The following is a 66793-nucleotide window of genomic DNA, read 5'->3' as shown; positions in this document are numbered from 1 at the left end:
CAGTGCAGGCCACCCCCCTACCCCAGACACAGACTCCGCGGTATGGCTGCATCTAACCCTGACACAGCGCAAGGACTGGGCCTGCCCCTCTGTGCCAGGTGCACCAAGTGTAGGCGGGCAGGCTCAGCAAGGCAGGATTCAAGTGTAGGGGGAGCCAGGTGTGGGCTGAGAGGGCTCTGTGTGGGGCAATCTGGGTGCAGGTGGCTCGGGATGCAAAGAGGCTTGTTGGGGGGGTTCTGGGTGCAACGGTCATCAGACTGTGCAGGGGGGTCCAGATGAAACTGGTTAGGGCTCAGCGGGGAGGGTCTGGGTGTGGGGGGGATAGAGCTCAGCATGGGGATGTGGGAGGATCCAGATGCAGTTGGTTGGGGCTCAGTGGGGTGGGGATCCAGGTGACTCATCAGGGTGGTGCGGGGCAAATGGGGCTTATGGGGGGCAGAGTTCTGAGTGCTGGGAGTGAGGCTCCGTGGGAGGGTCTGGATATGGGGGTGGCCTAGATGCATTGGGGTTTAGCAGATGGGGGAGCAGCTCCCTGTACAGGGATCCCTCCCCCTGAAGCTGAGGAGCAATGGGTGCAGGAAACAGGGGATTGTGGGAGGTGGGAGTTTGCAGAGCTTCCTTCAGCCAGGGGAGAAATCATGGGGTGGGTCTGACTCGGTCCCGGATGCCATGCAAGGGAAGTTGTTCCGTCCTCCCCAGCCCAGCCGGGACTAGCAGCTGAATCCAGTGCAGGGTAGGAGCCACCAGTGGGGTCTTCCCCATTCCCACCTCCTGCCCCACAGTGATTTATCTCTCTGCTGGGCTCCCAAAACATATTGCTGGGGAGGATTGCATGACGGCTCTTGTGACTTCCCTTTGCTTCCCTGTCAGAAAGTCATTTGTCTGCAGGGAAGTAAAGAAATCTGCAGGGGATATACATTCTGCGCATATGCAGTGGTGCAGAATTTCCCCAGGAGTATGTTCTGTTTACACTTTCTGGGTCTCAGCCTCTCCTGCCAAAGAGGAAGGTTAATTCCCCCTGTTATAGTTTAAATTTCAAAATAAAGTCTCCCACTAATAAAGATATTAGGACAAGGTCATATATTTATCATACACAAGTCCTACCAGAGTTCAAATTCAGCAGGCCTTAAAACATCCCAGGGGTCAACTATAAATGCACAAGATGTGTCCCTGCTGTATCCCTTCTTGTGCTCATTTCCCTGCATCTCCCTCAGTTTCCTTTCCTGCCTCAACCCTGTAACCCTTCAAGATTCCTATCTCCTGTTCCCTAGTGCTCCCTCCTCAATCTCCCTGCAGCCTCCCTTCCCATGTTTACTCACCATTCATCAGCTATAAGCACTAAGAATAGCCATCCTCCCTGAAGACAGTCTGGCTTCTTAGAAAAAAATGGAAATTGGGGGTCATCTTTATTAGGGGTAGTAGTCAGGAAATGGTTTCATCAGAACTGAGGGCAGCCTGGTCAGTCCTTCCCACTGGAAGTAATAAGAGATGGCAGCCATTTTAACTAAGCAAAATTCATGAGTTTGCTGGTAGAAATCAGAAAATAATACAATCTGAAACAAAGCATCTAAAATCAGAAGAGTTAGCTACTCACATGACACTGTTTAGCAGCTCCCAAGGCATCCCTGCAACTCTCCTAGGATATCAGGCATCTAGCAAGATTGCAGGAACTTCCCAGCAGATCCTCTTTCCAGCCACAGTTGGCTTCTATAGTAGAGAAATTGCAGGCAGCCTACCTCCATCTCCCTTTGCTCTCACAACTCCCTCTTTTGGATCCAAGTAAGCCTAGGGTAGCTGGGAGGAGGAGGCAGAGGTACCTCTGGCTGGCTGCCCTGTTGTGCTCTGCTGGCAAGGAAGGTGAGAATACTAGAAAAAGGGGGCAGAGACTTTGGGAAATTGAGGTAGTGGAGAGAGAATGGGTACAGGGAGTGGCAGAAGTAGGGGACAGAATCAGTGGGAGAGACTGAAAGATGACGGACAGCATGGAGAGCTAAAGAGACTGAAATGGGAGGCGGACGAGGTCACTCAGAAGAGCAGGTTCCCCCAGAATCCCCTTGCTTACACAGTCACTGTATTGCCAGCATCTAACTCATCACTTTGTAAACCCTGTTGAATAGGAAAGGTGCTATATAACTAATTTCTGTGCTGTTCTAAATTTATAGTGTTGTTCATAGGTTATGTCTGAACTACTGAGTGACAGGAAAACCATTCCATAGCCCTTGCACCAGTGTCCATTTTTTGATATATTTAATTTTTTGATGTTCCCACGAATGAGAAGCACACATTAATTTGAAAGACTTTATGGCAGCCACTTTCCTTACATGCTGCAAACTGAGCCAGATAGAGAATCTCATGTAAACATTAACCTTTTCATGAAAATACATTGTTAAACACTACAGGTCTTCATCAAATTGTTCAATCAGTATTAAAGCCTGGAAAGTGGTTTACAATTTCTTAGGCATCACACCTGGACCCCGATACTTGTTTCACAAAGATACATTATTTGCTTCAAGATAGAGCCAGAAATAGTGGTGCTTGTCTGTGGCCCAAATCCTCCCTTTCACCTGCAGATGAGACGGGTCCTGAACTGTGGCATTAATAGAGTTTGCAGCTTACATGGTGTCTACATGTGTTGCATTGGAGGCCAGCTATGTGGCATCTCCTAAGGCAGCAGCTTTTTTAGGGCACAACAGAAACAGGGTAGGGTAAGGAGCAGGTTGATTGACTTGACTTTCAAGTCTTTGGTGTCTCCAGAACAGGGACATGAGGACTGCAGAGGCTACTCCTGCTAACTCCACTTTGCGGCTCCTTTCTCTCTCATGGGCTGGAGGAAGGTTTCCTCCCTACTTCCCGATCAGAGTTCTCTTGTGCTCAGCTGGGCATAGGGTTGAGGATTTTATTATGTGACCTTTATTCAGAACATTACTCTGAGCAAAACTAAGTGCAGTTTTCTTTTAAGTTACAGTATCTGGAAGACTTATGTGCTTTCCTATTTCCATACTAGCTTTCCCACCAAAGCCAGAGCTCATATTTAATAGTACTGCATGCTTCCATTTTAAAAGATGTTGTTATGGTAATACTTAATTACTTTGTTATTCAATGCCTTTTTACTAGAGGGCAGCAGACCCTCACATATAGTCACTAATAATCTATTAGACTTTCTTGATTATATCAGTTTTTATATATGGTGTACTAACATCCATAAGTGAGTTACTTTGTATAAACCAGTTCTGAGAATTTTTAAGACAGAAGTGTCCTGCCTCAGGATTATTAATCAGCCAAAAACAATTTGTGCTTTCAACCTTAATACGCTTGATTAGAGAGGAGGTGGCTGGAGTTCCTAGAAAACCAATCTGTATTAGTCTCTCTTGCTTGCTCATGAAGAGCTATGTCTCTCCCAACTCAGCCACAGTTCAGAACTGAGCCCTTAGCATTTATGAAGCAACCCCAAAGGCTCCATATCATGAGTAAGACCTAAACTTCATGAACTTGGGTGAAAATTAGTGAGATGAAGATTAATAGTGCATTTTAGGTTCTTTTTATTTGCCTTCTGGCTTGTGAGCCTTTAGGATACACTGGGGATATATTTCCACGCTTTTCTCAGTAATCAGGAAGGCTAGAAATTTGTTTTTGTTTATGAAAGCTGGAATTCTCATGTATACATGTGACTCTAGGATCTGCAGCTTTAAGAAAACACCAGTTATTTTCAAGACTCATGATAAAATCATGGGAGTTGGCAAGATCAACTAAAAAGTCCTTTATTTATTTATTTGAAATAATTTTTTGTAGAAGGTTGAGGGTATATTCCCAGAGATGGCAGGTGGAAAGGAGGCTGTTTGTAGCTGATTCACTGTCTTGCTGAATTGAATTAGGTTCCAATCCTTTAAAAACGCACATTCTTAACTTTACTACCATGAGTAGTCCAACTGAAATCAATGGGATTTCATGGTAGTAAAGTTAAGCATGATTGTAAGTGTTTGCAGGATTGGGGGCTTCCTTTGTTCCTCCTGAATGTTTGTTTTTTGAATGCTGCTGGATATTATAGAAACTGTGAAACAGGCATGCACCGGACCTGCCGGCATAACACCCAAACTTATCAAGTGTGCCATATAGGCCATAAGTGTAGCATTATTATACCAACTTTTTGTCCAGGCTTGGACTACTGTGAAGGTACCAGTAGAGTAAAAGGAAGGGATCATCAACCCACTTTATAAGGAGTAAGTCCCACACACTGAGTGCAGCAGCTATAGGTCAATAACTCTGCTTAATGTTCCTGGAAAAGTTTTTACACATGTCCTACTTGCCCAGCTCCAGCCTTTCCTTGTGAAACAGCATCACTAAAGCAATCAGGCTTCACTGCTGTGTGATCTACAATGGACGCTATACTTCCTCTTCATCTTTTATCTGAGATCAATCATGAATTCAGTTGTCCTTTGACAGCAGCATATGTAGACCTAAAGGTAGCCTTCAGTTCTGTCGATAGAGCTGACCTGTGAGGCAATGGTGTTCCCGACATCTTCCTGAGATTAATTCAAGATCCACATAATGACTCACGGGCACGGATGCAATGAGGGACCCATAGGTCTGACAGGTTTTACATTAGATCTGGGGTGAAGCAGGGATATGTCCAGTGGTACAAGTAGAAATCATTTCTTGCCGGTACGCTGCACTCATGGGAGGGAGACAAAGGGGGGCCACATGACTCCACCTCACCCCCAGCCCAGGGCCCCCGTGCTCTCCCTGTCCCCTCCCCATGAGCCACATCTATCCCATGTTACCTGGGGCGGGGGGGGGGATTCTGTCCTCCTCCAACTGCGCCAGAGACTTCTGCTGTACAGACCCTAGTCAGGAGGACTCAAGAGATGCAGCTGTGTGGAAGGGCTGTGGGCAGTACAGCCACGCCGGAAGAGCTGCCAGCGTGGAGCCACCTGCCGGCCCCACGTTCTGCTTCTTTCGCCACTGTTGTTCCTGGGAGATCAGGGCTCTCCGGAACTGCAGTGGTGAAAGGAGCAGAAGAACATGGGGCCGCCAGGCTGCCCCACACCAGCAGCTCTCCGGCGCAGCTGTTTTACTGCCCCCAGCGCACATACCCCCAGCCCTGTAGACCCCAAGGAGGAGGACTCAGGAGATGCCGCTGCGAGGAGGGGCTGGGGGCGGGCTCCTCCTGTGTCTTTCCGGTACGCCATACTAGCTATAAATATCTTACTGGTATGGCATACTGGACCGTACCACTGTACTTGCACCACTGGATATATCCTGCCCCCAGCCCTGTTCTGCCATCCAATGGATTGGCTCCTTGAACATGTCTCCACAAATACCGGTATAACTTGGATCAACTTCTTTTACCAAACTGGATTATACGGGTGATATCATCCTCTTCAGCAAGGGCGCAATGACCTTACAGACACACTAGAGAGTTTCCTGCATGTGGCAGCTGCCCTGGGACTAAGGATTTCTTGGGCAAAAACAAAAATCCAGAGTGTCAGTGCAAAAGTTGTGATACAAGATAGCTGTGCTGCTAGACAAACTGTGAAAATAGTGGACAATTTCATCTGTCCAGACAGTACATTGTCATCAAATGGTTGTAGCCAGCCAGATATCCTAAGGAGAATCAGTTTAGTAGTCTGAACCGTGAAGGACCTGCACAGGCCCTGGAGCCAAAAGAAGGTGAAACTACATACAAAAGTATGGATTTATCAAATCTGTGTACTTCTGAGCCTTTTATATGGATCTGATTCTGAAACATATATGTTGCTTAAACAAGACATTAGGGAGGCTGGAGGCATTTCATATGCATTGCCAGCGGTGACTACTGGGTATAAGATGGTTTGATTTCATCAATAATAGGGATGTATTATTGAGAACTGGCCACGAGAGGATTGAAGTCACAGTCATTGCTGGCTGGCACTTTTTGGTCATATAGCCTGCAGTAGAGATAAAGTCCCTGCACATAGCGCCTTGAAGATTGGACTTGAGGTCAGGAGGGGACATTGCCCAGCCAAGGATTGTCAGTAGCCACACAATCGTCTGCAATTAACCTGGTTTCACCAGATCAGTAATAATTAGGGCTGTCAAATGATTAAAAAATTAATTGCAGTTTTAATCAAACTGTTAATAATAGAATACTGATTTACATTATAAATAATTTTGAATGTTTTTCTTAATTTTCAAATATATTGATTTCAATTATAACTCAGAATACAAAGTGTGGAGTGCTCATTTTATATTATGTTTTATCACAAATATTTGCACTCTTAAAAATCTACAAGTTGAAACATGATGGGGCATATGAATGTTTAGCATGTCTGGCATGTAAATACCTTGCTATGCTGGCTACAACAGTGCCATGCAAATGCCTGTTCTCACTTTCAGGTGACATTGTAAATAAGTAACATTGTCTTCTGTAAATGTAAAGAAACTTGTTTGTCTTAGCAATTGGTTGCACAAGAAGTAGGACTAAGTGGACTTGTAAGCTCTAAAGTTTTACACTGTTTTGTTTTTGAGTGCAGTTATGTAAAAAAAATAATTCTACATTTGTAAGTTGCACTTTCACAATAAAGAGATTGGATTGCATTACAGTACTTGTATGAGGTGAATTGAAAAATACTACTTTTATCTTTTTTACAGTGCAAATATTGGTAATAAAAATAATATAAAGTGAGCACTGTATACTCTGTATTCTGTGTTGTAATTGAAATCAATATATTTGAAAAAGTAGAAAATATTCATCATACATTTAGATTGGTATTCTGTTATTGTTTAACAATGTGATTAAAACTGTGATTCATTTTTTTAAATCAAATTAATTTATTTTGAGTTAATCGCTTGAGTTAACTGTGATTAATTGACAGCCCTAGTAATAGCCCTGTAGAATGTTTAGATAATTGGAATAAAGCTGTATAGTGTGGCTCTGGACACTCAGCACTACGGCATATTGTCGTTGGATGTTATAAGGACAAGTTAGAATGCCTCATTTTTGGATAGGCATCTTTTTCATTATTCCCTAAAAGTAAATAAATGAAAGGTCCTACATGCAAATAAAATTGAAGAATGCATAAGAAGAGCTGTTTCTTCTCTGTGGGCCAAACTCTGAGGTTCTTACTCAGTTTTCACTCAAGTTTTATACTCTATCCTTACTCGATTTGCAATGGGAGTTTGCCTGAGTAATGACTAAGTTAAAAAATGAATAAGTACTTGTGGTCCCTTGATTGAGAGAAGGGAGAAAGGAGCTTCAGATCCAAGTGGTTAGTGCTTTGATGGAATCTGTTTTCACAAAAGAGAAAATGTGTCTTTACTTTTCAGATGTAAAAATAAAATAATGCTGAATCTCACCATCAGAAACAAAGCCCTAAAGAAAATAAAAGAGTAAAGAGAAAAAAGTGGGTAAAATGATGCTGGTATTTACTTATGGCATCAGGGTATTTACGACTATTCATGGATATAAATAAATATTGCATCTGGAGGGCCTAACTCATATCTTCATAATTTAAAATAGGAGCTCCTTGTTAAAGATACCATGATGGTGAGGATGGTCTGACAACGTATATAGATCAGAAAGATAGAAATTAGAGGTCAGAGTGACCTTTGCACGCCTGCCAGAGATATCAGCTACTGGTATTAAAAGTTAGCAAATACTTCTAGAGAGCATTTTTTCATTTTCCCCCCACCTTTGGAACGTACCAGACTGTGCCAAGTTTTGAGTATTTTTGAAATCTCTCTCAGGGAAGGATTTCCTTATCTTCTGACCACTTACAACACCATCACCCCCCTTCCCTTTTCAAATTACACAAGCTGAACACTGTTCTTTGTCCAGGAGCCCTGCCATCTTTTTTAGTTATAGTTATGAGAATGTTTTCCCATTTAAAAGAAATCCTAATTAATAGATTCCCCAGTCCCTTAACACCATCACTCCCCCAGGTGTTATCACGGGCTAAGGAGGAAAGATTTGTTAGATATCCCTTATTGGCAGTACAAGACTGTAAAGATCTGCTGTTCTAGATACTTTTTTATTATACTGTATATATATGATATAATTAACCTTGCCTTATTGTGAAAACAGTATGTCACTGGCAATTCATCTTTGGTAACCTATATAAAAGGGTCTGCTGGAGCCAGCTCCAAAGGTTCTGTCAGATTTCTGCATCTGTGCAGCCAACAGTACTACTTTAATTAATATGAAGCCTGTCTATCTCCAAGTTTCAGAGTATCAGCCGTGTTAGTCTGTATCCGCAAAAAGAACAGGAGTACTTGTGGCACCTTAGAAACTAACAAATTTATTAGAGCATAAGCTTTCGTGGGCTACAGCCCACTTCATCGGATGCACAGAATGGAACATATAGTAAGAACATATACATATATACATACAGAGAAGGTGGAAGTTGCCATGCAAACTGTAAGAGGCTAATTAATTAAGATGAGCTATTATCAGCAGGAGAAAAAAACTTTTGTAGTGATAATCAAGATGGCCCATTTAGACAGCTGACTAGAAGGTGTGAGGATACTTAAGGAAATAGATTCAATATGTGTAATGACCCAGCCACTCGCAGTCTCTATTCAAATCCAAGTTAATGCTATCTAGTTTGCATATTAATTCAAGCTCAGCAGTTTCTCGTTGGAGTCTGTTTTTGAAGCTTTTCTGTTGCAAAATTGCCACCCTTAAATCTTTTACTGAGTGGCCAGAGAGGTTGAAGTGTTCTCCTACCGGTTTTTGAATGTTATGATTCCTGATGTCAGATTTGTGTCCATTTATTCTTTTGCGTAGAGACTGTCTGGTTTGGCCAATGTACATGGCAGAGGGGCATTGCTGGCACATGATGGCATATATCACATTGGTAGATGTGCAGGTGAACGAGCCCCTGATGGCGTGGCTAATGTGATTAGGTCCTATGATGGTGTCACTTGAATAAATATGTGGACAGAGTTGGCATTGGGCAAGGATAGGTTCCTGGGTTAGTGTTTCTGTTGTGTGGTGTGGGGTTGCTGGAGAGTATTAGCTTCAGGTTGGGGGGCTGTCTGTAAGCGAGGACTGGTCTGTCTCCCAAGATCTGTGAGAGTGAGGGATCATTTTTCAGGATAGGTTGTAAATCTTTGATGATGCACTGGAGAGTTTTTAGTTGGGGGCTGAAGGTGACAGCTAGTGGCGTTCTGTTATTTTCTTTGTTGGGCCTGTCCTGTAGTAGGTGACTTCTGGGTATCTCCAAGTTCTGTGTTAATGTAGAACCAAATTAAGACAACAGTGGAGTAATTAAACAGCCTTCATAAGGAGACATAATTGCTCATTATACACTAGCCTAATGGTTTTCCAAAGCAAATAATGGTGTGAGCTTTCAAACTACTACTGAAAAAGGTCCATGTACTTTTATGTAAAAAGATAAGAGATTCAGTACATATAACTAGACAAACTCACTACAATTCATACTACTTATACATTTTCCACATATTTACTACATCTAGCAGAATGTGTAAAAACACATTACAGATGGGTTATTATTATTAGGTAGTTCCATACCTAAAGGTACATTGTCATGTTTTCATATGCCCAAGTAATGCACATTTCATAACAAAATTAATCAACATATTTCAATCTTTACCATACAATAATTAAGTCATTTTGAAAACTTAGTTACATCACTTTTAAAATTGATTGTTTCACACTTTCTTTGTTCCCTAAGAAACAGGTTACAGAATTAATTATCTGTGTTCAAACTATTTTGAACCCCACATTTTGTGAGTAGTGTCATTTTGAATGCAGTAAGAACTGACCCACACTTACTTTCCCTTCTGGCTCAAACAAAACAGACTTGCAAACACTCCATATCTTGTTCTAATGACAGGTTAACATGCCCCCTTACTGTACTGCTGAAGTTGTTGAACATGTTTCAGTAAATGAATGTTACAACGTAGCTTTTGTTATTAGTAGTTGAAAATATATCAGAATATGGCAGACTTGGAAAGTGGTCTGTAATGCTGGAGACATTTTCCACACTATAGGACTTCAATAAAGAATACCTGTTGAAAAGAGATGTATCCAAGACAGAAATATACAAAAACATTTGCCTGTCTTTGTGTAGCACCTTCAGTTTGTCTCTCATCTCATTGTCGCCGCTTTTGTAGATTGTTAAATTTTGCTCTAGAAATTGGCCCTTAACCTCACTGTTTATTTGCAGCTTTCGCAATCCCAAAATGGCCAGGTATTCTGTTGGTAGAGGAGTGGAGCCACAGAGTGAAAGCTTCAGGTAGTGCACCACTGTAAAGTTCAACAGCATTCCAAGCACGGTCGTATCTGTGAACCAAATTGTTAGGTCACTGTGGTAGCTGGCTCTATCTATTGTATAAGGCAAGATGGTTTTGCAACTGCACATGAGGTTTGCCAAGCTGTAATCACAATCATGGATATCAGCAGAACAGCTGCAGTTGCGAATTGTGTTTTCCTTGGTGAAAATCAGAGTGTTGTTCTTTTGACCTCTCACAAAACTGTTAAGACAGAAACCAAGAAAGCCAACCAAAAGGAAATGGTGCTTATGGCAGGATACTGACATCATGCTTCCAGGCATCTTGTCTTCTTTTACTGAGTGATTCTTATCACTTGCCATTACCTAATAAGAATAAGAGTAACTTTATTATATTAGGGTTCACTTAATCGTTAAGACTTTCTCCCACTCATTGTCTGATTTGTCTATTCAGGGCTACACTGCCACTTTACAATTTACCCTAAGTTAGGGGGCAAGATGGGTGAGGTAATATCTTTTATTGGACCAATTTCTGTTGGTCAGAGAGACAAGCTTTCAAGCTACAGAGATAGGGCCAGCTCTAGGTTTTTTGCTGCCCCAAGTGCAAAAAAAAAAAGGGGGGGGGTCCCGAGCGCCACCCCTTGAAAAGTGCCGCCCCAAGCATGTGCTTGGTTTGCTGGTGCCTAGAGCTGGCCCTGCACACAGAGCACTTCCTCAGGTTAGGGGAGACACATAGCTTCACTGATCCCAGTGCAGGTCAGAGAATAAACTGTGACTCCACTGGATTTCTTGCCAGCTGTTCCCTTCCACTCGGGGAGGAATAAATTGTTTTATCCACTTTTATAGAACAGCTTACTTTCCCCTGTGCACTTCGCCAGCTACTCTGGCTGACAAGGGTGAGGGCAAAGACAGGGCTCCTCCTACTCCTTGCTCATATCAGTTTCCTCCCAGTGCACTTGCTTGCTGCCAGGAATATAGAGTGAGTGCTGATAACCCCTGCAACACTAGCTGCAGTGGAGGGCAATCTGAGCAGGGAAGTAAAAGGTGGAGTCTTACTGCCTCTTACTCCCCTGCATGCCTGAGTAAGGGCTGTGACAATCTAGCCCTTAGAATGTGAACTCTTTGTGGGTAGGGACTGTCTATTACTATGTGTTTGTACAGTGCCTAGCACAATAGCGTCCCTACATTCATTGGCGCCTCTAGGCATGCCTGTAATAGAAATAATAAAGGCATGGAGATTTATAAAGAACAAATTGTATCTCAGTCATTTAATCTTTACTGTTTTATAGCTCTCATTGGTTGAGTACCAAACCAATATGAACATTCTTCTCTCAGGCTATAGTCTACCGTATGGCGGCGTGTAGACTATACACACTGCATGCCCCCCAGCATGGGTATAAACAGCTGTGAGGCACTGCTTAAATGAGTAAAGACATGACAGAACCTTAGGGTACATATCCTACACAGCTCTCTACTCATGCAAATAGTGTGTCTCCCATCTACACTGCTATTTTTAGCAGTGTAGTGTCCCGACCCTCCAGCAACAGGAAAAGGGTCTGTTGGGGGGGGAGGCAGCAGGGAAATGCCACAGAAGCTCCCGCTGCTGGAGCTGTTCCTCACTGCAGTGAAAGACTCGGGTAGCAGGGCAAGGCTCCAGCAGGGGGAGGCAGGGGAACAATACACTGCTAATAATAGCAAGCATAGATCAGGGGGGCACTGATTGGGCAAGTTAGAGAGCCGTGGTGAGTGCATCCCTATGGTTCTGGTGTGTCTTTACTCTACTCACCTAAGCAGTGCCTCACTGTCTACACTGCTATTTATACCCAGGCTGGGAGGGGCATGGAGAGTCTGTACTGTGTAGACACCAGATTCAGACAGCATCTTACAATCAGGCTGTTGTGATTTGCCCTCATCCTGAAAAAAAACCACTTTTTCTTCTGAGTTAAACTAGAACAGGCCATGAAGATTTTATGAAGTAAAACACAAAACATATACATTCACTTCATATGAATAATTATTCCTCAGACATAAAAAGGCATTCTGTCCAAAATGAAGAGCTTGCAATCTTGTAAGTAAAACAGAAGAACACAATAATTTACTCCTCTGGTCTGCTAACTGGCTAGGCCCACCAGACTTTTGTATTTGTTCGGAGATACTTTTACCAGCTTATTTGCTTTTTCAGAATCTAACCTGTTGCCCAATTTAGATTTAACCAGTCCAAATATGCTAAACACACTTGATTGATACTGGGCTGCTTAAACAAAGGTGTGGGTCTTTTAAAATTTGACACAATTTTGAATTCAACTAATTTTACTTCCATAATTTTTCACCATTATGATGCAACCAAGTGTGCAACAACTCCTTTCCTGAACATAAATTTGAAGCAGAAGATGAACGGAGATTGCTCATGAATGAACTTGATGCTGAAGAGTTGCTAAAGAGCCTGACACCGGGATTTAAATTATCATCACATCTATGTTTTCATAATGACAACAGCATGGAAAATGTCTCACTTTCAGGATCATTAAGTTAATGTTCTACTCTTCCATTTCAATAGACAGAGTTTCAGTGACTCCTTTAATCTTGAAGAATCTGAAAAACTGACTTTCTGCACCTTTTGAGATGGATATGACTCCTGTCTTACTACTTATCAAGGTTTACATTTTATTTCAAAAGAATTATTTTTTTTCATTACTTCAGAACTTATTTCCTACACTCCCTTCAACTTTAGACATGTAGAGTCAGATAAGTTTATACAAAGTTTGATCATCACTAAACACTAACCATATGTTTGCAGCACTGATCTGCAGCTTTCACATTTATTACTGGTAAAACCACATAGTGAATTCAACACTGAAGACTCAAGACAGAAAACTAAGGTGAGCTAGTCAGTTATGTGGTCTGCTGGCCTTCCGAAAGCATTTTTGTAAACAGACAATTCACAGCTCCATCTTCTCCCCTCTCTTCTGTGTCCAAACACAGGTGATTCCACTCCTTATTTATGACCCTCTATGCAGTCGCCATTGACTTCACCCATTCTCTTTCTCCTCCTAGCTTCTAGACAGTTCTATAATTTTATTACTGTCTTGTAATAGGCATAACAAAAAAATCTTTATTTTCTTACCACTTTCCTTTTTACTTTTTGGGGCCAGATTCAATGATATGTTCTGCCTCCTTTACACTACTTCATCAAAGCAAAGTAGCAAAGCAAAGCAGTTTAACAACCTTCACGTGTGCTACAGACAACAGAGTAGATTCTTCATTCTGCCCAAGCTCCCCTTGCGTGCACTGGATGGGGGAGCCACAAGAGCTAATAGGGACACCTTGATCTTCAGCCATCCAGCCCCATGTTTTTACAGTATGTAGTACAATGGTACCAGATCCTGACTGGGGCCTTTGGTCCCTACCACAGTGGGTATAAATAATAAATACCATGGGCAGCGTGTGACTCCTGCATTTGGGGAGGCTGGGTGTGAGCACCAGAAGCTTCCTAGAAGTGGGGGAGGCCACTGATGCCTGGACTGTGGCCCCTCCCCCTGCTCCACCCTGAGGCCCGCCCCGTTCTGCCTCCTCCACCAAGGCCCTGTCCACACTCTACCCCAGGCCCCGCTCCTGGTTGGTCCCCTACCTTCTCTACCCCATCCCCCGAAGCTCTCCCCCTCCTACCCGCCACTCCCTCCTCTCCGCCCCCGAGGCCCCCCGCCCACTTCTTGTGCCTCTTTGTCCCCTCCGCTGAGGCCGCCGCCGCTTGTGCCTCTTTTACCCCTTCCCCGAAGCCGCCCTACCCACTGCTCGCACTTCTCCGCCCCCTCCCCTGAGACCTCCCCACCCACCGTTCCTCAGAGGGGGTGGAGAGGTGTGAGCGGGATTGGGATCCTCGGGGGAAAGAGGCAGAGCAAGGGTGGGACCTTGGGGGGAAGAGGGAGTTGGGGGCGGGAAGAGAAGAAGTGTGGGCATGGTGATGGGGGAAGAGGACAAGTGGGAGCAGGGCCCTGGAGTGGAGCATGGGTGGGGCTATGGCCCGGATGCCCTTTTGGCAGCAGCGCTCTGAAGGCGGCAGGCCGGCGGCAGCACCTCTAGAGAGAGGTGCGCCACATCCTGTTTGGGGAGGCTTAGCCTCCCTGGTCTCTTATACCTGCCGGGCATGGGAGAGGGCCCACCCCAGGGGGAATCTTCCCTCCCTCATGCTGCCCCACCGCGACCTCCCTGAATCCCTGAGCCATCGCCCCTGCCCCCCGACCCGACCCCTGTTAGCCAGCCCCCGGATGATGCAATGGAGGGCTGGGCCCTAGTACAGGGGAAGCGGGGCAAGCGGAAGGCTCGAGCTCTGCTCCTTCCCACCGATGCGGAAGCCCCCCGGAAGACCAGGAAGGGGGCACTGATGCCAGGCCTTCCGCCTTGCCCCCGGGTGGAATCTGTCCACCAGTACCAGCTGGGGAAGACGTGGCAGCACCGGAGGGCAGTACCACCACTCCACTGGAGTCCCTTCCCTCAGAGGCCCCCGATGGAGCCCCTCCTGCCCCCTTAACAGTTGAAGCCCCTGCAAACCCCGAAATGAGCGTCGCTTCGGGTGCTGGCAGGGAGAACCCCGGGGTGGTGGAAGGTGATCTCCCCTCCATTTATGAGGAGATCGAGGCCCTGGGTCTGACCTTGGTCACCCAGGGGGAGGACGACCCTCTGCCAGTGGGCCTCGATCTAAGTGACCTCACCCCAGCCCCCTTTCCCCATACTCCCTCCCCCTAACTGCTGCTTCTGCTCCTGCCTCTGAGGGTCCCCTGGGCTCTTTCATCTGCCCAGCCGCAGGTGGCACCCCGCTTATGGCCACCGAGCCTACTGAGGCGATGGCCAGTGCCATGCGGCCAGGACCCGAATCCCATGGTGTATCCCTCATAGGTGTGGGGCAACCGACCTCCTTCCCGGGCGGGGACCCTACTGAAGACTTTCCACCTCCCGATTCAGTGGCTGCCACACCAGCCATAGAGCCTGAGCCCAGCATCATTGAGGGTCCCCTTCCCACCCCCCCGATCCCTGAGCTGAACCAAGAGGGGCCACCTCCCATCTGCCCAGCTGCTGGGGCTCAGGATCCTGCCTCTGTCCCTCTTCCCGACTCTGCTTCTGCCCCCTGCCCTGCCCCTACTCTTAAAAAAAAAAAAAGATAAATACTACAGTATTACCGATGCTAAATATTACTACTACTAATAATAATAATAAATAATATCCTGCCTCAAGATAAGAGATAAGATACATGGGTGGAAATATTTTTTTACTGATTAATTTGAAATCTTATACAGTAGAACCAATTAGGACCAAATTCTGCCCATGGGTGTGGTTCCCACTGAAGCCAGCCAGAATCTTCTTTCAATCCGAGGGAAGAATTTAGCCCTTAGAATATTTAAATGTTCTCCCATCTCTAGAACACATATCCAGTGCATCAGAAAGTCAGTACAATAAAAGCTGATTGTTTAAAAAAATGTGGTCCGCAAGAAACTAATAGTAATAATATATAATAATATATAATTAATGAATATTCACAGGGTACCAATCCAAACCTGATTTAATTAAACAATGGAGCCTTTTAATATACAAACGTTTGTGTAGCACCCTATTAACAGAATATTTTAAAATGCATTTAGTAGCTTGTTAGATTAGCCTTGTATTAGTAATCTGTGGTTGATCCTCAGAGGACAGCTCCCTGCTAATGGGTTTGCTTTGGAGCAAGATATTCTGGATTCAGTTCCTCCTGACAACCCTACAAAGAGCATTGTTATTCTAGGATACATTGAACATTAAAATTATAAACATCATTGCATCTTAATAGAATGACTTCTTTGTCCTTTTAATTACACTCCAAATTTACAGTTTACAAAAGAGGTACATTTCAGTCCACTTACTTCTTTGATGTTTGGTCACACACCAGTATATTTACAGAAATTATGGTGGCCAGCAAATGCCCCAGGATTTACACATCCACGAAAAGAGGAAGATGAGTGTTCTAGAGAGCAAACTTTAATGAGCTCACTCCAAGGAAATTTAATTTCATGCTCACCTCCCATGTCTAGCAACTATTTTAAAAGTTAGAAAAACATGTTTCTCTTGAATTCAGGATACAGACGGCTTCTTGTTGAAATTAAATATTTAATCCAAATTCCACAGCATTATCTCTCACAACATACCAGAAATGCCACCTGAACATTTAGTTAATGTTAAACTTCAAAGGTCAAGTACAACCATGCCGTAACTCCCGATATTATGCAGTTACACAAGCAATGAAGTTGGCCCCAAACATCTAAGGATCCAATCATGCATTATAATGAGAATTCTACTACCATACTTTTACATTTGATTTATTTTTCCTTGGCTTGAGGCTATGATAAAATAAATCAGAATATTTACAGTATCACTATTGTGTCATAAATGCAGTAATATTCCCCTCAGACATTGCCGAGAATGATCTGGATTTATCTGTTTTGAAGATAGTATTTTGCAAGCAAAATTCATAGATAAGTTTAGCAACAGTATGAATTTAATCTCTATAAAAGAGATTTTAATTAAAGAGCTATATGAGCCCGCCACTCAGAATTTCTCCTGAATCACAAACACCAACCAAAATCAATAGAAGTTTAATGATTTTTCAAAGTAAGTTCTGAAAGCATATAGCCATGACAAAAAACAAAAGCAAAACACATTTTTTTGATAAATTCTCTTCAGAGCTAACTAGTTATTCCTCTGCTAATTCTTTGCACTCACCTGAGCTTTGCTTTGCTTTGTTACTCTCATGCAGCCACCATAGGAAAATTCTGTTTCACAGTTAGTTTAGTCACAAGCTGTGTTCTGTATCTTGGTATTGAATGAAGCTTTATCTCCAAAAATACTTGCTATCCTCTTTTGTTCCCTGCAACTCAGAAGAAATCATAGCAATAAGTACTGCATGCTAAGTTTTGGTGTGTTTTTGGCAAGCAATATGCAGGCAGTGAAATATCTGTTGTAGGTTATACAGTGTCCACAAAATATTAAAATCACCTGCACTGCACTGCTATTTGAGCCTCCAATTATCTACAAAGAAATGTGCATTACATAACTCCTACTCATGCTACTCTGCTGTCTGCACAATTTGGGGGTTTTGAAAAAGGTTTTTGTTGATTTTTTAACAAGCTTTTCTGCAAAAAAATAAAAATATAATAAAAGTAAGAAATTAGTTAGAAAACAGTGATAAAACCTGAACACAGCAGCTTAATGGCTCCTACCCTTAGATGCATCTTTTGGATAACTATTAGTGCTGTGGAGGGGCTGTTAGAAGGGCAAGGGTCACAACTGAACAGGCAGGAGAGACCCCTTGGGGAAGTCTGGAGGAGCTGGAAACCTGGAATATGATCATGAGGCATCAGAGAGGCTCAGAAGGCACTGGGAGTCTGTAGGAAAGAAAAAGTGGAGGGGGTTCCAAAGGAGAAGGCAGTAGAGTTTGAGACTGGAGAGGGAGAAGTGAAGTGAGGAACAAGAGCCTAACAGAGAAAGGGACATAGGACACAAAGGGTCTGAAGAGTATGCAAGGATGGGAATTTTTGGGTTCAACTAAGTAGACAAACCTTTTCCTTCTTAGCCAAACCAAATCTCTGAACTATTTGGTTTAGTCATCACAAGTGTGGCTATGTAGAGCTGACAACAATTTCAGGATTGTTTTTTGTTGTTTTTGTTTTTACAAGATTCTTCATTGAAATTTCAAATTTAAATTAAAAAAAGGGGGAAAACATTTTAACAAGATTTTTGTGATCTCTCACGACTCATGGTGGGTTACACCTTCCTGAAACATAAGTTTTACTGCTTTGCAGGGAGACTCTCTTAGTTTGGATTAATTTTTAGAGAGTTTTTAAAAGCCACTAGGTGCTGGAAAGGGCTCGCAGGGACGCTCAGAAGCTCCTTGTTAAAATTCTACCACTAAACTAAAGGGAAGATTAGGGTGATTTCCTGCTCTCTAATGGGACTGGATTCTCCATTGTGTCCAAGGTTGCATCATGGCACAAAGTGGCTTTAGGACTAGAGAATCTGGGCTATGTAATCCACCCCTCCTCCTCACATACTCTCATTCTCTAGATGTTGCTTAATTACCTTAATAGAGACAATTTATCCCTGGGGCTCTTTAAAATACTTCTAGAGAGTAGTCTATGGAATTCAGAAGATTGCATTAAATGTTAGGTACTTTAATAAAATTTCACAGAGAAGGAACTTGAGCCCCCGCCCTGAAAGGCCTGTTGTACACAACACCCCATTTCAAATCACGCTTCGTTGAACACTCCGCTGTACTATTAATATACCCCCTCCATTTTCAGAAACCAAGAGTAAACATTTCCAGTGAAATGTGTTTCCTATACATTTGTTGCCCTCCTTCCTTGGCTATGGTTAAGAGACAGTGTTTTGGACATAAAAAAATGAATAGATGGTCCAGTCAGTCCCCCGTTCCTCTTTGCAACCCAGGCACATTTGGAAGAAGGGATTTATCACAGGCTAACAGGGACATTTTCTTGGGGGAACTCCTCATTAAAATATTAATGATACATGGCTATTTAAAAAGTCTCTGCCACTGTACAATTTGTTTCCCTTAGACATGATATTTCCTTGACAGAATCAGCAAGTACCATAAAAGTAAGAAATTGTGAGCATTCACATACAGATTTTTTCAGCTTTTCAATTTGTACTTTGAAAGACTGTAGAGCTCAGAGAACCATTACTTCTTGAATTTCAAATTTGTGCTTGGCAAGTGGACTGAACCCTATCCTTCCACGAGAGGTCAGTAAACAGAAATTGTCCATCCTCACATACTCATTCTGGCACCAAGTATGGCCACATTATCTGAGGAAGGTGGGTGTATTCTGATCTTAGAAAGACTCTGGTATGGATTTTGTTTTTAAATAACTGTTCAATCCAGTAGTTTCAGACAGTAAAACTTGTCCAAACTCATGCACAATATTTAGTCTTTAAAATTGTTTGGAGTGGTGAAAATCAGTACATTTTGATATCAGATATGTAGAATTAGTTCAATCATTTATTTTAATTAACTGTTTGCCTGATAAATACTTTCTGAATGGAACCTGTAGAGGTTCCGTACTCCAAGTGCAGGGGCAGTTTAAACCAGTGTTTATAGGATTCTTTTGCTTCCAGTGAGAATCTGTTTTACTCTTAGGACTGGAAAATTCTAAGCTATGTCTGCCTATATCAGCAAAATTTATGTCCCTGAGGGGTGTGAATATTCTACCCCCTGAGTAACATAAGTTACATCGATATAAGTGCTAATGTGCACAATGCTATGTCGGTGGGAGCTTCTCCTGCAGACACAGCTTATGCTGCTCGCAGGGGTGTGTTTTTTATGCCTATGGGAAACCAGCATAGAGCATCTTCACCACAGTGCTGTACATGTAGACATGGCCTAAGACTATTATGTCCTCTTTTCAGTTACAAGTCAGACTACTGCCAACTCCACCCCCAATATATAAATAGAATAATCTGAGGTCTGCTTTCTCTCATCCTCCCCCATGGAATCTTTTTTTAAATGGTGCCTTATGGAAATAAATTCAGTGGACAGAACAACAGGAGAGGAACAGAAGACAGCTATAAACAGCTTCTGAGTTATGCCACTCGGAACTACCACTGCAATGGGAAATTAATCAAGTTTACAAGTTTCTGAAATGAGCCAAAGCCTGAAATAATAATTAGGTTCCACCACCAGGAAGTGCTCTTCTTATCACTGCTCTTTCATGATATTATTACCCCTTTCCTTTTAGCATTAATCCAACCACCCTATACAGTGTTAGAATCCCTGTCCCTACAGAATAAAATCATTTTCCTCTCAGAGTTTCCTGTGACTAGTCTGGCTGCCCTTACTGCTCTCCAGGGCTCTGGAGCCCATTTACTTACTGTTACGTGCCTGCTTACCAGTGACAGGACTGATAAACCACAGAAGCAGTGGTGGGCAACCTGCGGTCCGCAGGCCGCAAGTGGCCTGTCAGGGTAATCCGCTGGCGGGCCACCAGACAGTTTGTTGACATTTGCACGGACACCTGCAGCTCCAAGTGGCTGCAGTTTGCCATTCCCGGCCGATGGGAGCTGCAGGAAGCGGCACAGGCTGCAGGTTCTCCTTCTCCCCTCTCCCACTGCCTGTAGGGATACCCAAGGCTCTTCTCAATTCTCACCCTGTATCTGGGCAATTTCATCAGCACTATCATCTCTAGGATAATGACTTGCAAATCTCTCTTTCTGCCCCAGCCTATCTCCTTCCATTCAATCCCACATTTCAGCCTCTCTCCCCAAAGCAATGTCTTGTCACCAGCTGAAACTTAACACGACCATAATCAAACTCCTTATGTTTCCTCCCAAACCTTCCCTGCTGACAGCACCACCATCTTTCTCATTACTCAAACCTGCAATTTGTGGTACTTTTGACTCCTCCCTTTCCCAGTCATATACATCCAGGCCAGATCCAAATCCTGCCATTTCTTCCTCCTCAACATCCATCCTTTTCTTTTCATCACCAAATCTTCTTTTCACAGCCAAATCTTTCATTCGCCCCCTCATTATAGTCCACTTTGATTACTGCAATAGCCTCTTATTTAGCCTCCTAAGTATCCTCATTGTCCTTTTACCAGAGCACAATAAGTCCCTGCTGTTCTGGGCTCCTGCACTAAGAAAGTGTGGCAGGCAGAGTAGTCTCTAGAGCTGGTCTAATTTATGCCTCCAATATTCAGTGGGAACAGAATTGGGATTAATGTCGTCGACTCTACCTCTGAACTTGAGCTCATCCATAGATAAATACAATCTTATTTGGGTCAAGCTGCCCAACTCTTGGTATACTTTAACCCTCCCCCATACATTATGAAGTATAAATTCCTAAAGAATTCAGCTGTTTTCTTCTGGACACAAGTAAATTCTCTTTTTATGGGGCCCTGTCTAGAGGCTGAACTATGCATTATAGCTACAGCCTACTGCTAGATCCTTGGGGTCACATTCTGGCAGGCCCTGCCCATGGACTCCTGAAAGAAAGTCTATGGTCAACAGTGGGATGGGGACATAGAAGTTGTCCACTCCTATTTTGCCTCTCTCCAAACCTATATAGAGAGTGCTCTGCAAGCACTTTGTAACTAGAGTTAGTGTGATGTGTACTGGGCATGTTCATCTGCATAGAGCTCCTGCCCTGGCAATGATCCCTACCTACTGGCTTTACAGAGATTATTCCTAACAGCAATTCCTGCTTGAACTAATCTTTGGGTGGGGTACTGAGAGGCCTGCTTAAAGGTTACATCATTAACTCTGATTTTACAGCAAATGCATTAACACTGTGCACAGCACTGGAAGAACTCAGGTGTACGCAGTAGCAAGGTTTTCACAGTGTCTGGACCTAATGCTGCAGCTATTGAATTTAATGGGAGTATCTGCATATATCTGACTGGGGTGAGGCTATCCTGCTTTGCAGTGACCAAAGGCCATATAGGTTATCCCAACCATTATTTATGTATTCTTATTATTTAACTGCAGTATAATAGTGTCCAGAGGCCCCAAAAAAATAGAGGGCTCTAGTGGATCACTTGCTATGCAAACACATAATAAGAAACTGTCCCTCCCCCAGACAAGCTCCCCCAGTCAAGTCTAAATAGACAAGACTGACAAAGGGTGAGAGAGGGGACCAGCTACATCACTTGTGAAAGGTGCTGGAGACAGGATTTTGGTTTTTGTGAATGTAGAACAGCCATTTCCTACCTTCCAAATATGCAACTCGAAATTCCTTCCACATACCCAACAATTTGGATCCTAGTTCTATTTATCTTCTTCACTTAATATTTTTATCCATGATGGTAGTGAGTTGAGTGGAGAGGACTATCCTACTCAGAAATCTGCGGCTCTCCCCCCATTCCTGAGGGAGCCCAATTTATGATATGGGATTAGGATGACCAGATGTCCCGATTTTATAGGGACAGTCCCAATATTTGGGGTTTTTTTTAATGTGGGCTCTTATTACCCCCTGCCCTCTGTCCTGATTTTTCACACTTGCTATCTGGTCACCCTATATGGGATTATGATGTGTGGGATTCACAAAGGAAGTTAGGTGCTAACTCTCATGGGAGTTAGGCACCTAAATAACTTTGTGAATCCCACTCTGTATGACTTCCCAGCCTCGAGGTATTAGATGAAATTTTGGAGCATTTCAGTATTACTTCCTTCTTGGCCAGACAGTCCACCTTTTCATGTTCCCTGTATGTATAAATATCTTCTTACTATATGTTCCATTCTATGCATCCGATGAAGTGGGCTGTAGCCCACAAAAGCTTATGCCCAAATAAATTTGTTAGTCTCTAAGGTGCCACAAGTACTCCTGTTCTTTTTACTAAACCACAGGGGTTCATCAGCATTTGATATTGGAGCCTTCACCTTGCATTAGACTGGTACCTGGGCACACTCCCTGTTCCTACCCTTCATGTTCCTATGCACCATGCCCCAGAAAAATGCTTCCATTCCTCATTTTTTCCTCTTTCCCCTGTCTTTGTCTATTTTTTTTCTTTTATGTGCATTTTTCCTCCCTCACTTTTTCCTTCTGTTTTTGGTGTGTTCTATTTCTTCTTATTTTTTTCCTTTGTTGTTTGTTTTCTGTTGCCTCTCTTTTAGTGACGGTCAGAGCCTGAGCCAGTCCCCATCTCTGGATGAACTTCAGGCTGTTGTGATTGGATCTAACCACTGAATCATATGTGGTTCTAAGGTCCCTGGGTCTGGGTAGTGACTGGTCACCGTTCCAAGCTCTGGGTCTCTCAGATGCACTTCCAGGTACAGACCTCATATCTGACACCTTTTCTTGGGCAGTGGAACCCCTCAGTCTGGCCACCTAAACCACAGAACACATGCCACAGCCCTCCCGAAACCTCTTAGACACTTTCCCCTTAGATCAGGAGTGATGGAAGCACTTTACAAGTGTGGGGGCCACAGGCACCCGAACTGTGGCCCTGTCCCCCCGCGCCACACTGCCCCCTGAGGCCATGCCCTCGCACTGCCCACTCCCCCAAGGCCCCGCCCGCTTACCCTTCTCCCTGAGCCCCCGCCATCGCACTGCCCCTTCTTCCCTTTATAGGACTGGGAATTTTTGAAATTCCACTTCCTGTTTGCTTGGCGTGGAGAGCTCACATTGCATCTTCCCAGCTGACCATGGCGGCTCCACACAGCGAACACTCACCCACTTGGAGCACACCTGAGTTGTTGGATCTGCTGGCACTGTGGGAAGAGGAGGCTGTGCAATCCCAGCTCTGCACCAGCCGTAGGAACTTCGATACCTATGGCGAGATTTCTTGTGGCATGTTGGAGAAGAGCTATGAACAGGACACGCATCAGTGCCAGGTGAAGATAAAGGAGCTGAGGCAGGTGTACCAGAAGGCAAGGGAGTCAACCCGTTGCTCTGGTGCTGTGCTGAAGACCTTCTGCTTCTATAAGGAGCTGGACGCCATCCTCTGTGGCATCTCCACCTCCTCTGCCAAGAGCCCCGTGGATACTTCACGGGGGCTGGAGAGAGGGCCTGTGGACTCAACCCCAAGGATGAAGTGGTGGACGAGGAAGTGGAATTGAGGATGAGGTGGAACAGGCAACAGGGTCATCTTGTCATGCTGTGGCGAGCCAAGATCTCTTCTCAACCCTGGAAGGTTCAAGCCAGTCACAGCACTCTGTCTCTGGCATGCATAATGCAGGAGAGAGGAGCTCTGGTAAGTGCTTGTTTTGAGCTGATACTGTTTGATTACATGAGGTAGAGCTGTCCTTTGCTTTGTTATATGCTAGAAGTGGGTTAAGGGATAAAGATGTACAAGATTAGCAGTGTTTGTGTCTGCTATGCAGGTATGCAGTGGGGCCCCTGCAGATCAGTGTGTTAATGCAGACCAAGATTTCACAGGAATCCTCTAGAAAGATCTCTAGGAAACTTTCCTGGAGGTACTCAGCAATCCTCTTCTGGAGGTTCCTTGGCAGAGCTGCTGTGTTCCTTCCCCCATTGTAGGAAACTTTCCTGTGCCAACTGGCAATCATTTGTGCAGGGACCAAAGCAGCACATAGGCAAACAGCATAAGGACCGGATCTGAAGCCACATGCATGCAGGAGATGCTCTCTTGCATCATTGCTTACCCTCAGGAATGAGATATCAGCTTCAATGATCCCACATGTGGAAAATGGTGGCAGAATTTACAATATTGTCCCTACTCATTTGCAGTGATCCCCTTAAAAAGCCACCAAGACCCTTTGCCCCATCTTGAATGCCCTCTCCCATCCCTGAGCTGAACTTACCATGTGTAGGGTGTTTGCTGAGCTCTGTGCTTGCCAAGGGACAGTGAGAAAGAGGTGTATTTTACTATTATCATTTGAAGCTGTGAGTGCACTAACAATCATGCCTCTGTTTATTGTTTCTTGTGCTTCTGCAGGTGTGGTGTTCACAGGAACCCCCTACACACCAGCAGAGCACCTCCGCCAGATAAGGAAGTGACCGAGGAGGAACAAAGAGGACACGTTTTGGGAGATGCTCTAATCCTCTCATGCCACAGATCAAGAACACAAGGCATGGAGAGAACTCAATTAATGAAAATTTTAAAATAGTTAGTCAGGAGAGGAAGCAGGGGCATGAGCAAATTGTAGTGGGCCAGGAGCAGATGATAAAATTGAAGTAGGAGCAAACAGAGATGCTCAAGTCCCTAATAATGCTGCAGGCAGAACACGTGTGCTCGCCTCCCCCTCTCCCCTGCAGCCCATACAGAACTGCTTGCCATGCCCTCCCAAAATTCTTCCCACACATTCCTTGAGTCTTCCCAGCCCGTTGCAGTACCCATTCACTCCGCCCCTTCAGACAGCTTCCAAAATGATAGCTGTAGTGAGATGCAGCTATGAGAGCCTCCGCCAGGGAAGTGCCGTTGCCAATGTTATGTCCCTTTCCAGAAAGTGTTTTCTGAGTGTTGTTTATTGATATTTAATAAAAAATACTCTCTGAAGGATAATCAATCTTTATTTGTCTCCTACACACGGTGGTTGCTACTGGAATTAATACACAGTGGCAATTAGCACATTTGCAGTCTGCAAATCATGGTCAGGAAGCAATCATCAAAATTTTCATGCAAGGTGGCAAGTTAACAAAGCATGGCAGAATGCTTTATAGAAAGACACATTACTGGTGCTCATTGTCAAAATGGTACCTCAAAGCCTCCCTGATTCAAATAGCACCCCCTTGTGCCCCTCTAATAGCCCTGGTATCTGGCTGCTTAAAATCAGCCGCCAGGCGATCCAACTCCACACTCCACCCCTGGGGAAACTTTTCACCCTTAGACTCTATCACGGGGTCACCTCAGGCTTTCTCCCTCTTGAGCCTGCACCCTGTGTTTAGGCTGGTATAATAAAGAATCTTTCACGCCTTCTTTTGCTGGATCAACCAAGTGTCTTTATTTACAGTGTTTGTGGAGTCCCCAATAGCTCGTGCCCCACAGACCCTCCCCAGAGACTCCTGGCTTTTGAGACTTCCTTCTTTGGTAAGGAGACAGTGATACTGCCCTCCTGTCTCCTCCCAGGCTAGCCTCCCCACTGAGATTTGCCCAGGGCTTTTATAGCCCTCTTGTGCCTCAGCCCAGCTGTCACTACTTAGCTCAGCATGTTCCTCTGAGCCAGCCCTCATTAGGGCTTGCAGCTGGACTCCCTGCTGAGTACCTGCATCTCTACCCCGGCCTCCTGGCCAGAGAACAGGCTGCAGCCAGCATTTTGGCAGGGCCTTAAAGGGGTTTACCCCTGCCCTGCCACAGCCTCACAAATATTATGCAGCACACAGCAGGTTGCTATGACCATGGGAATATTTTCCTCCTTTAGGTCTAACCTGCAATAAAGAGAGCCCCAACATGCTTTTAATCTGCCAAATGTACATTCAATGGTCATTCTGCACCTGTTCAGTCTATTGTTGAAGCGTTCCTTGCTGCTGTCCAGGTTTTCTATGTAAGGCTTCATGAACCATGGGAGTAAGGGAGACTGATGTGGGGGAGTATCCTGTGGAAGGCTGGGTCTCCAAGGATCACTGAGGGCATTTCAACATCCTCCAATGGAATCTTCTGGTGTAGAAAGAAAGTTCCTGTTTGCAGCTTTCTGTAAAGGCTGGTGTTCCTGAAGATGCATACATCATGCACTTTCCCTGACCACCCAGCTTTGATGTCAGTGAAGCAACCCTGGTGATCCACAAGCACCTGCAATACCATAGAGAAGTACCCCTTTTTGTCAATGTACTCCATCACAAGATGATCCAGGACCAAAATTGGGATATCCGTGCCATCTACTGCCCCACCACAGTTAGGGAATCCCATTGCCGCAAAGCCAGCCACTATTTCACAAACATTTCCAAGGGCCATAGTCTTTCGTAGCAGGATGTGATTAGTGGCCCTGCATACTTGCAAAAAAGCAACACCCACAGTGGACTTCCCGACTGCAAACTAATTCATGACTGATCAGTAGCAGTCTGGAGTTGCTTGCTTCCACAAAGCAATCAACACATGCTTCTCACTGAGAGGGCAGCTCTCATTTTGGTGCCCTTGTGCCACAGTGCTGGTGCAAGCTTCTCACACAGTTCCAGGAAGGTGGCTTTGCACATCCAAAAGTTCTCCAGCCACTGCTTGTCATCCCAGACCCGCATATCGATGCAATCCCACAACTCAGTGCTTGTTTCCTGAGCCCAGGAGCAATGGTCCACTGTGTGAAGCTGCTCCATGAATGCCAAAAGTAATCTGGCATTGTTTCTTTCCATGGCACACAGCAGGGCAGGCACCACAAATTCCTATTCAGATTTGAAGTTTATGATATACTGCATGATCAGCTTAACATTGACCACAACACTAGAGAGCAGTGCAAGATCCATTCTTGCAGAAAGAGATGGAGGGTGCAGAGTAAACAGGGGTGGTTTAAAAATGGTGCAAAATGTAGTTGGAAGCCCATGGAATGATGGGACGGAAACAACTGCATCATGGACATTGAGCCCACATCATAACACACTCTGATCCACTCTGCCTTCCCACAACTCCTAGCAGCAGAAGGTGGTGAGTTGCACTGAGATAGCTACCCAGCACTCATTCCTCTCACTGTCTGTGCTAGAGCACCAACTGTGGACACGCTCCGCCAACAGAAGGAGCATTGTGTGAACATGCACAAGAGATGTAATTATAGCGGTTTATGATCATTGGTGTTACTTGCATTGACTTAACTCTGTAGTGTACACTATACCTCAGACATAGTCTGTCCACTAGGTGTCAAGCCTTTGCTACAAAATGGATACTCTAATCCACAATGAAGGTTACAATCACCAATGGCGTGCATAAAACAATATCGAATTCATAATTTGACACAGGCATATCCCCAAACTGTCAGAGTGACCCCTCCTTTCTGTCCTTCCCCAGAAGCTCCAACTTTCCCTTCTCCCTTTCATCAGAGACCACGTACTGGTCAGGTTGGAGATGGGGATTTCCATTGCTAGTTCTGAGAGACCAAGCCATTATGCTGCTATGGCAGAGTTCAGTCTCACAGGAAAATTGAAATCTGGGCCTGCAGACTCCCATCTGACCATGCAGCTATGCACATAAAATACTCTTGTAGCCAAGTGCATTTGGAGCTGCCATAGAAAGAATGGAAGATGAGTGGTTTTCAAGGCTCTGCCCATTGCTTTACCTGCAGCAGGAGAACAATTACAGTGAGGAAGGGTGGCTCTGGGGTCATGCAACTTTCTCAGCTCCAATTTTCCTTTTCTCTACCCTGTCCTACCCTAGGAGGCACAAAGCTCAGATTCTTCTTGCTGTACACATAAGGACATAAGAATGGCCATGCTGGGTCAGAACAATGTTCCATCTATCACAGTATCCTGTCTTCTGACAGTGGCCAATGCCAGGTGCTTCAGAGGGAATGAACAGAACAGGCAATCATTGAGTGATCCATCCCCTGTCGCCCACTCCCAACTTCTGGTAATCAGAGGCTAGGGACACTCAGAATGAGAGGTTGCATCCCTGACCATCCTGGTTAATAGCCATTGATGGGCCTATCCTCCATGAACTCATCTAGTTCTTTTATGAATCCTATTGTAGTTTTGGCCTTCACAACATCCCTGACAATGAGTTCCACAGGTTGACCGTGCACTGTGTGAAGAAGTACTTCTTATGTTGGTTTAAAACCTGCTGCCTACTGATTTCATTACGTGAGCCCTGATTCTTCTGTTATGTGAAGAGGCAAATAACACTTTCTTATTCACTTTCTTCACACCAGTCATAATTTTGTACATCTCCATCATATCCCCTCTTAGCTGTCTCTTTTCCAAGCTGAAAAGTCCCAGTCTTTTTCATCTCTTCTCATATGGAAGTTGTTCCATATCCTTTATCACTTTTGTTGCCCTTCTCTGTACTTTTTCCAATTCTAATATATATATTTTTGAGATAGGGTGACCAGAACTTCATACAGTATTCAAGGCATGGACAAAGAATGGATTTATATAGTGGTATGATGATATTTTTCTGTCTTATTAGTGATCCCTTTCCTAATGGTTCCTAACATTCTGTTAGCTTTTTTGACGGCCACTGCACACTGAGCAGATGTTTTCAGAGATTGTAAAGTTTCATAAGGAACACCTGACACAGTCATGCCCTTAGATATCCAAATGACATCAACTGACATCAAAAACTGTGGGTGCAAAGCAGAGGCCAACTTTTGAACATTTAGACCACTATATGTGAAGTATCTGAGCTACATCTGTTGTGAGAATTACGGGCCAGTTCTTGAGCTAGAATCAGCATAGGTTCAATGGAGCTGTGCTAATTTGCACCAGCATAGGATCAGCACAACTACAACATAAATGTATCCATCTTTTGTGTATATGCAATATCGTCCATAATATTGCAACAATGTAATTTTTAAAATTTCATTTCCTTGGTGTTGCATTATATTTGTATCTTAAGAGAACACTGTTAAAGTGCTATTGGAGGAGCTGGTAGCAAGCCCTAAATTTAGGTTGCATAACATTTTCCATTATAAAAGATTCTTGTGATCTTTTCTTTGATAAATTCTCACAACTCCATGGTATTCAGAAGGCCTTTGATATTCGGCAGGGGGAATGGCTTTTTTTTTTTTTTTTTTTTTTGGCTTCATGAAATTCAGTTATGATTTGGCTGAGCTATGACATGTTAAAAAAACACATTCCATTCTCTTGCTTGTGTTCCTCAGGAAAATTTGGACAGCCTGCCAAAATCACTGAATGTTATGAGGCCAAGCTCATGCTGCTGCTGGAGTGGGAGTGAGGAGAGAGAGCCAGGCTGAGCGCTGCACACAAACCTCCAAACCCAGCCTCTGCTCTCAGTGGCCCCTTCACATGCATACACATACTCCAAGGCACAACATGGGGTAGAAACTTCCCCAACATCCAGCTGTGGAGGGGGAAAGAGAGAAAGAGATGGGGACAGGGCTCCTCTCAGCCACTCCTTGGTGCCAATAGCCAGTCTCTCGCACTGAGAGCAACACCTGGCGCAGGAGCTGCCCCAGTTCCTGAGGGTGGAGAAGAGAGAAAGTCAGGCCAGGCTGGGTTTCCCCCTGAGTATCCCCTGGACTCAGCACCTGGACCAAGCAACCCATCCTCCCATCTGTAAAGAGAGCCTTCTTCCTTGCTAACTAATGTTGTTAGCCGTGTAGCTCAGGTAGTGGCAGTCTATGCTACAGTGTTGAAAGTCTGTGGGTCCAACCCTTCTGATGATTCATGAGCGGGCAGGGGGACTGTTACAGATGCACACAGTAGCATCTGTTTGTTCTTTTTTCTTAAACAAAAAAATCACACACACCCCTTTACAATTCCCCCCTTCCCCAAAACCTAGGAAACTATGTTACAACAAACTACATTAAAATATGTTATTAATGTTGCAAAGCTCATGCAAACTTCATTCTGGCCTCTTGTGTGTGCATTATGATACAATCATTCAGCACACAGATGGGCTACAAGAAGGCAGGCCTGACGTCAGGGCACTCTATTCACAAGAGGGTTTTTTGTATTTAAAAACCAACTACCTCTTCCTCCACCACAATTTAGAGGTGCAATTTTTTATATATTTTATATCATTTCTCATTGTTGCTTGTGTGATGCTAGTAATATCCATATTCCTCTCTGTTTTTGCCTCCATTCTATTGCAAGTTATAAGAAATGACTTGTGGGTATGGTTTTGAAACCTAACCACCTCTCCACTACTCAAAAAATTAGTACATATGAATGAACTTTGCAAACTATTAAACGAGACAAACAGTGCAGGCTACGTATTTGGCTGACTAACTTTGAGAATGTGAAGATGGGCAGGATTTGTTCCCTTATCTTTACATTTGTGTCATTTCCTTCAATTATACATTCAAACTGAAAAACGTCTAGCACAAGAGGCAGCTGACCCAGTACAGAAGTTTGTAAATTCAGAAACTTTCAAGGTTATTATTAAGGTCAGTGCACGAATTAGATTACTGAGTGGTATGCAGGTGACCCAGTAGTTATCAGTCCAAGAAGACTGAAAAACTAGATTTTGAGAGAATAAATAAATGACATTTCTGATATAAGAAAGCTGAACAAGAAACAGAATGTATGTTCATCTGTCCAAGATCAGAAGCATGGTCAACCATCCTGCTGAAGGATGTCTCATGCTAATAGAACTTGTGATGTACTGGGTATCACATAAAATAAACAAATACAATTCTCTTTCAGATTTTATAAACCAATGTTATAATAGAGCCTAGTGAAAAGTATACTCAGAACACAGAATTGGGTCTCTGGGCCAGTTTTTCCCCTGTGCCTAGAAATGTCTGCTGACAGGGCATAAAAGAAGATAAGAAAGAAACAGAGAACCAGTTACTGTGTTGGATTTAGCTTGTTTCTATTTTGAAGAGTCTTGCCCCAGATGACAGGTTTCAGAGTAGCAGCCGTGTTAGTCTGATGAAGTGAGCTGTAGCTCATGAAAGCTTATGCTTGAATAAATTTGTTAGTCTCTAAGGTGCCACAAGTACTCCTTTTCTTTTTGCCCCAGATGCTGACTCACTGTTATTTCAGTTCAGATCGAATTCAATACATACTCACTGCTCAGGAGTGTATTGCTCGTTCCACACAACAAGGTGAGGAAAGATATGACTCAGCACTTCCCCCCCTGACTTCCTCAATCCTTTGAGTGCCAGCTTTATAGGAGTGGGGTAGCAACTCTACTACCTGCTCCAGTGATGGGGCCATTCAGTTATACAGTTACAAAGAAGCAAAGAAACCGTGTCCTCAGCTGCACAACTTTCACTTTCAGACAGAAACAATGCAACAGGATATATTTGTCACTGTCGTAAGCAGGAACAATGCCACCGACTTCAAGAGAGTTTGGCATGCGTATGCTAGCAGAGGATTTGACCCTGAATAGACAACTTTAAATTACCTAAATTTGGCTTTTTTAAGAAAAGTTAGCTGAAAGTCAAATTGGTCATAAACTGACCGTCAGAATGATTCAGCTTTGATTGTTTTGACCAAGCATTTTTAATATCGTGCCAGTTTTTCAGCATTTTAAAGCAGACTGTCCAAAAAGCTTCCTTGCCAGATGATTTCCCCCCTCTTTTCTTACCAGCTTCTGGTAATAAAGGGAATTTGGGGGGGTGGTATTTTTATTTATTTATTGTTTCTTATTTTAAATGCTTGAATTTGCTTTGATCATGCCCAGTAATTTTTCTGTTAATTGCAGATCTGCTGTATATTAGGGGAACCAAAAAAGCAACAGTCCGTGGCTGTTGTGTAAGAATGCTGCCGTCTCAGGGAAGCTAATCCCATTCAGTGGAAGCCTCAAGACTATACAATTAACTTCTTCACAGGGTGCTTTCCTTCATTCTCTATTGAGAAGAAAAACGAATTAAAAATCTTCATTGATCACTTGTGTTTACATGTGACTATGTGAAAGTGCTGTATCAAACACTGAAGAGCTTAAATCCACAGAGTCTTGTGAGCCTGGCTAAAGTACACAGATTGAATTTAAAAAAAAAAAACCACACACACACAAAACAAAACAAAATCCCAACCAACCCTAGACCTATGTCAAAATAATGTTAAGGGTGCTGGACAAAAGCAAAGACAGTTTGACCAATGTACATGGCAGAGGGGCATTGCTGGCACATGATGGCATATATCACACTGGTAGATGTGCAGGTGAATGAGCCTCTGATAGAGTGGCTGATGTGATTAGGCCCTATGATGGTGTCCCCTGAATAGATATGTGGACACAGTTGGTAACGAGCTTTGTTGTAAGGATAGGTTCCTGGCTCATTCACCTGCACATCTACCAATGTGATATATGCCATCATGTGCCAGCAATGCCCCTCTGCCATGTACATTGGTCAAACTGGACAGTCTCTACGTAAAAGAATAAATGGACACAAATCAGACGTCAAGAATTATAACATTCAAAAACCAGTTGGAGAACACTTCAATCTCTCTGGTCACTCGATTACAGACCTAAAAGTAGCAATACTTCAAGAAAAAAACTTCAAAAACAGACTCCAACAAGAGACTGCTGAATTGGAATTAATTTGCAAACTGGATACAATTAACTTAGGCTTGAATAGAGACTGGGAGTGGATGGGTCATTACACAAAGTAAAACTATTTCCCCATGTTTATTCCCCCCACCGTTCCTCAGATGTTCTTGTCAACTGCTGGAAATGGACGACCTTGATTATCACAACAAAAGGTTCCCCGCCCCCCTCCCTCCCGCTTTCCTGCTGGTAATAGCTCACCTTAAGTGATCACTCTCGTTACAGTGTGTATGGTAACACCCATTGTTTCATATTCTCTATGTATATAAATCTCCCCACTGTATTTTCCACTGAATGTATCCGATGAAGTGAGCTGTAGCTCACAAAAGCTTATGCTCAAATAAATTTGTTAGTCTCTAAGGTGCCCCAAGTACTCCTTTTCTTTTCATCACTACATAATTTTCCTTTGGTTTTGTTGGCTTAAATCAGGCCATGCTATTTAAATGTGTTTTTTTTTAATTTCAAAAAAGAACTATCCCTCCTTCCCACACTAAAGACTGTGCATTCACACAGGTATTGGGACTGACTCCACAGCAGCTTTATGCCATATAGAGCAATATACATACATCAGGTAGACAGGGAGAATTATTAATCAGAACTCCATGCTTCTTCCAGAGTTCAGACAGAGCATGCAGAGAACCCTTCAGACACATGGACAGCAGAAGAGCCACATTTAGAGCTCTGAAAAGGCTCAGAAGGCACAGGCTGAGGATCACTGCTTTGTATTATTTAAATATATCTTGCCAAGAAAAGTTATGAAGTTACTTACCTTCTCATATAGAAATTGCAAGACAGAAGCAGAAGAAGGGGGGGAAGCAAACTTTTTAGCACTTGAATTAGCTAGCCTTAATGAGCAAAGAGCACTCCAGACTTGTGTTCATCTTTGTGTATTTTTATTTTTATATTTAATACTGACTGTCTCTAGAAAAGAACACCTGGGATTTCCTTTAGACGGTTGTGTTTATGTTCAAATTGTTTTTGATGTGCATCTTTCTGGCCTTTGAAGAAACAAGAATGACATCCTCCTCTTCCCACTATACACAGCATAAAGATTACCTTAATATGTACATGAAAACCTATCAGATTTTCTGGACATAACTTTAGTCCTACTGTAACTCCGTGAAACTACATCTCCAAGGACATCCTGAAAAGACTTATTCATGTGCTTAACATTAAGGACATGAATAGCTTCATTGAATTCAAAGGGATTACAAATTATGTTCTTAATTATAAGAACACTAAAGCCAACCTGGCAGTGTAAGGAAACCTCAGAACACGTGTAAATTATATTTATATTGCATAATGGTGTAAGGGGCCTTACTGTAAATGAGAGTCAGGCCGTTTATAAGTCTTCAGATCAGATGAGATACCTGGCCTTACCATGTAGCCATGGTGAAATCCATGCTGTGGAGGCAGTAGAGTCCTGGGGTTGGCCCAGAATGTCCAGTTTACTGTAAGAGAATTTGTAGTGGGTTCACTGTGGAGGACGATGGCAAAATAGGACTTATGAGGTTTTTTGTTTAGTCAGTTTATGTATGTATTTAGTTAGACTACAGATAAATATAGAAAACCCCCATCCCTAAGAGCCTCTGGTTCAATAACCTAATGATTAAAGCTGATGCTCTAAAGACTTTGATGCTACAGGTTCAAGACCACAGTATGATCTGCTATTATTGTTATTAAACTACAAATTATATTTACAATATCTTGCACTGGGGAAGTTAAGGCTGCTATCTCTAAGCAGAGCAGCCAAACAGTTGTAGCAGGAGTGCTGCTGGGTATAAGGACACAGACTTGTTCATAGGTTTTATAATCTTTCTTTTACAGACAAACTATGTAAAACTGTAACCTTATACTCAGACCCTGCAAACACTCATGCAAGTGCATAACTTTACTCATGTGAGTAGCCCCATGGACTCCAGTAGGACTATTCAAGCAAGTAAAAGTATGTGTGATTACGTGTTTCCAGGATTGGGGCCTTAGATACCATAGAATGAGTATTCTTGTTCAGGCCTGGGCATGTGAAGGATGCAAATTAGCATTCTTTTGAAATAGCAAGCTAGTGAATGCCACTGGTTCAGTCACTGATACTGTTAGTGTTTGGTTTAATCAAGTATGTGGTATCATAGCAGCCTGTCACTCCCACTACATGTTTTTGTAGATATTGGAAGAAAACGTTTCAGAGACTTGGGGCTGTGATGTTTAAAATTAAGTGAGGCAAATTATCATAAAAAACAGACCCAACGGGAACAAGAAAGCATTATCCCCCAATAAGTGGGGATGATAATATTTACCTACCTCACAAGGGTGTTGTGAACTTCAGTTGGTTAGAGCAGGGATCAGCAACCTTTGGCACACGGCCTGCCAGGGTAAGCCCTCTGGCGGGCCAGGCCAGTTTGTTTACCTGCCGTATCCACAGGTTCGGCTGATTCCAGCTCCCACTGGCCGCGGTTCGCCACTCCAGGCCAATGGGGGCTGTGGGAAGCGGCGACCAGCACCTCCCTCGGCCCGTGCCACTTCCCGCAGCCCACATTGGCCTGGAGCGGCGAACCATAGCCAATGGGAGCTGTGATCGGCCGAACCTGTGGATGCGGCAGGTAAACAAACCGGCCCGGCCCGGCCCGCCAGGGGGCTTACCCTGGCGGGCCACATGCCAAAGTTTGCCGATCCCTGGGTTAGAGCAAGACTGTTCCCAGCTCTGCATAAGTCCACATGGGTAAAAGAAAGCACAAGGGACCTTCTCTCTCATGTCTGCACAGAGGCCAGGCACAGTTGCCTTCCATAGTCTTCCTTAAGACTGTATAAGCCTAACAACCTAGGCAGAGTTAGTTCCCCCAAATAGTTCTGGAGCTAGTCCCACTTGGGTGCGTGTGGATGGAAGTGCACACTGCATCTTGTCAAAGGGTGACACTCTGGCTGTACCAGCCCAGTCATTCACCTTCGGCCTGCACCATGTGTAGGCATTTATACCAGTGCAAAATGAGAGCCAAGTGGTGTAAAATGCTACCAAATCAGATGACCGCATTTAACACACAATATGAATTGGTCTAATGGCTACACAAAGTGCCAGGCAATGGTGAATTGGACCCATTGTGTCTACAGAGGCACAATGGGCCTGATTTTCCATTCCACCAGAGTAACCTCACTGCAATCAATAGTGTAAATTTGGTGTAACAGTGGAAAATTAGGTCCACCATTCCAGCGCCTCCAGTAGGGTGTTGTGCCTCCAATCTGCCCTGTCAAATGTGTCCTTAATGTTTAAAAAAAAAAAACACACTTGGAGACCCTCAGATGGAAGGTACAAAAACAAAAGAAAACACAGAGCGCACACTCACACAAAAACCAAACCAAACCAGAAGAACCACCACCATAGCAAAACAGCAGAATAAAAGATGGTCAGAAATAAAGACATCCTTTAAAAATTGGAAGTCAAACCCTAAGGAGAAAAATAGAAAGGAGTATAAATTCCGGCAAGTCAAGTGTAAAAGCTTAATTAGGCAGGCCAAAAATGAATGCAACTGCGGCAGTGGCAGCAGGCCCCTGGGGCCCTTTTAAATTGCCCAGGCCCCTGGACAATTGCACCCTTTGCTCGCCCCCTATCGGCGGGCCTGCAGGTGTCAATAGAGGAGGTTTGGGAACAAATTGATAGATTAAACAGTAATAAGTCACCAGGATCAGATGGTATCCACCCAAGAGTTCTGAAGGTATCCAAAAATAAAATTACAAAACTACTAATTGGAGTATGTAACCTATTGCTTAACTCAGCCTCTGTACCAGATGACTGGAGGATAGCTAACATGATGCCAATTTTTTAAAAAGACTGCAGAGGCATTTGTGGCAATTACATGCCAGTAAGCCTAACTTCAGTACCAGGCAAATTGGTGGAAACTATGGTAAAGAACAGTCTTATCAGACACATAGATGAACACCATTTATTGGGGAAGAGTCAACACGACTTTTGTAAAGGGAAAGCATGTCTCATCGATCTATTAGAATTCTTTGAAGGTGTCAACAAACGTGAACAAGCGTGATCCAGTGGATATAATGCACCTGGACTTTCAGAAAGCCTTTGACAAGGTCCCTCACCAAAGGCTCTTAAACAAAGTAAGCAGTCCTAGGATAAGAGGGAAGGTTCTCTCATGGATTGGTAACTGGTTAAAAGATAGGAAACAAAGGATAGGACCAAAAGGTCAGTTTTCACAGTAGAGAGAGGTAAATAGCAAGATCCTCCAAGGATCTGCATTGGGACCAGTGTTGTTCAACATATTCTTAAATGATCTGTAAAAAGGGGTAAACAGTGAGATGGCAAAGTTAGCAGATGATACAAAACTACTCAAGATAGTTAGGTCCAAAGCAGACTACGAAGAGTTACAAAGCGATCTCACTAAACTGGGTGATGAGGCAAGAAAATGGCAGACAGATTCAGTGTTGATAAATGCAAAGTAATGCACACTGGAAAAAATAATCCCAGTGTAACAGGGATCTTGGAGGGCCAGGTGGCCTAGTTGTTGGAACACCTGAGTTCTGGCCTTTTGCTTCCCTGATCGAGGTGTCTCAGTTTTTAAGGCCGTGGAGTAGGGGTACCTGGGCCCTCCTACTCCACCATGTCCCAGCCCAGGGCCCTGCATGAGTCCACCCCTGAATAGGGGACCTCCCAATGGGGAGTCTATGTCCACTGCCCTGGGCTACTTCCTACTGTTGTCCCTTCGGTTTGGGGTGTGGCCCCTATAGTCCAAGTCACTGTGGTGGCTTGTCTCTAGAAGTGCCCCCTTGTGGAATTTGGGTGGCATCCTGCTGCGGTCCCATGTTCCTCCAGGTGGGGCAGCCATAAGTTTGGCAGGGCTGGAACCCCACAAGGTCTCGATGCCTCAGTCACCACGTTATTTCTTAGGCTGGGTACTTCTAAGTCTCTTCGGCCAGGGAGATGATACTTATTTCCTTGTGACTGCCTTGGCTGGCAGGCTCGTAAACCTTCCCCTCAGGGAGGGAGGCAGCAAGCTCCTGCCTTTTCACCAGTCAGCCCCAAACTGAGCCAGACTCCCCCCTTTCCTCCTCCACCCCTCCAGGCCTGGCATTGGCTGCAGGTATAACAGGGCAGAGCTAACTGGGCCCAAAGTCTCTCTTTCATCCCTTCCCTGCTGGTGGTGATCTCTCTGCTTCATCACACGCAACTATACATACAAAATGATGGGGTCTAAATTAGTTGGTATCTCTCAAGAAAGAGATCTTGGAGTCATCGTGCATAGTTTCTGAAAACATGGCTCAATGTGCAGTGACAGTCAAAAAAGATAACAATGTTAGGAATCATTAGGAAAAGGGTAGATAATAAGGCAGTAAATATCATAGTACCACTATATACATTTTTGGTACACCCACACCTTGAATACTGCATGCAGATCCGGTTGTCCCATCTCAAAAAAAGTTAGATTAGAATTGGAAAAAGTACTGAGAAGGGCAAGAAAAATTATTAGTGGTATGGAACAGTTTACAGCTTCCATATGAGGAGAGATTAACAACACTGGGACTGTTCAGCTTAGAAAAGGGATGACTGAGGGGGGATATGATTGAGGTCCGTAAAATCATGAATGGTGTGGAGAAAATGAATAAGGAAGTGTTATTTACTTCTTCAAATAACATACGAACCAAACATCACCCAATCAAATTAATAGGCAGCAGGTTTAAAACATACAGAAGGAAGTCCTTTTTCACACAATGCACAGTCAACCTGTTGAACTCCTCAGGGGACATTGTGAAGACCAAAAGTAAAACTGGTTCAACAAAGAATTAGATAAGTTCATGGAGTATAAGTCCCTCAATGGCCATTAGCCAAGATGGTCAGGGACGCAACCCCATGCTCTGGATGTCCCTAAACCTCTGAATGCTAGAAGTTGGGAGTGGATGACAGGGGATGGATCATTCAATAAATTGCCCTTTTCTGTTCACTCCCTCTGAAGCATCTGGGTCCAGCCACTGTTGGAAGACTGAACTAGATAGACCATTGGTCTGATCCAGTATGGCCATTCTTATGAATATTCCTCACTCACATGAGTAGGCTCATTGACTAAGGCTATGTTTACACTACCGTGGTAAGTTGACCTACACTCTGTGTGATGTTGCACTCCATATGTTTATGGAAATATGCTTATGAGTGTGAATATAATGTAACTGGACTATGTTTTATGCAAAAGGTCTCTTGTAAGGTATCATTACAAAGCTTATAATCTACTGAGTGTGTTCATCCTATTTGTATGAATGTATCATTCTTGTATCTGAAGCTAGAAATATGAAGTATTACTCTGAAGTCCTATTGTAATTATACAAAGTGTGGGCCATTAATGGTGGCTTGGAATCTTGATGGCTCCCATTGACTAGGACAATTGGTTGTAAATGGCTCTGTTTACTTGCAAACCTTCCTGGGTATGTGCAGGCCAGCCCTGGAAGAATGAAGGCTGGGGTCTCACAGGACATGTGACCATGTCACATGATACTAGAATCCATCTTAAACCTGGTGCTTTTCCATTTAGAAGGAGAGGTGGGGACCCAGAGAGAGACAAAAGATTCCCACCTTTGCCAAAGCTATAAAAGGGGGTGGAATAGAACAAAGGGGGTCCCAGTCATGTGAAATCCCCTGCTATTCACCGAAGATGCCTGCTGGAACTAACAAGGTCTGTACTAGGGGAAAGGATTGGGCCCAGACTAGGAAGGAGTCTAGTCTGTGAAAGAAGCTTATTGGAACATCTGAGGGTGAGATATTACCTGTATTCATTTTCTTAATGTATTAGGCTTAGACCTGTGTGTTTTGTTTTATTTTGCTTGGTAACTTACTTTGTTCTGTCTGTTATTACTTGAAAGAACTTAAATCCTACTTTTTATACTTCATAAAATCACTTTTGTTTATTAGTAAACCCAAAGTAGTGATTAATACCTGGGGGAGCAAACAGCTGTTCATATCTCTCTGTAAGTATTATAGAGGGTGAACAATTTATGAGTTTACCCTGTATAAGCTTTATACACAGTAAAATGGATTTATTTGGGGTTTGGATCCCATTGGGAACTGGGTGTCTGGGTGCTGGAGATAGGTAACCTGCAGAGCTGTTTTCACTTAAAGTCTGCAGCTTTGAGGGCGTGGACCAGACCTGGGTCTGTGTTGCAGCAGACTAGCATTTTTGGCTCAACCAAACAGGGTTCTGGAGTCCCAGGCTGGCAGGGAAAATGGGCTCAGAGGTAATTTCAGCATGTCAGGTGACAGTCCCAAGGGAGTCTCTGTGACCGAACCCATCACATTATGTAACTCCAGCTACGTGAATAACATAGCTGGAGTCGACGTACGTTAGGTTGAGTTACCGTGGGGTCTACACCGTGGGGGTTCAAAGGGAGAAACTCTCCTGTCGTCTTACCTTACTCTTCTCATCGGGCGTAGAGTACAGGGATTGACCGGAGATCGATCTGATGTCAATTTGGCGGGTCTTCACTAGACCCGCTAGATCGCTGGTGGATTGATCTCAAAGCATTGATCCCGGCTGTAGTGTAGACCTGCATAAGGATGTGTTAGGGCTGTATAATAAAATCCTGAGTTTGTCATAAAGAGAAATCTTAAAATACGTGTATATAATTTATATCGTGGAAAGATATTTGTCTTACTTTTAAATGATATATCAGCTATCAATTTCAGAACTTTCCAGACTTGTCTCTTATACGAAAATACTTTGTTCAGTCTTTCGGAAGAGAATACCTTACAAGTATGATGTACTTTACACTTACTCTGAATAGATATAAAATCAGTAGTTTTAGGATACTGTGTTCCCAGTGGTTTTAAAGAATAAAGTATTACAAAAAAATGCATAGATGCATGAATGTGTCTATTTGTGTGAGTGCATGCATGTGCAAATGCTTGGTTATTCAATTGCACAATAGCCTAAATTTTCAAAAGTGACTAGTGATTTTGGGTGCTTCATGTTTTGGGTGCCCAATCTAAGACATTTTATATCATCTTGCATATGAGACATTTACAGCATCCTGTATACATGTGCACGAGTAACTTTACATATGAAGGTAATGTGGTTGGTGGAAAAAATAAGGGAGGGTTGATATTCTGAGGGTAGGTGCTTCAGCACTTTGATATCAAGGCCCTTTAAGGTGTCTCAGGTTGGGTACCTAAAAGGTTGAAACATCAAAATTACTAGTTTCTATTGGTTTCAGAGTAGCAGTCGTGTTAGTCTGTATCCGCAAAAAGAAAGGAGTACTTGTGGCACCTTAGAGACTAACAAATGTATTTGAGCATAAGCTTTCGTGAGCTACAGCTCACTTCATTGGATGCATTCGATGAAGTGGGCTGTAGCTCACGAAAGCTTATGCTCAAATAAATTTGTTAGTCTCTAAGGTGCCACAAGTCCTCTGTTAGTTTCTATTGGTAATTTCTTTCATTTTTACTGGGTTTCATGAAGATGTTGACTACAGAACATATTGAGCTAATTCTAGCTTTTAAACAGCAGTCATTTTATTACAGCAACAAAAAATTCCATCAATTCCTACCCCCGCCCCCCCAACCACACCACTTATATGTGTATACAAGATCAGGTCCTAGGACAAGAAGCTTGCATGCGGTTAATTTTTATTTCTTTATGCCTTTTCTAACATGTCCCGGGCAGAGGTTAAGTTAATCAGGAAACATTTTCCAAGGCTGGAAAAAGTAATGGAGAATCTATTGACTAAAGAGATACAGTAAGTGTAAAAAGTGTATTTTATTATTTTCTTTTCTTTGGGTCAAAGCCTATATTTAAAAAAGAGAAAGAAAAAGAAAATGAAAAACAGTAATGACCACTGATTAAGCTGACAGTGAAGTTATAAAGGAGAACTATATGTAGTTCACACCATGTCTTCAACTGTTGTATTAACATTCCTATTTATACATTTTTGTCACTGATGCTAGGATTTCAGAGCCAAATAGCCGCAGAATGTTTATCTCATTTATTGTGTAATATATAACTAGCATGATTCTGAATTTACAACTTAAATCAAGGAACAAACACAGTTCATTGCAAGGAACAAACAAATCAAGGAACAAACAAGCAGTTCACGGTGCTGCTTTCCTGATCCTCCTCTTTCACTCCTTTTCAAAAGGCAGCTTTATTCATAGAAAATTACACATGGTGGACCCAATCCTTACTCTTCTATTCTGGCATTACTCACACAAATATTCCCATTGACTCTAATGGAACTACTCTGAAGTGAGCTGTAGCCCACGAAAGCTTATGCTCTAATAAATTTGTTAGTCTCTAAGGTGCCACAAGTAGTCCTCTTCTTTTTGTGTAAAGAAAGTGTTTGCAGGATTGGGCCAACTATTTCCATAGTGAAATCATTCCTCAGCATTATTACTTATAGAATTATTATTTGTTTACTATCTGTAGTGAGCTCAAAATGGACAGTTAACATTACATGCACATAGAAGACAAGCCTCCTGTCTTAAGGCATTTGCTATCAATTCACTGTGAAAACAAAACCACGTACAGTATTTGAAATACCATCTTTCAGTCTGAAGAGAGAGTTAATGGCAGGGTAATAATTGTGCTATAAGAGAAATTGCCTGTTGCAAAATGCACAAGATACTAAATGCCGCTCCTTTAATCACAGCAGTGCATGTTTTTATAAAAGACGAAACAAAGACAAGTACTTACGTTTCTAGGTTTAGTCTGTGAGGCTGTTTACTGTGTGGCTGTCTACTTTATAGACCTTATCTACCCACTGATGCTTTGCTCTTGTTTGACAGGCTTGTTAATCTACAAGGCAGGGTGGAATGTGTGCTCTTGCACTTGCTGTTCTTTTATGTTTTCTAGAGGCCAACAGCTCAGGCTGTTTCTATGACAACCAGGAGAGCAGCCCAGGCCTACCAATTTCATGAATAACACAGCAGGATAAGTACCTGTCTTTATTAGCTCTGTCCATACTTCTGATTGGTAGCATTATACTTATCTTGAAAGCGTGTCCCACACACAAGAAACGTGTCATACTATGGCTGTAATATATGAAAGCAAACACGGAGCCCTGAACTTTAATTGTGGCAGGTTAACAAAACAGACATTGTGCATCAGACATGCTCTCAGTGCACGAATAGTTTACATTTAAATATTTAGGACCAAGTTAAAAGTGCCCCAGAGCAGCTGCCCTGAAAGAATGGTGAGAAAGGGCTCACTGAATCCTTCCCTGCCCCCTGCAATCTGCTCATGCTGGGAAAGCAGCTCTGAGGGGAGTGCACACGATAGCTTTAGTACAGGTAGGGCACAGCTTCCAAGAGTGCTTCTCTAGCGCCACTGTGCTCAACCTGGGTGGAAATTCCATAAACTCCATCAGAATCCTTCTGCTGCTCTCTGCTGGCTTGGACTAGGCTCGGTTGGTTTAAAGTGGAAAGCCAGTAGCTCCAGGAAGGCTAGTACCCAAAACCTGTTGCTCCTTTCCAAAACCTAGTTGGTCAGCTGGAACTGGTCGGAACAAACTGCAGATTTTCAGATGGAATTTCCCCTAAGCTACTCAAGCATAATGCCTTCATCAACCACTTCTCAGGTACTGCAGCTGTTCCCACCCGACCTGGTGTTCCAAGTAGCAATACAGACTTTTGTCACTTGGTCAGTGTCATTGTTATCCACATAGAACCCAAACCTGCGAACATATATTATCAAAGTGTAGTGCTCATCACCTGGAGTTGTCCATGGGACTAGTAGCAAGGGTTTGAAGGACCATACATGTATCAGCAGAGTTCACCGTCACAAGGATACATAGTTAGAGGAATCCCCATAAATCCTGGGACAACAGAGCAAGAGGCAAAAGTTCTCTGGCAGGGCGTTAGCATGGAATAAATAGCAGAGTGTGATAGGGCAAGGTGAGATGGCTATAGAAAAGTAGTGGGAGATAGATATATTAGCTCCAGGCTAAACAAATCCCTGGTACCAGGATAAGTGAAATGGCAGCTGCTCCAGGTCAATTAAGACACCTGGGGCCAATTAAGAACTTTCCAGAAGGCAGGGAGAATGCTAGGTTGATTGGGACACCTGAAGCCAATCAGAGACTGGCTGAAATTAGTTAAAAGCCTCCCAGTTAGTCAGGTGGGGGTGGATGTCAGGAGCTGTGGGATGAAGTTGTCCTGTTGGAGAGACTGAGCAGTACATGCTGTATCAGGCACAAGGAAGGAGGCCCTGAGGTAAGGGTGAAGTGGAGCTTGAGGAAGTGGGGGCTGATGTGGGGAAGTAGCCCAGGGAATTGTACGTGTCCTGTTTCTAAAAGGTCAGCTACCATAGCTGATACTATTAGGGTCCCTGGATTGGAGCCTGGAGTAGAGGGTGGGCCTGGGCTCCCCTCTTTGCCCCCCTGATTAATCACTGAGACTGAGAGACAACAGAGACTGTACAAGGGAGGATAGCTTCTCCTCACTGGCTTATGATGGAAAATGGCTCAGTAGACTGTGACCCTTCTCCCTACAGAGAGAACGGTTATGTGGAGGGTCACAGTGAGCCTCTGAGGCTATTGAAATCTGCCAGGAAATGTAGGACCCATGGAGACAAAGACAGAGCTCTGTCATGAGGTATTAAGATCCAAGGCAGAAGATTTAAAAATAAAGGGTCTAATCTTTCAGTGCTTATTTGGGCAAAACTCTTTTGTAAATTATTTGGTGTGTTACTTGAGCAAGGTCAAGGGTATCTGAGTCAGTCTGGGACAGGTGTGGTACTGAGATCTCCATTTTGATCTGTATTGCCAATGGGAGTTGTGCAAGTAAAATGAATACAAATTAAGAGATTCATACTGCAGAGAGGAGAGCCACAATTCAGCTAGAAGGGGATAATTTTGTCTGTGGATTTAAGAGTTGAGTCTGAGTTTTTTTAGCTCTGGGAAATTCAGAACTATCTTGAATTTAGCAATTTGCCTTTTGATTTCTGCATCTAAGAATTCCACTATGAATTGTCTGAATCATCAAATTAGTAATTTTATTTCAGAAAGCATGATTTAAAAAGAGAAATTTGCTACAACATGCTTGCTACAGCACATTTGTAGTGTATATCAGACAAATGTGAAGAGCATATATGAAGAGTTTACTACTTAATATTTTTCAATTTAATGTTACATGATGGGTTAAATTCTGCTCTTGAATTACAAGTAAGTCCGTGATGAATTTGGCCCAATATGTATAATTGTTAATACATCTTCAATCCCCTTATACTCCTGACTGCTCACTCCACCATCACACTCTTGAGAGCCTATCTGTTCTCTTTGCTAATCTTTCCAGTTCAGGTTTGTTTTCTCACCAATACCACCCATCTATTTAGAATTCCCATCTTCACTCCTTTTCTGAAACACTTATTATTTATCAATTATGTTGCAATAGTGCTTAGAGGCCTCACTCACCATGCCAGGTGCTGTGCAAATAGGAAGTGACAATCCATGCCTTGAAGAGCCTAGTATTTCCTCTTTTTGCATTACAAATGGCCCCAACAGCAGTATGTGGTACTGTGCCAATGAAGGACTCTCTGGGCCCATTCCTGCCATTAACTTCAATTGAAGCAGGATAAGGGAGGGGGGAAGGCATCGGGTATAAACATTGCTAAGCCCATCATGCCACCTAATGGCTTTGGCCAGTGAAATATGGTGATGGTCTGTAAGCAAAGCTGTAAGTATCATTAAGAAGAAAGCAACAGCCTTTCTTTGTAAGTTAAAAGTTTTTCTATTTGTAACCCTTCTGCCCGTCAGAGTTGGCAGCAACAAGGGCCGGGTTCAGTATCTAGGGGTTTCATTCCAATAACACAGTGCAAAACCAGCTTGAGCCCCCACCCAGTGACCTGGGACAAATATATACCACCCCTGCTGGGCGTCTCCAAGAGGCAATACTTCCCCTCTCACAAGCACAGAGTCTGAGTGTAGCAAAAGCCTTTTAATAACAGAGAAACAACGTGTCATTATGTTGGGGAAACACCACCAACAGGATTCATACCACCACCCATGAGCAAAAAAACCCCACCCCAAGCAAACTGGGGTGTGACCTTGGTCCAGCAACCGAAAGTCCAACAACCCAAAAGTCTCTGTCCCTGGTCAGTGCAGCAGCAGAGTTTGAAAGTTTATCTGCAGAGTTTTACCTCCCAACCTCGGTGGAGATGGGGGTGTGGGGGTTAAGGGCCACCTTACATGGTCCAAAGCAGATTGCCTCAACCTCTCCATGGGGCTCCGCTCCGCTCCACCAGCTGTCCCACGAATTGCTCCGCTCTGCCAGCCACCCCCATGAGCTGCTCCAGCCATCCCGTGAACAGCTCTGCTCTGCTAGCCCACAAACTGCTCTGCAATATATCTTCAGGCTCCCCCACTACTTAACACAACACTCAGTGATTTCAGCTTGTAGTAGGGGAGCCTCAGTACTGGTGCACCATTAGCCTGAAGTGAATTCAGCTCAGCAACCTATAACTAGACTCCTAATGGAATCAAAATTAGCTCTGATATTCCACAGTGGAGAAAGAAGGAAGTGCAATTAGCATGTAAGGCCCTCACCAGGGGGCCCATACCACCAGGTATTAATACATGTTTTCAGCCTCTCTCCATTTGCTGAGGTTTTGGAACCCATGTCCCTTGCCTAGTGAGTGCTATTTAGGTGATGGCGAGTCCCTCCATCATAACAAAAGGCCAAGTACATGTCCTTGATTCACATAATTAGGATAATTTATTCTTCCTGCCCCAATAACAGAGAAACTGGGGATCCCACAGCAGCCAGAGTGACCATTTGGGCAGCTATGGGCTCATGGTAGGCAGGGTGGGTGTGCCTATGCAAATGAGATCAGCCCCTGAAGTTCTTTTCCACAACTTGCCACAACTCACCACCAGATGTCAGGGTGGAGCTCATCCTGACTCTGCTTACATATCCATTGACTTTGATGAGTTTTAGAGCAGGCCCTCTGGGCTCAATTATGACATTTAGTTCCACCCCATGGAAAGCATCAGGTGACATTCTGTCACAGAGAAGCACAATGCCTCCAGAGCTCCAAGAAGCTATTCTCAACACTCATTCAGAAAATGCAGCATACTTTCAGCATACACCTTCCCATGTGGCTGGTCAGCTCTAGGTGCTACCATGTGCAGGGATGGAGAGCAATGGCTTTGCCTACTCTCTGCCCCCTTTTCACCAGCAGCCCCCGAGTTCTTCCCAGCATGCAGCTGTATGGGGGGGGGGGTCCTACAATATGGCCCTATGTTTCCGGATAGGTTTCCTCAAAGTGGGGTTCAAATGGTTGTATATTTGATTAATTTTCCTCAGCTAGTGTCAAGATCAGCTCAGATAGGCTTCAGACTGGCTGTGAAAAACTTGTACCAAACCGTTTTGCTATGTTTCTCAGGTCAGGTTCATTGACAGGTTTGCTGGCAAACCTGACCTAAATTTTACGTGAAGGAGTAATTTACTGTAACTGTCGGAAACCAGGCAAAGTTCAATAGATGGACATAATTCCATTTTTGCCTGATTTTGCGTGGAAAATATTTGGCTTAGTTTTGTTTGGAGATTTTAGGAGATTTGAACCCTGCAGAATTAAACCAAAAACTATTTTGTATGAACAATTGTGGGCTGAAAGCACCATTTACACAGCCTTCCTTCAGATCTGAAATTAGCTGTATGGTGTCATAGTTTCATGGGGTTCCTAGGAGCAATACATAACACAAAAAGGTAAATGGAGGGACTTGATATTCATCAACCGGTTCCTTTCCTAATCATATCCATGTAAATAGATACACTATACTGAGACCTAAACATGCATCAAACAGCCTCACATAAATGGACAATGGCTGCTAATTTTACTAACCCCACCTAGCAAAGTATCATGAAAATGATGTGCTTCTATTTGTATCTTTTCTTTGAAATTAGAGCCTGAAGGTTACATTTTCTTAGTGAAGATCTCTGTTAAAAATTCTCACTCTGGCTTCACATAGAGCATTCTGATCTGCCTGCCTTGGCAAACCAGAAACGCTAAGACTGTCTACATTGCCATTAAAAACCTGTGGCTGGCTTGTGCCAGCTGTCTGGGGCTTGCAGGGCTCAGGCTAAGGGGCTGTTTAACTGCAGTGTAGACATTTGGGCCCGGGCTGGACCCTGTGCTCTAGGACCCTGTGAGGTGAGAGGGTTCCAAGGCTCAAACTGCAGCCTGAGCACAAAAGTCTACGCTACAATTAAACAGTTGCTTAGCCCAAGCCCCAGGAGCCCAAGATAGCTGGCATGGTCCAGCCATGGGTGTCTAACTGCAATACAGTCATATCCTAAGACTGGTGCTGGACCTAATAGTCAATACAGTCTAGAATGATCCACACAGTCGTATGAATTTCAGATGAATGTTTCCTCTGACTTAAACTTTTGCTAATAAAATAAAGGGCATAACATGCAGAAGCCTGCACTAGAAGTCACTGTGAGGGTCTGACTTTAATCCCACACTTCTGTTGTATCTAGAATTCTGTCCTTGTGCCTGTGTTACAGCACATACAGCATTTTCACTCCCATACACTAGGCATCTGTTACAACTTTTCATTCTTGTAGTGAATTAAGGACAAAGTTTCAATTTCCCCACTTGTGTGGGTTTAAAACAGACCCTTAACTTTCCTTTAAGGCAGGGCTTTCCAAAGTGTGGAGTCTAACCCCTTAGATGGATGCGAAAGGATATCTGCGTGTGTGTGGACACATCTTGCAATTGTTCTCCAAAGCCTGAGCTTCCTTTGGGGGGGAAGGGGAGAGTAAATCTCTAGCTGTTATGACTGCCAACAAAACAATGTGCCTTGACTTCAACCAATTAGGAAGTGTCTGCCTGAGTTAGCAGAGAGTCTGAAACAATAGCTCTGAACTGCTTATTCATTTTAATAGTTACTAGCTCAAATGCCAATGATAACACTTTAAATGTTCACTGCTCAAGGCATGGATAAAAGGAGAGGAAGGATCATATTATGAAGACCTGCACTAGCAAGTTCCTAAGTAATGGGCCATGACTGGTTTTATTTTTGTGAAGGGGAGTGAAGTTTTCTAAACTTTGGGGAAGCAACAACTTAAGGGATCTTGTCAAGGCTGATGGGCCTAGAACTATCCCTATATCAATGCTTTTTTTATCCTGAAAAGTCTATCAGCTCTCCAAAATGAGAGCTGCAACAATGCAAGCTGTGACTAAATCTCCACTGCCATCTTTAAATACATGCTATCTGGGCTCTTAAATAGGATGCCAGGTTGGAAACAGGATTGAAGGAATCCAACATCTGCTGGTTGGAAAAGTTCTTATGCTCAAGAGCAGGGAAAAGTCTGGAGGTAGAGTGGAACCTCGCATTTTGGCATAGAATCAGAGGGTCTCCTATGCATTATTCATTCAGGTCTCAGCATCAGTGGGAGTTCTGAAGGCCTTAGCTCCTGTCTCCTCAATGCCGTCTCTGAGGGGACATGCAGCAGAGCTGCAGAGCAGACAAAGCAGATACGTTCCCCCTTCTGTACTTTCTAATATGGCAGGCAAGCATGGTTTTTAAGCTCTACCCCTTCAAAAAGGACACCATAAACTTCTTTTTAAAAATGAGTTTAAAACAGTGTCAGATATAAACACCTGCCCATGAGTCTCACTGCCGACTTTTAGAGTTTTACAAAAACAGTTTTCTAAAATGTTTTCTTCTCTCCAGTTGTGAAAGACCTACCCACACACATACTACAGGAGAAACTGACTGCCCATCAGACAGCGAAACTGGCTATACACAAAGTGCTATCAAATGCACAGAGTAAACAAACAAAGATCCAGGAAATGTTTTTTTCCTGTAATCCTTTCCCGCTATAATTTTAGGACTTTTCTGCACAGTTTGCACTAGTTTAACTTAAATCAGCTGTAAAACTGATTCCATGTCTCTCTGCACCATACAGCAGTCTGTTCATTTTGATCTTTGTGCAAATGCTATTTCACCCCACCCCCTCTCTCCACAATCATGCAGACAACCAAATGCAGAGCTAGCTTTTTCGATAATATTGACTTCACATCCTCCTCTATTAGAGCATCGTTAGTCAGGAGGACACTCTCAGGTAGGTAAATGTCAGTTCATTTAGTGCTGCACCATTAATCCTGATATTCAGTTCAAGATACTGTTTGCTTAGCTCAGGTCATTATATAGCCTTGGCCTTTGAAATGCTAATTGTCAAGCCAAAACATTCAGATGTAGTCGCAAAACAAGATGTCATTATCTTCAGGTCTTGCTCTGAGTGGGCTAAAAATGCCAAGAGTAGGTTTATGTATCTACACAAATGAGAGCATTGCCTGAGCAGAATGTTTTCCCAGACACAGGTCTCCTCCACAAGATGCTTCAGCTGACATTGCTGTGTATTGAAGGACCATCCAAATTATATAAGTATGTAACGTACAACAGTGCCATCTTGTGGCATGCTGCACTTCAGTTTATAACTGAGTGTTATACACAACTATTACTGGCTGTTGGCAAATTGGCTTTTGAACTAGGGAATGCCTCACATGGAGAAATGTTGGTTATTATTGGGTTACAGAAAACATTTATTTTACCTATTATAATTGTGTATATTACAGTACCACTGCCCCTGCCCCAACTAGAAGTGGGGCCCCATTGTGCGAGGCACTGTACAAACTGAGAGACAGTCCCTGCCTCAAAGAGCTTACAAACAAAACCGACAAGGCAGACAGCAGGAAGGAAGCAGAGGCACAGAGTGCATAAGGTCACATAGCAGGTCTGTGGAAGAACGGCAAATAGAACCCCCGCCCCCTCACTTACAGGCTACTGGCACTTGAGCACACTGACTCTCAAATGTGAGTGTTCTTGTACTTAGTAGTATTGCTGCCCATGGCTTTGCTTACATGGTGACAGATTACTCTAACCCAAGTGGCCAAAAAAAGAGCATCTCCAGATTTGGCCCTTCACAGCTGTTTGTACTACAGAGCTTACTGATTTTTGGCAAGGAGAAGAGTTGTGGTGGTTTGTTTTTTACATGTTGACTTAAAAATATATTAGACTTTTGTACTGATGGTGCTAATTAGATGTCAATGGTCCACTCCATAATAGCATTGTAGGATAATTTTAACAGTCCAGTTTTCCCTGATTCTTTTTTTGATTTTAGTGTTAAGCTTCTTTTAAACTGACTCCCTCTAGGTGAGGGAGAAAACATAGATGGGATTTGGTGGGCTGGGGGTGGGGTAATTGTGAATTCTGCAAAACTAAAAAATTGCTCAAGAAATTTGTGAACCCTCATTCCAGCAGGCTTGTCCATCCCTGAATTTGAACTTCTTACATCCACTGAAGTCCACTTCTGCTCTGCTGCCTATGGAGAATTCAGCCAACTCATACTACCCACATTAAAAAAAGAATGTAGCCTTACTTTGTCAAGATGTTGGCTGAGATCCTTGACTACTCTGCTTAGATGTTGCACCCCTTGCCCTCTGTATGTTTGTCTCCCTCTAGACTGCTAGATCCTTAGGACAGGGACCATGCCTTCTTTTCTGTGTGGACAGCACAGTATGGGTGCTACCAAAACCAAATAATAATCCCTGTGCTCCAGTAATCCATCACACCAATTTCTTCTGCCTTTTATTGACATAACTTCCTTAAAGGCCAGATCCTGTGACATGCTGTGCACTTGCCACTCCCATTACCTTCAAAGGTGCTCTCAGCACCATGCAGGATCAGACTCTAAACCTTGAATTGCAAGCCAGATTGGTGTTAGCCTTGTCAGTATTTAGCTCTGCTTTACTGGCTGAGGAATGAGCCAAAGTTTGGCTTTTATCCAGCAGTGCACGACTGATGATGTTCCTATATACTTCCAGAATTGGTAATGGTAACACATTCCCACCTGCATGCTCAGCAGACTGTGCATTTATCTAAGATGACTGATATCCTTTGTCCCTTGGTTCACCCCATGTCTTTAATGTGATTACAGGAAAAAGACTAGTTGAGTTGATGTCTATATATTTTTTTCCACACAAATTAAGAACATTTTTCTTTGGGCTGCGGACAGCAAATCCACCCGCATTTACTATCTGATCTATCTATAACATTCTTGTGGGTACCAATGGCTATGGTGTCTTCCCACCCCTCTGCTTCTGAAAGGGGGCAGTGCTGCCTCTGGAAGGTTTGGTTACAGGGAAGAGGCAGAATATTTTAAATTCTTTAGGTAAGTAAAGATTAAGCACATGCCTAACTTTAAGCATAGTAAGTATTCATTGACTTGAATGACAAGTCAGAGGTTTAACATTAGGCACAGGCTTAAGTATCTTCCTGATTTAGGGCCTGAATCAGGAAATTATTTCAAGTTTTACAGTTCCTTGAGGAAGAATTTTTGGAAGTCATCGGACAGGGGAGCTAAACTAGCTTGTCTCTTATACCATACATTCTTTTTCTTTTCTATTTATTGTGTGTGTAACAGAGGGAAACCTTATGATGCCTCAGGGCTTGCTAGAACCATAGGTCAATAGAAATCAGCAACACTTCAACAAGAACCTACACAAGCAAGGAGAGGTCATGAAATATAACATTAAAACACCGGATACTGAATGGATTGGGGGAGTAGTAATGGATGTTCTCTTCTCAGCTAAAAGCTGGTCAAGGTTGGTAGATAGTGACTGTTCAGTACCATCTGTGAAGTTAGATGATAGGTCTTAGTCTAGCTCTTAGCAGAGAAGTGTCCAAAGAACAAACCACCACCACAGTTGGCATCAACTGGCATCCCTGGACAATCTCAGCAAAGAGGCCAAGGACTGAATGAGTTTGGAGGCTGATATACTGTTTGTCTCCCTCCTAAAGGTGGTCACTACAGGTCAAGGTTAAGGAATACTGATAATATGAAGAGATGCTTATACTGCAATGGTCCAAGCTGCATTAGGGAACTTTACTTGAGCTCCTTCTTGGAAGGAGGCCCAGAGTAATGTGCTTAGTCCATATGGACCACACCCAATATAATGCCCTGTTGAAAACTCTGGGCCATCCCTGCTCTCCCTGTTTACACTGACTTCTGTGCACTAGTTGGAAAATAGTAACATGCCACATTATCAACAAACACATCTGTGGAAACACACAAGTAAAAATATTCTTTATCTCCATATTTACCTTGCAGGAGCTATCTTCTTGGTCAGATCTGAAGTAGTTGGGTTGGAGTTTAATTCTGCAAGACACATGCATGAGAAATAACTGTTCATATACTGAAAATATTGTAAATATGCTAGTGTATGACCTAGGAAAAGGGATACTTTTCATACTGTTTTAAGCAGTTGAACAGTGTGGGCCTGAGCCTGCAAACCCTTACTCATGTGAGTAGTCCTGAAATCTGTAGGGACTGCCATCAGGGTTAAGGACCAGGCCAGAGACTTGTATAATTCTATGAGTATGTCTACACCACAAAATTAGGTCAAATTTATAGGAGTCGGGTTTTTAGAAATTGTTTTTATATAGTCAATTGTGTGTCCCCACACAATGCTCTAAGTGCATTAACTTGGCAGAGTGCTTCCACAATACCGAGGCTAGCGTCGACTTCCGGAGTGTTGCACTGTGCGTAGCTATCCCACAGTTCCTGCAGTCTCTGCTGCCCATTGGAATTCTGGGTTGAGATCCCAATGCCTGATGGGGCAAAAAACATTGTCATGGGTAGTTCTGGGTACATGTCATCAGGCCCTCCCTCCCTCCTTCTGTGAAAGCAATGGCAGACAATCGTTTCGCACCTTTTTTTTCCTGAGTTACCTGTGCGGACGCCATACCATGGCAAGCATGGAGCCTGCTCAGCTCACTGTCACCATATGTCTCCAGGGTGCTGGCAGACACGGTACTGCATTGCTACACAGCAGCAGCAACCCATTGCCTTGTGGCAGCAGACAGTGCAATAGGCCTGAAAACCATCCTCATCGTGTCCAAGGTGCTCCTGGCTGCCTCAGTAAGGTCTGTCAGGAGCGCCTGGGCAGATATGGGCGCAGGGACTAAATTAGGAGTGACTCAACCAGGCCATTCTCTTTAGTCCTGCAGGCAGTCCTATTGTACCATCTTATGGTGAGCAGGCAGGAGATGTGGATGGCTTGCAGTCCTACTGCACCATCTGCTGCCAGCCAAAGATCTAAAAGATAGATGGAGTGGATCAAAACAAGAAATAGAACAGATTTGTTTTGTATTCATTTGCTCCTCCGTCCCTCCATGAAATCAACGGCCAACAATCGTTTTGGTGAGGTCTGTCAGGGGCACCTTGAAATACCAGAGGGAGGGATAGCTTAGTGGGTTGAGCATTGGCCTGCTAAACCCAGGGGTTTGAGTTCAATCCTTGAGGGGGGCCATTCTGTGTGACAGTTGTTTTTGTTTCTCCTTGATGTAAAGCCACACCCCTTGATTTTAATTCCCTGTAAGCCATGTCGTCAGTTGCCCCTCCCTCCATCAGACAATCATTCCGCGCCTTTTTTCTGTGCGGATGCCATACCACGGCAAACATGGAGCCTGCTCAGATCACTTTGGCAATTAGGGGCACATTAAACACCATGCGCATTATCCAGCAGTATATGCAGCACCAGAACCTGCCAAAGCAAAACTGGGCGAGTAGGCAACATCAGCGCGGTGACGAGAGTGATGAGGACATGGACACAGACTTCTCTCAAAGCATGGGCCCTGCCAATGTGGGCATCATGGTGCTAATGGGGCAGGTTCATGCGGTGGAACGCCAGTTCTGGGCCCGGGAAACAAGCACAGACTGGTGGGACCGCATAGTGTTGCAGGTCTGGGACGATTCCCAGTGGCTGCGGAACTTTTGCACACGTAAGGGCACTTCCATGGAACTTTGACTTGCTTTCCCCTGCCCTGAGGTGCAAGAATACCAAGATGAGAGGCCCTCACAGTTGAGAAGTGAGTGGCAATAGCCCTGTGGAAGCTTGCAATGCCAGACAGCTACCGGTCAGTTGAGACTCAATTTGGAGTGGGTAAATCTACTGTGGGGCTGCTGTGATGCAAGTAGCCAACACAATCAAAGATCTGCTGATACCAAGGGTACTGACCCTGGGAAATGTGCAGGTCAGAGTGGATGGCTTTGCTGCAATGGGATTCCCTAATCGTGATGGGGCCATAGACTGAACCCATATCCCTATCTTGGCACCAGAGCACCAAGTCAGCAAGTACATAAACCGCAAGGGGTACTTTTCAATAGTGCTGCAAGCACTGGTGGATCACAAGGGACGCTTCACCAACATCAGCGTGGGATGGCCAGGAAAGGTACATGACGCTCACATCTTCAGGAACTCTGGTCTGTTTCAAAAGCTGCAGGAAGGGACTTTATTCCCAGACCAGAAAATAACTGTTGGGGATGTTGAAATGCCTATAGTTATCCTTGGGGACGCAGCCTACCCCTTAATGCCATGGCTCATGAAGCCGTACACAGGCAGCCTGGACAGTAGTCAGGAGCTGTTCAACTACAGGCTGAGCAAGTGCAGAATCGTGGTAGAATGTGCATTTGGACGTTTAAAAGCACACTGGTGCAGTTTACTGACTTGGTTAGACCTCAGCGAAACCAATATTACTGCTTGCTGTGAGCTTCACAATCTCTGTGAAAGTAAGGGGGAGATGTTTATGGCAGGGTGGGAGGTTTAGGCAAATCGCCTGGCTGTTGGTTACACACAGCCAGACGCCAGGGCAGTTAGAGCACAGGAGGGCGCGGTGCGTGTCAGAGAAGCTTTGAAAAACAGTTTCATGACTGGCCAGGCTATGGTGTGAAAGTTCTGTTTGTTTCTCCTTGATGAAACCCCCAACCCTTGGTTCACTCTACTTCCCTGTAAGCTAACTACCCTCCCCTCCTCCCTTGGATCACCGCTTGCAGAGGCAATAAAGTCATTGTTGCTTCACATTCATGCATTCTTTATTAATTCATCACACAAATAGGGGGATAACTACCAAGGTAGTCTGGGAGGGGTGGTGGTGGAGGAGGGAAGGACAAGGCCACACAGCACTTTAAAAGTTTAAAACTTATTGAAATGCCAGCCTTCTGTTGCTTGGGCAATCCTCTGGGGTGGAGTGGCCAGAGGCCCCCCACCGCATTCTTGGGCAGCTGGGTGAGGAGGCTATGGAACTTGGGGAGGAGGGCAGTTGGTTACATAGGGGCTGTAGCAGCAGTCTGTGCGCCTGCTGCCTTTCCTGCAGCTCAACCATACGCTGGAGCATATTAGTTTGATCCTCCAGCAGCCTCAGCATTGAATCCTGCCTCCTCTCATCACGCTGCCGCCACCTTTCAGCTTCAGCCCTCTCTTCAGCCCACCACTTACTCTCCTCAGCCCACCACCTCTCCTCCTGGTCATTTTGTGCTTTCCTGCACTCTGACATTGTCTGCCTCCATGCATTCGTCTGTGCTCTGTCAGTGTGGGAGGACAGCATGAGCTCAAACATTTCATTGCGAGTGTGGTTTTTTGCTTTCTAATCTTCACTAGCCTCTGGGAAGGAGAAGATCCTGTGATCCTTGAAACACATGCAGCTATTTGGGGGGGGGGGGAGAGGGACAGTGGTATTTAAAAAGACACACATTTTATAGAACAATGTGTACACTCTTTCATGGTAAACCTTGCTGTTAACATTACATACATAGCACATGTGCTTTCACTCCAAGGTCACATTTTGCCTCCCCCCACCACGTGCGTAGCCCCTCCCACCTCCCCATGGCTAACAGCAGGGAACATTTCTGGTCAGCCACAGGCAAACAGCCCAGCAGGAATGGGCACCTCTGAATGTCCCCTTAAGAAAAGCACCCTATTTCAACCAGGTGACCATGAATGATATCACTCTCCTGAGGATAACACAGAGATAAAGAACGGATGTTGTTTGAACACCAGCAAACATACACTGCAATGCTTTGTTCTACAATGATTCCCGAGTACATCTCACTGGCCTGGAGTGGTAAAGTGTCCTACCATGGTGGAAGAAATAAGGCTGCCCTCCCCAGAAACCTTTTTGCAAAGGCTTTGGGAGTACATCCAGGAGAGCCGCAAATGCCAGGGCAAATTAATCATTAAACATGCTTGCTTTTAAACCATGTATAGTATTTTAAAAGGTACACTCACCAGAGGTCCCTTCTCTGCCTGGCGGGTCTGGGAGGCAGCCTTGGGTGGGTTCAGGGGGTACTGGCTCCAGGATCCAGGGTAAGAAACAATTCCTGGCTGTTGGGAAAACTGGTAGCTCACAGCAAGCAAGTGGAGAAATCTACATCTTCCTCATCCCCAAAACCTGCTTCCATGTTGTTTGACTCCTTCAATGGAGATGGAGGCAACACGGCTGGGGTAGTGGTGGTTGAACCCCCTAAAATGGCATGCAGCTCATCATAGAAGCGGCATGTTTGGGGCTCTGATCCTGAGCAGCCATTTGCCTCTCTGGTTTTCTGGTAGGCTTCCCTCACCTCCTTAAGTTTCATGCAGCACTGCTTCGGGTCCCTGTTATGGCTTCTATCCTTCATGCCCTGGGAGATTTTGACAAATGTTTTGGCATTTCAAAAACTGGAACGGAGTTCTGATAGCACGGATTCCTCTCCCATACAGCGATCAGATCCTGTACCTCCTGCTCGGTCCATGCTGGAGCTCTTTTGCAATTCTGTGACTCAATCATGGTCTCCTCTGCTGATGAGCTCTGCACTCACCTGCAGCTTGCCATGCTGGCCAAACAGGAAATTGAAATTCAAAAGTTCACGGGCCTTTTCCTGTCTACCTGGCCAGTGCATCTGAGTTGAGAGTGCTGTCCAGAGTGGTCACAATGGAGCACTCTGGGGTAGCTCCCAGAGGCCAATACCATCTAATTGCGTCCACGGTACCCCAAATTCAACCCGGCAAGGCTGATTTCCACGCTAATCCCCTTGTCAGGGGTGGAGTAAGGAAATCGATTTTAAGAGCCCTTTAAGTCGGGGGGGAAAGGGCTTCGTCATGTGGACGGGTGCAGGGTTAAATCGATTTAATGCTGCTAAATTCAACCTCAACTCCTAGTGTAGACCAGGGCTATGTTAATGTCTGGGTTGGCAGCTGAACTTTGCCAGTGTAGTTTTACTGTTTGACTTTGTTCGGGTAGGGCTGGGGGCAAAAGTGAGAAGGAATTAGCTTATGTTTGCTGGGTACTGCAGACGATTGGTAAGAGAATTTTGAGACCACGCAATTGCTTGACATCTAGGTACATTGAAGAGAGGGATAACCAGTGGTTAGGGCACTAGCCTAGAACTTAGGAGACCTAGGTTCAAGCCCCTGGTCTGCCACAGACTTCCTATGCCTCCTTAATCAAGTCACTTAGTCACTGTCTCCATTCCCCATCTGTAAAATAGGGATAAGAGCACTGCCCTGCTTCACGGCAATGTTGTGGGGCTAAAATACATTGAAATGTGTGATGGGTCCCATATGTATCTTAGACTGAGTACATGGATTAGGTTTAATAGGTGATTTTTATTTTATGTGGCTTTACGAAATCTTACTATATTTGTATATTTGAGGCCAGACTTTGAATAAAGCTCCACTCTAAGCAACACCCAGTGCGAACAGCAGCAACTGCCAGATGCTGAGCCCTTTACAAATTCTGGCCAGTGCTGTTTATGAAGTATTGTGCCTATGTTTTTTTGCTAGAACTAGATGCATTCCTTCTCCACTTTCTCCCCAAGAAGAAAGCTCTGGAGTACCCACTGAAGTCACACACAACAATTGTGTTAGTGCAGGTGCATGGCTGCCAGGGAAAGAACCAGGCTTTCCCCTTGCACAGATTCATGGCCCAACTGAAGGTCAGGCACAGTTGCTAAGGGAAGCACAGGGACTATGCCTCTTATATTCTCTCAGGAATACACAGACTCCACTAGGCTATGAAACAGGCCCAATGTACAGGGGAAAGTGTGATGCACCATATAAAGAGGTGTAGCAGCATGCATGCTTTCCCAGCAGCCCAGAGAACTCGAGGAGGCATTCTGCGTGCCGGTGTTCCTCCTTGGCCACAGTGGCTGTGGAGTGTCCCCAGCACAAGTCTGTGCCTTTAAGGCTCTACATGAAATCTCATTTATGCATGGGACATCTAAATCTTTTAATAAACAGACCGCAATTGTCATTTGGTTGTGCAAAGAAACTGATCCTCAGAAAAGGGGAAAGCTTGTGTCCCAGTTGAAAAGTCTATGCCAGAAACTGCAACGATAGGAGCACCAATTATAAGATTAATGACAATCGAGGGATTTCCTGTACCATGGGAGGAATTTACTTTTATATAAACAAAGATGTGAGTGAGAGTTCTAGGGATGGGTGTTGGAAGAGAATGGGGTAGCAATCAAGGATTTTGTTTTTGCAAAGTAAACGTTGCTTGGCTGTTTTATTACATTATACTATTTTTTTTCTAGCTTCTTTTGCAGCTTACATCTTTTGTTTTAAAACCAGCAAAGACAGTGGAAAAAACATTGACATTTAAAATATATTCTCCTTAACTGATCTGGTGGTTGAACCTTTCATTACAAAGTATCCCATAAAATAAACACACACTTACCTACACATCTGAAGCCCATGTGGATTTGGTCTTTTCTTAGTTAAATTTGCTTTTTTATATATGTTTAAACATAGACCAGATAACACAAAAACACTTATTACCTCCCGAATCAGGCTCTATTCTTACAATTCATTCCATGTACTATAGCAAGTCATAAGTACCTCAGAGCAGGGATTGTGCTTACTTTTATTATGTATTATTTGTATTGTGGTTTTGCCTAGGGGACCCCATCATGGATTGCGGGCCAATTGTGCCAGGGAATGTACAGACACTCAAAGTGACAGTCCCTGCCCTGATGAGCTTACAATCTGAGTTTGGACAGTACATTGAGGATGCTAATGGAAACAAATTAATATTAAGTGGGTCAGCCTATTGATTACAAAGGAGTTTAATCTAAACAAAACAGGATTAGACACAGAATTATTTAAAGCTTTTAAAAATACAAGCCTAGAAATGTACAGTAAGGGATTTTCATTACATCACTGAACAATAGTAATGTAGGGAAATAAATGAGCAAAGAATTAGTTCTTCCAAAACATCAGTCTTTTAATTGATTCATTCATTAATTATTTCAGCATTCTGCAGCTTCTGTGGAGTTGCAGGAGCAGCATTGTTTTCTGAGGGTCAGAGGGAGAGCTGTAATGATCACCGTAATGGCTATAGAGGGCACTGTTTGCCTTGCTTTCTCTCAGAAATTTGGTATTGATCAGTGGGACCTGTAGTTGTTAGCACCACTTCCTTAAATTTTACAGCAAAAAAATATGATATAGCATTACAAATGTGTTTATTTCACCAAGATTTTCATCAGAAAATAAATGAAGCTTCAAAACTTGGTTTGTTGCCAAACCATAGTTTAAATGACAAATTCCATATAAAAACACAGGGTCAGATCCCCAGCTGGTGTAAATCCGTATAGCTCCAGTGACTTCAGTGCAGTCAGGATAATCTACAGCAGCTGAGAATTTGGCCCATTTTATTTAGTAATTTTTGTAAAACATGGGCATGATCGTACCCAGCTCTGTGCACAGTCACAAAGAGGGGGGGAAAAAAGCACAGGGAACCTCCCTTTCTTGTTTAACCATGCAGGGGATGGGCACAATTTGACAGTTGTGGTCTCTTGAGTGCAGAGACTGCAAGCCAGATTCTGCACTCTGGTTGCTTTGTGCTATACCACCAGTGCAAAGCCGCCCTAATGCCAGCATAGCTAGCCATGGGAGCATCTCTCCACTACAAGGGGAACCCTTCAGTATTAGAGACTGGAACATGGGTGGTTGCATATACTGGTTAGAGCAGGAGTCAGCAGCAAAGAATAGGAGCCCCAAGGTCAGAGCCAAAGCCAAAGGAGAGAGTTGGGTTACCTGGAGTCAGGCAAGGCTGGGAACAAGCAAGCACAGGAACTATCACAGCTATTGGCAAATGCTTTGAGCAGCCACCAAACTGCTGCTGGACTGAGGAGCTGGTCTGCTGACTCTTCCCACCAATCAAATTGTAGCCAGTCATGCAGTCTACCACAGGCCCGCTGTGCTTGTTAGGTTGCCTGAAGTGTTCATAGAATCATAGAATATCAGGGTTGGAAGGAACCTCAGGAGGTCATCTAGTCCAACCCTCTGCTCAAAGCAGGACCAATCCCCAACTAAATCATCCCAGCCAGGGCTTTGTCAAGCCTGACCTTAAAAACATCTAAGGAAGGAGATTCCACCACCTCCCTAGGTAACGCATTCCAGTGTTTCACTACTCTCCTAGTGAAATAGTGTTTCCTAATATCCAACCTAAACCTCCCCCACTGCAACTTGAAACCATTACTCCTTGTTCTGTCATCAGCTACCACTGAGAACAGTCTAGATCCATCCTCTTTGGAACCCCCTTTCAGGTAGTTGAAAGCAGCTATCAAATCTCCCCTCATTCTTCTCTTCTGCAGACTAAACAATCCCAGTTCCCTCAGCCTCTTCTCATAACTCACGTGTTCCAGTCCCCTAATCATTTTTGTTGCCCTCCGCTGGATGTTTTCCAATTTTTCCACATCCTTCTTGTAGTGTGGGGCCCAAAACTGGACACAGTACTCCAGATGAGGCTTCACCAGTGTTGAATAGAGGGGAACAATCACGTCCCTCGATCTGCTGGCATTGCCCCTGTGTTACCTGTCAGTTCTGTCTTTGGGGAACCAGGGCACAGTATCCAGCCTGTCTGACTCACACAGGATGCCCCCACCAGCCTCTGCTTGAACCAAAACCAGTCAGAAGAAAGACTTACAAAAAGCAATGAAAAGGGAGGGGGAGACACACCTAAACCCCTCTGGACAAGGGTGACAGGATTAAGGCAACTCCCCTAGCCTCATTTTCATCAAAGATGGAACAAGGAGGCATCTCCATTAGCATACAGAATGGAGAACAGAGATTCCAAGGCAAGAACTACACTGAACTCTGGGACCAGAAAAGCACTGCATGATGGGGGAATCTCTGCTCCAGAGGTTAATGAGGTTAGTGTCCACCCCTGCACACCCCCAGCTCAGTAGTTATCAGACCAATTCTAGTAATAAATCCTTTACTGGTATCCAAAATACTGAAGCTGCCTAACTGCATTGTGAGCTCCCTCAAAGGAACACCACCCATAGCCAGGAATGATCAGTTCCTATTGTTTAGTCTGAACAAAACAATTTTGGTATACTCCCTTGAGCCATCAGTTTACGCATAAACAAATCTAGTGTTCTCCCTTGAACCATTGTTGTTTCCCTACAAAAAAACCCCCTACACATGCTCAAGTAAGTGCTCGGATGCCTGGATCCAAAATTTGCATCAGTTCTATTGGGACTTCATCTTCTCCTGACTGACCATGCTGGGGGTTTTACCAGTCTCCATCACTCCAGACCCTCAGCGGCCGCCACCACCTGGGAACCTCGACCGGTTCGAGCTTCATGGAGTGGTGAAAACCCAACTTTTTTTGCTTTTTTTTTTTTTTTTTTTTTTTCTCTATTCTAGGTCAACTATAACCCTGACTTGTGTGATCAGTTAGTTTTCTAAACCTGACTTTTTTGTAATCAAATTTAAGCTAGATTTAATATTAGAACTGTTTTTGTTTGTTTGGCTCTCTTTGTGTGGTTAACAACTGGCAATACCAACTTTTATGGTTAAGCTGGTTGCTTCCCGCCCCCCTTGTGTTTTTGGCTTCCCCATTTGCTCTGCACCAACACACCTCTTACCTAAGCTACAGATCCCTGTAGCAGCCAAAAATCCTGTAGGGTTTGCTCATCAAGTGGGTGACTACCAGAACAATTGTAACATGAAAGTGGGAATAGGGACATGCTGAACCTGTTGCATAGGAAGGTGGCAGCTTGGAGGTGCTGTTCGACCCAGCCTACAGAGTCCAGGGACATATAAGGGGTCAGCTTGGGAGTACTGATTGACCCGGTCCTCTCAGATGCGCTCTGTTAGAGAGAGAGAGTGTGTGTGTGTGTTCGTCTGATTCTGGTGCTGGAAGAACCCAGCCCTAGGGAACCTCCAGTGGGAGGGAACTTGCAGCAGGGAGAAGTAGAGCTCCGTATGAGAACACAAGTGACGCAAGCAGTACATTGATAGAAATACAGACACCCCCCACCTGAAGAGTAACCCTAATAAATGAGTACCCCAAACTAACGGGCAAATCTGGTAACAGAAGACTGGCTCTGCTGCAGGCCCTGATTCCTGACATTCAGTAGCATATCGCCACCTCCTATGCTGTCCTCTCTCCTGCCCCCCAGAAGGGTGGGCACATGACTGGAAAAAAGGGAAAATGGGTGAGGCTTCCCTGCACTATTGGCAGCTGGTGCTAGCCCCAGGAGTCGTCTTCAAACTGCTCCAGTTTACTCTTGGGGACTGGCCTTGTGTGTAGCTAGTCATCAATAATGACTAGTGGGCACCACAGTGGCTAAAGCTAGCTTTAAACCCTGGCCTCATCAGTGACACTTTGGGCTCCTTGGACACAGCTCAGGATTTGGGCCTATGTCAGTCTAGGGCCACTGCCAGCACCAGAGTGGACAGGGAAGAAAGGCAGGGCCAGGGCCTTACCCCTGTACTGTCTAAAAGGGCTGGCCAGGTGTATAAGGACATGGACACTGCACCCTCTTCCAGGGTGGGGTAGCAGCTGTATTGCCACTGTATTCCCTACAGCTTTAGGCCTTACCTAGCAAGGGACTCAGCGTAAGTAACTCCTGCTGGCTAGTAGGCTCTCAGCCTCTGGCAGGATTGGGTTTTCTGGGAGGTACTGTGTCTGCTTCAGGCCTAATGACTCTTGGTGTTCCTGAGACAGTGCATATCTTCAGTCCCCCACTGCCATATTGCTCAGTTAGGGCCCTGGAGCGGGAGCCCCCTTGCTGTTCTCCATGAGGGCCCCTTGCCTTAGGAATTCACTCCTCTTCCCTGGTTCCAAAAGAGTGACCTTCAGGGCACACTGCAAAGCCCTGGCTTTTGAGAGGGGGGAGATTTGTGAGGCTAGTGAGGGCTTATAATTTTAGTTCCTTTTGGCTGTGGCCAGGGTACTGTTGTCTAGGGAGTGGCTGAGATATTCAATTATACCGATAAAGTAATGGATTATTTTGAATGATTATCCAGGGAGCCCAGAGACTGGGTTGGGGGCTTTATTTAGTAAAATAAATAGAAATAAAGAAAAAAAAATACAAGCAGGGCTGTGCATTAGACACAATAGAGCCCTATGGTCCCAATTTAGGAAAGCAGTTAAGCACATGCTTAAGACCCAAACACTTCAATGGAATTTAGGAACATACTTAATGTCCTGTCTGGAATAGGAATACTTTCCTGAAATGACACCTAGCTGAGTAATACACTTACAGAAAAATTCATAATATCAGATTTTGAGACATTAATAGTAATGAAATAATGGCAAATATTTTACCTACACATTAAAACCACTTACAAATCTGATCTAAAGTGAGTCTAAAAAAACTAGAATGTCCCACTTCTAAATATTAAGAATTTATTTTCCATTTACTTGAGACTATTTCTATTTCTTTTATTTTTCTCAGTGTTTTTAAGAGCTGAAAGTTCAAACTGAGAGTAATAAATCCTATTACTAGTGGTCTGTAATAGTAGACTTCAGTGTTTGAAGTGCTGAAAACAGTCATATCTTGACTGACAATCAGATCCTAATCATTTGAAAATATTGATGCAGTATACTTATGCCAAGTATCATGTGAGATTTCTGTAATGCTCTATTTCCTCTGGGTTACACATTCATCTTTTTACAAGCACTAGGAATGACAATTTAAATAAGTCATGCATAATGTACGCAGGAAAAATGGACAACTCTTTTCCCATTTAAAGAATACACATTTGGGATTCACCAAATCAATCCCTCTTTTCTATTCCCAACTGGCCATCACAAAACCAGGCACTACCAAGTGAAAAGGGATAGACTGTCACTAACCCAATATGTACAACAGGTACAGTATAGTCTTTAAAATCTCTGCTTCATTGAACAATTAGTTCCAGAGTTGCGGTGGGTTCTACATACGATGAGGCAAGTCTTATCATAATTATAAACTCAATGTCAGCATACTGCAGCTTAACTCCTTATCATCCTGCAGGAGGGAGACACAGATATGAAATTAACATTTTTAACGTTTATTTAAATCCCAAGAACATTCACTTAGGGTCCAGTCCTACTCCCACTAAAATCAATAGAAAGATTTCAATTGACTTAACGAGAGTGCAATCAGGCTCTGAAAGAACAGGTAGTAGTCAGAGAGACAATATTTTTGAAATTGGTTCACAGGAGAGACTTGTACTGAACTACATTTAAGCTTTCTGTGTATTAACCAGTGAATACAGGAGACAAGGGTGCAAGGTGTTGTGATTGAACTGAAAGTTAGAAGGTCTTAGATTTATTTTTGCTTCTGCTGCTGATTCAGTGTCTGACCTTGGGCAAGTCCCACAGTTTGGTACCCACTCAGTCATGATGTATATTACTATTTATTTGATCATGAAAATGATCCTAGCCCTCTATTACAATGTGCCAAACAAACAACAGATTCTGTCCCAGCCTAAAAGCACAACTCTATCCAGGACAATAGGTTACAGAACCAGCACAGACTGACCTGTGGGCTTTAAAGCCAAAATATTTCATGGAGCAGGTGACTCTTCAGGAATTGTTGGAAGGAGAAGGGGGAGGATGCATGGGGAGCACTCATTAGGAAATTGTTCTAAGCAAAAAGGTCATTCTCAGCATGTACCAGTTGCTGTGAGATGCTAGAAATAGGCCCAGAGAAATTACTTTTTAATAAAATGTTTTGTTTACTCTAGGGGGTCACTCTTAAGTGACTCTTGAAAAGCAATTAATTTCGCTGAATTAAAATGAAGTGTTAATTGAATGAAAACATAACCAGGGCAGCATGCAATTATATTTTACTTCCATTTCTTCCGGCTCTGTTATAGTTAATATAACTAACAAAACCTTACTAAAGTCTCAGTACTAAATATCATAGCAACAGCAATTTTGATGAACTTTCTATGGGCCCCAGAAAGGTTAATTTGACAACATGAGCCTGGTTAGCATCATCCCCGCTAGTCACAACTCATCTCACTCTGTTGTAGCTGCCTCTGAGCAGACTGATTCTGATTGCATGCTTTCCTACAGCATGCCCTAACCTGCATGCAGGACCTGGAAACCTCTTGCAAATTAAAGTGACAACCTACAATTGCAACACCGTTTTCAATACAGGAAAGCTGCCAAGAATCCTGGGGCTTATATTTTGTTTCTGAAAAACCACATTTCAGTGTTTCAGATACAAAATATTTCAGTTCTACACAATCTGAGTTTTTGGCTTTTTGTTCTGATTCAGAATGAAAAATATTTCTAAGAACTTGAAAAAATATTCTCAGAACTGAAATTTGGTTTCCTGGCCAACTCGAGCAATGACTGAGATTATCGCTGGTTTAACTCTTTACTGCTTTGTTATATACCTTTCCATTACAAATTTTGCCTGATGCAAACCTGTCCTACCCTCTGTCTTTAAGTTATGCCCCATATCTGTGTTTAATTATACACCACCATTTATATCTCCTCTGAATGTGGCCCATTTACACTTACTTGAGATTCCCAACGTTCTGTGAATTTCAGCCACCAAATGATTCTTTATGGTTTAGATTATGATTACAAAGTCACTTCTCTTCCAAAATGAGCAGTTTAACTTTAAATACAATATTGCTCCTGCTATTGCAACAGCCTCAGCATACATTTTCCCAAATGAGGCCCTGTCAGATGTTTTAAGTATCTTGCATGTGCAGTTGCCTAATGAGCTCACAACACAAGTCTGTTTGTCTTCAGGACTGTGATTTGCAAAGAAAAACTGATTCACTGAGTCAATATAATTTATCCACTGTTCAACTTCAGCAGAACTGCAAAATGGCTGATTGTTGTCATGGCTGACTTTACTAATAAACAGTAGAGCACAGACAAAAATTTTAAAACTCACTAGTTCGGTGTTCCCGAGCCTCTTTCAGCCCATTGCCTTCT

At 43.8% G+C, this 66793-nt stretch overlaps 1 protein-coding gene across 8 annotated transcripts; it reads right to left on the bottom strand.

Annotated features, from left to right (window-relative positions):
• Window positions 1–9068: 9068 nt before the first annotated feature.
• Window positions 9069–43521, bottom strand: C1H21orf62 (chromosome 1 C21orf62 homolog). Of its 8 annotated transcripts, none has more exons than XM_043538267.1 (5): window positions 42487–42643; window positions 40210–40345; window positions 34193–34263; window positions 16977–17121; window positions 9069–10595 (listed from the first exon to the last, which is right to left on the bottom strand). In XM_043538267.1, exons 4-5 carry the CDS (start codon window positions 17004–17006, stop codon window positions 9879–9881), a joined length of 747 nt encoding a protein of 248 aa, XP_043394202.1. In that variant the 5' UTR covers window positions 17007–17121; window positions 34193–34263; window positions 40210–40345; window positions 42487–42643; the 3' UTR covers window positions 9069–9878. The 8 variants fall into 8 exon arrangements, with proteins under 8 accessions (XP_043394202.1, XP_043394201.1, XP_043394203.1 ...); XM_043538266.1 differs by lacking the exon at window positions 34193–34263 and adding an exon at window positions 26155–26449; XM_043538268.1 differs by lacking the exons at window positions 34193–34263; window positions 42487–42643 and adding an exon at window positions 43503–43521.
• Between the last annotated feature and the right edge of the window lie 23272 nt (window positions 43522–66793).

Source organism: Chelonia mydas, chromosome 1, assembly GCF_015237465.2.
Source record: "Chelonia mydas isolate rCheMyd1 chromosome 1, rCheMyd1.pri.v2, whole genome shotgun sequence".
Taxonomy (NCBI): domain Eukaryota; kingdom Metazoa; phylum Chordata; order Testudines; family Cheloniidae; genus Chelonia; species Chelonia mydas.
Note: the sequence above shows the minus strand (reverse complement) of the source record. Positions and strands in the feature narration are given on the sequence as shown.

Excerpts from the sequence above, each read along its gene's own strand:
- C1H21orf62 (XM_043538268.1), bottom strand. The coding sequence starts at position 17,006 with ATGAGAGTAACAAAGCAAAGCAAAGCTCAG. Across the intron at positions 10,596-16,976 it reads CAAAGCAAAGCAAAGCTCAG|GTAATGGCAAGTGATAAGAA; the intron begins GTGAGTGCAAAG and ends TATTCTTATTAG.